Source organism: Styela clava, chromosome 6, assembly GCF_964204865.1.
Source record: "Styela clava chromosome 6, kaStyClav1.hap1.2, whole genome shotgun sequence".
NCBI lineage: Eukaryota > Metazoa > Chordata > Ascidiacea > Stolidobranchia > Styelidae > Styela > Styela clava.
Window position 1 is genome coordinate 24,190,233 of NC_135255.1, and position 72,089 is coordinate 24,262,321.

Consider the following 72,089-nt stretch of genomic DNA (forward strand, 5'->3'; position numbering starts at 1 on the left):
ACACGAATGTTGAAAGAATGTGTTTGAAAAGCCGCTTGTGAGAAACGTTTTCATGTCAAATAAACGTTTTGTTGAGAATTGAGTCTTTATTTACAGAACAGTGGTGTTAGGGGTTTATTGACAATCTAAGGTTAGGCTTCGGTGATAAATGTTTGTCAAATATCAAGATGGCAGGTTTGACTGGCCTTTGCATAACAGCATAATGCAGTAATGATGGTTTCTGGGTTTAGTTTTGTGAACAATTTCTTGTTTGTTGAGATGTCATTTGAAGTTTACCTTGACTTGAGTACCGTAGTCTGTGTGTTACAGTTTATAACTATACAATTGATTGGTTGTTATAATAAAACCTACCGGTACTGAATGTCTAGCCTATAATCTCAAAAATGTAACAGTATCTATCTGCATAATAATTAAACAGTAAAACAGAGACCTGGAGACAGGATGCATTTTCAAGACCTTACCGGCCAAAACTGTAGGACACAGATGTGCGACATGTAATCCTAACAAGTGTAACAGCAGTTTAGGACTGCTGCGTTATAATACTGTAATAGGACAATAGACTAGACAAATAAAACTAGTAAAATACACAACACAAACTGAATTGACTATTGTTATGGCTAGCTCTGGCAATTAACGAAGTTGAATGATGTGCTTGGCAGTCTAAATTTCTGACATTGTTACCTGGCTTCCTTTTTATTTCAGTATTTGGTCCCGAATCTATGCTTACACTTTTAGCATCATTGACAACTAAATATATTGTGCAGATTCTATTAGCCTAGGTTAGCTATGTCTGATATAATAACATTATAATTCATGCTGGGTGTTTTTTGCAACCAGGCTAAACATGAGTCTGTAAAGAAAGATGACGTATTCAAATAGATTTTTAACTGGATGTGGGAGGGATAATACCACATTGCTTGCTTGATGTGTTGGCAAGTTGTGTCGGTGACAGTAGAATATATTTTAAAAATTCATTTTGTAAACTTATGAGCATTTTCCAAAGTTAAGATTTTGTTTTGAAAATCTTATTGATGTCTGAAAGCACTTACATTTGTGGAAGATGTTTCATCTTCATCACATTTGCAACACTGGTCATAGTTGTCAAATTTTTTTGGTTCTGCCCCATTGAACAACTAACACTGACTCATTGTCTTTTTCAGTGAATAAAATTCATTCCTTGTCTTTCATTCTTGGTTTATGAATTTCATTCTATTCGATTGATGCTGAGGGCAAAAAAACTTTTCAAACGCAAAAACTTCTGTTATAAAAAACATTATAGAATTGCGTTTTAGATTGATATTGGAATTCAATATTTTTGTCCATGAATAATTCAACTTGAACGAATCAAGTTTCTCTTCGATGAAACTTTTATGAATCAAACTGACAATGCTCGAGGTCATGTTTTATTCACAGGGCAAATCTTGAGAAATGAGTTTGAAATTCAAAATTAACTGTGTTTGGGAAAATTTCACTTCGCGAGTTACTGAAAACTCTGCTTTTACCTGAAATTCTAAATTTAGAAGTTTTATTGCTATATAATATGAATAGAAATGAGTTCTTTCGCACTCTTCCCGAAATCATGTTGATTGATCTTTGAGCAAGTTACGGAGCCTATTAAAATACAAAAGCCACAGAGACCATGAGTAGGCCTACCATACATATTGTCCCAGTTAGGCCGAGAAAGTCCCGATTTTGACAAGCTCCTGGCATCTGTCCGGTAGACTTAAATGTCCCGGTTACGCACAATCATGAATATTTTTTCATATCTGATATTAATAAAACATAATTTTTTGAAAAAAAAGTGCACATTTTCTTATGATTTGAATGTTAGTATTCCTAGGAATCGAACCAAGGGTTTGTCCAATCCTCACTCCATATTTGGTTTTATATATATGATAAACCTAGTTATGAGGAATTATAGAATTGTTAAAATGATATTTGAAGCAGTTCATATCGATACGAACAGGAAAACAGCTATGATGCAAATAGATGAATCTATTTTATTGTGACAAAATCATGTGAATATTAGGACGCTACACTAGTAATTCTGAAAGTGCATAATATACTTCAGTAATCGAAAGTAGAATAACTTACCATTTAGGACAGTGGTTCTCAAACAGTGGTGCTTAGACAATTTTTCGAAGGGGCGGGATCGTGAAGCTAATTAAAAATATGATATTTTGTCAGATTTGATTTTGCCGGACTTATTTTCGATATTTAATGTGTTTTTTTGAATAAAACACACATTCGCCGCACTATCTGTTATTGGTAGCTTATTTTTATCTAGTTATTTTTGAGATGACGTGAAATTTGACAAATTTTAAAATGTTTGAGAATCACTGATTTACAAGAAATAGTGTGTTCGAATAGTTCATTTTTGTGTTTGTTAGTACAATCTTAACTCTGCTACTAGTGGAAATCATTGAGTAGTTAGTCAGTAGTTTATTCAAATTTAAGTTTATCAGACATGGGGTTAGCAAGGCATTAATACATCCTAGTACAGGGGTGGGCAACCTTTTCCGGCTCGCGTGCCAAAATCGACTAAATTTAATGACAAAATTCTTCTGCGTGCCGACCAAAATTGTCGAGAGCTCACTCAGTTGTGATGTCTTAATATATTTCTTTGGAGCCATATGTCATGAATGGAAAAAAATTATTTAAATAAATAACGGATTGTTAACAAACGATAATGATTAAACCGACGCAGAGTTTCAACAGATAATTCAGAGTCTTGAAACTTTTTATCTGAAGAAAATGGATTTCGTTTCTGAAGCCTCGCTCACGTGCCGAATAAAGGGGCTCGCATGATAAGTTCAGAACGCGTGCCAGGGGTTGCCCACCCCTGTCCTAGTACAACTGAACGATGCTTAGGGTGACAAACAAAAAGTGTTGCATAGCCTATATTTCTAAGTAAAGCGTATCAGTGATGCTTTCCTAATTACAATCTTATCAATCAATACTTCAATTGTTATTCATTCACAGTGTTATATATGTAACGTAATTTTTCACTATCATGAATTTCTTATAAGTGTTTTCTGTCACACGGATTATTGAATCACAATGGCTAGTGGTTTCCGAACTGCTGATGGGACGTACGCTGACGGATCCTGGGAGTTGAATATTAGAGTAACGGACTTGCCAATTAAAAATGATCGGGTAGGCAATCAAGCATGACAGTATTATTAGAGACATTACATTCTCTTTCTGAACAAGGCCCTGTTGAAGCGTCCACTAACATGAGCTAATAAAGTTTGGGCTGGAGTATACAGCTTTGCATCACCAACTTATTACGACCTGATTTATTTGAGAGGCGTGGAAATTAATAATTCAAAAAATCATGAAGATGAATCTGTAGTCCTTGTTTTTCAAACTGCTTTGTGAAATTATGCTGAAATGCTTTTTGATAGCAAATAGCAAAATCTGGGAGGTGTGAGAAGATTTAGATAACTATCTCAGAATGTAAAAGTACCTTTGGCTGTAGCGCATTATGGACTAGTACTGCATGGTACCCATCTATTTTTTCTTTCACATGTGCTGATTTCGTCTGGTTTTGTTTTCAGGGTGAAACAGTTTCAGAACATCTTGTACCAGTTCTTGTACGCAGTGAGGATTCTGTGGGATTCGCAATCTCTAGATTAGTGGAAGCTTTGAAATTAAAATTTGGTGAGTTGATGTACAATTAAAAATAGATCCTTTTACTGCTTTTTATATGACATGTCAATATGTTTTTTGCTCTGAACAAGGCTCTGCAGAAGCAGACTGCTACCATTACCATAATTGGGTGTGACTCCAGTTTCACATTGCCTAACTTTAACTTATTACTCCTTCCACGGGATTATGGCCTATATTGCATCCTAGTTCCAACTCTTAGAACAGGGTCATCAACCCACGGCCAGATTTAGCCCGAGTTGTGAAATAATCCGACCCACTAAGCTCCATTGAATTGTAGCGACAAAATGGCGGTTTCGAGGATTAATTAATTTTAATCTACGCTCAAGGAGTATATTATATTCTTCACACAACATAATTTATTGTTAACGGCTATTAATTTAACGAGCCTACAATTTTATTATAATCAAACAACTGGCAACACACATAAAAGTTGATGCTGAGCGCAGGGCGCAGACTTTGCTTTTGCGTAAAAACTCAATAAATATAATTGACTTTTTTTAAGATGTGACTCAGGATTGGTCAGGTTATGAGATGTGGTGGCCAAAGAAAAATAAATGGCTGATGAACAGCAATCATGCCTTGGTGAGAGAAGAAGTTCAGGCTGATGCTGAATTATGGTTCACTATGAGACATAAGGTTAGTCATTACAGCAAGGTTTCCCAACCATTGAGAATTTTTGCTTTGTATTCCCTTCAGTATTACTAGTATTATTCAGCAAAAATTCAAATCTCCGCCATCCCGTTTTCTTTTCGCCAATGTTTGAGGTGAATTCCTCGATTTGTTTTATCGAAGCTTATTTTTTCTGCCAGAGTGATGTATTCTCATACCCGGTATGGACTGGTAAGTGAACCAGAGGCTGTGGTATACACGATATGGTTAACTATCCCCATATTCGACATGGACTGGTAACCGGACCATAGACAATGGATGGTCACATGATTAAGCTTTCCCCTCCTTCCCCTTTCCCTGAATATGAAAACTCTCACATTGCCTTTGTTTACAGACACTTCGAATCCAACTATGCGATCTGCAATACGCAAATATTAGAGTTGATTTTTCATCAAAAGTTTTCACAGCGGTGAAAGAAATTTGTAGATTTTTTGGTGAGTTGGACTTTGACTGTCTCTGAGAAACCTGCCCACAGGGTGATATGTGGATAATTTGATATTTACCATCTTTTACTTTATAGCTAATGACCAATTTTTCAAACTAACGTCTTTTACACGACATCTTATTTTTTCTCACTTAAAAAGGCTGTTTAAGAGCAGCCACTGCTGGCTAGGGAGCATAGTAAGATTAATTATTGTTATCATCGGTTGAAAAATTGTTAATAAGGTTGATAAACTACGATCTGTTACTTTGTTATGCATACATGCCCTATCATTTACTTGCTGTCCCATGGTGGGGAACTCTACCTGATTTTATTGTTATCTTATGTAGACAATAGACATTGGTTATATTAATAAAACTGATCTGAACAGTATATTAGGTTCATTTGTCATATCCCTGCTAATTTGCTTCAGATATTCGTCGACCTGAGGAATTATCTTTACTTCGCGTCCAAGAGAAAAGAGACGGCCACAAAAATTCTCCACAGAGATCTCACGCAAACGGAAGTTCTTACGATGAAGGACTCATCGCTCCAAACGTTCTCAATCCAAGCATGACTCCGACATCTCCTTACACCCCAGGTCAGTTCATTTGCGTTCTTTATTCTAAGTTAGTGGTTTCTAACCCGATGCCCATGGCCCTTCGAGGGCCACAGAGCAGTTGGAGGGGGCCACAAGGTTAAGCACAGAACTGATTATACTTTACCCTTTCAAAAAATCCTCCCAGTTCTTCCTAGTTTAATTTCTTGATGAAATTATTTCACAAGGTTTTTTTTCTTTGTTGTGCATAATTTTTTTTTAACATAATGGAAATTGGAATCTGCCCATCAAAATAGCACTGGAATGATTAACAGGGGGCCATAAGTGCTAAAAGCCTGCGAAAGGGGGCCAAGATATTAGAAGGTTGGGAGCCACTGCTCTAAGGCTTTGGACATGCAACCACTATTGTGCCTATGGATGTTCAATCTGGAGAAAGTTCTCCCTATCTTGACCCAAATTGAAAAAAAAAGTTGGTCTATTTTCCGGGAAAATTTCGGTAATAAAACTTTTGGGCAAGCGCAAGCTTTTTTTGACAGTTTGACAGGAACGCTCATTCAACTTAATATTTTTGGGGTTATTTTCAAAAATTTCAATTACCGTACTATAATTGTCGTTAGATTGAGAAATTTTGTTTTCAGAGAGTCTGAGACTACAACCTCACTTTCAACCTGTGAATTGTAATCAATGAACTTTTTTGACAAATATCTCCTTTTGGCGATAATGGATCTCTTTATTCTCCCCTCACCATGCATTTGAACTCAGTCTTGCTCAATCTTTGATTGATCATTGGGCTAGTGCTCCAGGCAACTTGTGTTCTGGCTTTTGCACGGTTTGAATAGATTATAATGCGCAGAAATATAGGTTCTGCTGTAATGTGTGTACCAGGTTAGGGCTAAACCATAATTATATTCAGAGTTTCTATATTTTAGTTTTATTACGAGTTTGACTGTCTGTGTTAGCCAAGTGAATATAACTCTTGCTCATAGGTTTCAGTCCTTTTACACAAATTGATGTAAAGTAGGCGAACGAAATTAGTGACCTCCATATAGGTACACATACTTCTGGAGTGCCGAAATATGTATTGCAACAATAATACTAGGCGGACAATATTAGTAGAGCTGCACTGAATACTGAGTTACATTAATTACTTATTGTCTGGGAACCGCTGATTTGAACAAAATTTTATCTTCCAGGTTCACCGATGTACAACACATTGACACCAAAGAACAAGGGAAACAGCCCGCTGTCTGCAAACAGTCTTGAACTTCTTGACGCCGCCTTCATCAATCCGAGAGTTTTAACAAAATCACCTCTAAAACCTTCCCCCGCTGCTCTATGTAATTTATTCCGACCTAAATCACTACATGACAAAGCCAGACGGAACATGGGGTGAGCTTGGGATGTTTACACTTAGAGATGGCCGACAAGTGCCGTAGCCTTGGGGGAGGGGGGACGAACCCCATCCCCCCACCCTTTTTAAATTGTAAAAAAAAAATTACCCTTCTTAAATTGTAAAAAAATAAAAAAATAATTTTTTTGTATCATAGATAGCAATATTTCGCAGCTCGAAATGCTCTTTAGACCTTTGAGATTACTTAAAACCTGTGTATTCCAGCGTTTGATCGAACCTGCTAACTGTTTCGATCTAATTTGGCAAAATAAAATTTCAGAACCTCCCCCTTTGAGAAAATTTCTTCCTACGCCCTTGTGGCTGATTTCTGATTTGAGTGATATGACACTTTGCTCATAAGCATTCCTAATGGTATTTTGAATAAGATGGGGAATTTGGCAATTATAAATTTTTCACCACTCACCACTCATTTTCCTATTACACCGCTATTTTTCTTTATAGATGGCTGGACAGTTCCAAATCCCTGATGGAACAAGGCGTCAAAGAAAGCGACACTTTACTTCTCAGATTCAAATTTCTTTCTTTCTACGACCTTAACCCCAAGGTTAGATTTTTATTTTGTCATTTCATTTATTCACTTTTGGAAAAGAAAAGCTGATAACATGGGGTTTAGTCATATTAGGATCCAGTCCAGTTGGGCCTATGAGCTTGGGTTTGGCAAATACGCATTCAATACACATGAAATGTGACTGCTGTTGTCGGCTTATAAAAAGGCCTGATTTAAAAAAAGGACAGCATTATTTTTTATTTATTTATTCTTGGGGAGAAGAAAGCTGATTTTAAGGAGCCCTGAAATCATGATCAATCCAATTCTGGCAAATGCAGAATCGTTCAAACTCGAGATCAGCGAACTGTTAATAATCGACTTTCAATGTTTATACTAACTGCGGATAATTGGCCTAGATTTCGTTAAGATTAAAAATATCCACTGTGAAAGTTTCAGCAGTTCTTTTGCCTTCAGGGCATCGTAGTGGCTTTGAAATATCGTAGTTCAATCTAGGACACCGATGCAGAAATAAATCGAATTCTTTTCCACTTTCTATCACAATTTAATAAATAATTCAGAATTGTGTCAGTGTTCAGTGAAATTATAAAAAAAAAATGTTCCAAAGAAATTCATTCACAGACAAACCTAATGATTCGAGAGGAAAATTCTATTGTTGTGTAATCAGGTAGTAAGACCTTGACGATAATTGACATAAACTTAATTTACTACAGATTGGGTTTATCTATCCTTCTATGCTTTTGTGCTAGTAGATGCGTATAACGCAAGGATGCTATAGCAAGAGTGAACTATTCTAAGTTATTCAATAGTCTGGCTGCACACTAACACAATTATATCTCTCTAACGATTCGTCTGACTTTGGAAATATATTTATTTTCTCGTGCAGCAAGATTCTTGAAGCACTTAGAATAAAAATCATTGTGATAAATGCTGAAACCCAATTCTTTGACTCTCAAACAAAATAACTATTTGCTGAAATATGATTCTGCGTCTGATCTCCAAATATTTCTGATAAAATTCTTGTCTCAGGGCATCGCCCTACTCAAAATTTTTGGAGATTTGATTCAAATTTAACCCTGCTCGGGTAATGTTATTCAATGAATTTAAAATTTCTATAAGCTTAGAATTCAAAAAAGTATGGATTTGTTGTTTAATAATTTCACATCAAATTTTTGCTGTAAGATGAATTCTTCCAGAATTTATGAGAACACAAATCTTAGGCAAACCTTGGAATTGTTTTGAAGTCAATTTTTCTGAAGAATTATTTATGAGTTAGTATTAGAATTATTTATTTGATGTGTGATTATTATGAAATGTTTTCCTATTCTATGCATAAAATAAGACAAACTTTCATAACTTGAGCAAATTTTGACTTTGCCTTTAATAAGACACTTTCATATTTTTCCCCCGTGGCCTTGTACGATAAACTATAAGATTTATCTTTCAGAAAACTTCATTTAATTGAAGGCTTTGTATTTTTTATGAGAAGTATTGGTAGTTTCAGATTATTGAAATTGCAGGCTTTTTAAGAGAAATTTGTGACTTTTATAATGAAATTTTCGTTATAAAAAGCTTGGTGGGATGACACAGGTGATAATCCATCCAAGAAAGTTTTATATATTTACTATATACTCCACCCACCGCTATCAACATACCTTTTAGCGCAACAGTCTGTAAAAATGACTGTATTACATGTATTTAATTTTAGTGTTTTTTTTTTGAATAATCACATTTGTGTTTTAGGCCAACATGGTCTCCAACATTATTGTCAGCTCAAATAAGTACGAGTTGTTGTGGGCTTTCATGTTTGATTTCCGTAAAGTCTGTTTTCAAGTGTTTTATGCAACATTCCTTGTGTTCATCAGAGTAGAAAAAATGTTGCCCCACATTTAACACTTGTTGATGATTGTTAGAGCATGTGAAGAGCCTCTCATGTGTGAAATTGTTACGTGTTTTACTATATATAGGCTGTTTCTAGTTGCTGTATGTTTCAAGCTTGCACCAACTTAAATAAATAAATTTAATTAATAAATTTCACCCCTTACAAGCAAGCAGTGGTCTATTTCTAGCCTATTTGACAAAATTGATTGTTTGCTCATAAAACATTACACGTGATCGTGAACATTCCTTTGTTGTGTAAACAGTGTCATTATATGTTTGTCGAAAGTAAACGACAAGTAAATTTATTTGTAAGATTTGTAGAGAATTGAGATCTGATATTGCTAGCCATAAATTGTGGATAGTTGTCTTAAAAAAGTTCTCCCTTTGCCTCATCTACACTAGTTGAGTGGAACCTTTAATAATACAATAGGACCATATAGAAATAAGTAGTTGAAACCGCGGGCCACACCTTTATTCAACATAGGCTATCTAGTAGTTGCAGGCACTTCTCCATGGACAGCACAATTTTTTCCGTCAGGGCCGCATTTGGCCCACGGGCAACGTTCCCTCTGTCCGAAAATCCCCGCACAGTACTTTCGTTCTGCCGCGCTGTGCATAAGTATTAAAATCTTCAAAATGTTGTGTTCTTCTATTTTTTCTAGTTTTCTGCGCAGACCTTTTTTTGGAGCTCACATGGCCTTCTATTCCGCGCAACTGAGCAAGCTTTTAGAGGAAACATTGACCATGGCTGCAGGTTGCACCCCCTGCTATACACTATGTATAAAATCGGTTTCTGTTATTTGTTTATTCTTCAAAGAAACACAACTCGCACAGTTTGAATAGTCTGTAATGTTACCATAAATATTGCAATAATACTAAATATGATACTACAATAATGATAATACAAAGTAATATTTTCTCTCCAAAACAACAAAATTCTTCCCAGTTGGGTAACTTTGATTCAGTGGATTCGTGTGCACCAACAGCAAGGATACTGTAGCATCACTTTCAAAAAATTTTCTGCAACGTCTTAGGTTGTCAAGTGTAGAGTCTGTCAGATCTTTTATAGATAGTAGTTAGTACAGGGTGTTCATAAAATCCTTGTTACAATCATATTTTTGTTATTGAGTTAGTTCTCAAGATATTTTAACCAGGTTTGTTTTATTTTGATTAGTGTTTATTTAAGTTATTTTACTTTACCTACATACATAGGTATTTTTGGGTAAAGTATGACTTCAATAATAATTTGTCCTACAAATGGCAGTTTTACAAAATAACATTAACCTCAATTATTTGAAGTGCCAAATTGCGTTAATTTTAAATTTTTCTTACGACATCACTAGGCAGACATTGCACGTCTCATTCTTATTATGGAACGTGCGGCTCATTAATATGACATCATAATGCTATATTTTTCAAACTGACAGCCATGATCATGTATGCTACAGTGATAATATCATCGGACCATATGTATCAATATGTTGTTGATTTTCAAATTAGAAATGTATTGATTAGTCACAATGTTATTTGTTGCATCATAATATTAAGCTATAAATACTCAAATTCTATTGAATAGTTTGTACATGCAATGTATCCTCTATTAGATCCGCCTTTCACAGAAACAAGACCAATGTTTTGGTCTGGCCTCCCAAATGACAAATTTTGATTAAAATAGGTTATTTTAATTTATACGTAATGGATTCCTAATTTGAGAATACATTAGGACAGTGGTTCTCAAACTTTTTATGTTGGGCCCCCTTTTTAGATTTTGTCAAGTCTTGCGACCCACCTCAAAAATAACGTTATGTTTCATTCAAAAATATGTGTATGGAACATGAATAATGAAATATATGAAAAGTTTCAAAAACAAATAAAGCCGGGAAGATCGAATCTAACAAATAGTTTTATTTTTTACTAGCTTCACGCCCTTCTTGTGGAGCGTGCCTCACCGTTTGAGAACTCTGCATTAGGAAAAGTGTCTTTGTTCTTATATATAACAATCTCTTATCTGTGAATTCCAATACACATCCACACACTAGTTTTTGAATTCGACATGAAATGACTTGAATATTCTTCTTTTTTAAGAAAAACTCCAAATCTGTAAGACAAATGATCACTAAACATAACTAGCTACTGTCTTGTAATTAAAGCAGGAATTACCAGTCGTGGATCCCTATTTGTGAATCTTAGTTCTGACGGATCCCGTATGTATCAGTTTATGTTTTAATTGAAATCAATCGTTAAAGGTGATCAGATTCTTTTCATATTGTTGCGAACCAACCCCCTGATATATATTAGTTCACAACGCATAGCTTTCACAGCTCGTGCCCAAGAGAAATTGAAAACATTTATCGCAAATATTGACTATGTGCATCATGTTCAAAATATTGGAAAAATTTCAAAAATTTTCCATTATTAATAAAAGTGTGCGCATTAACAATAAACGATAACCAAAAATCCACAAAAAATGCAAATTTATGCTCCTAAGATTTAACGTTGACATTTTTTGTTCTTATTTTTCTCTTGTGGGTTTTAAGGACTACTATTCTTTAACCTCTCGTTCCCATCATATCAGGCTGATACCTTGATTGCACAATGAGACTCATAATGGTTTATTGTCTTGAACATGTTGTTAAATACAAGCCGGTATCCATTGTGTGTTTGGTTCTACAGCAGCTCAGCCATGTTTTACAAAATATATGAATGAAAGTATTGTAATAACAACCAGTGATCAAGCAAGTCCTCACATCAGTGGTAGGCGAATTTGGCCAAATATGCACACTGACATTAGCGTGCGGGCCACATTATTATCTGCCTATAAAAATTGCCACATTAAATTGCAAGTTATGATGCGACTCGTATTTTTACGCTAATTACAGCTAACGAAAGTATGTTTGTCAAGTGAATGACATTCAACCGAATTGTGCTTTTGCTCACACTCACATAACAAACACTGTACAACAACCATTGTTATGGCATACAACTGTGTTCCTTGCCTGATAATAACAAATTTATGAGCATTTTTTATTTTTATGTGTAAAAAAAAGCGAGGTCATTCGAAAACCACAAATAATTAGTTGCAAGCTGCAGTTTTCCGAACACTGTCTTACATTCTGTGGTCTTATTTTGAAGATTTTTAATAAGTTTATTTAATGAATAGTTGTGTTTTCTTTGGCTATCTTGTAATTTTTTATTACTTCCTCACTATACCTGAAACCCCGTTTGAATAGTTTCTAATGTGGCGTGAATATGTTACAGTATCACTGAATATTATTAAAAAACTACACTCATTATGTGGTAGTATTTTTGTATTTCCGTCCCAAAAGCAACAAAAGCCCCTTGTTGGAGGATTCCTCTCTTGCTGGGAAATACTGATTTAGTGCAATATGTGATTTCCCTGTAAAACGTATTTTCTTGACATAATATATTTTTTAAATGGTTTTTTATCTGAAATTACTTCATCCCAGCTATTTCATATTTCAGTACGATGCGATTCGGATCAACCAATTATTCGAGCAAGCACGTTGGTCGTTACTTTGTGAAGAAGTCGACTGTACAGAGGAAGAGATGATCATGTTTGCTTCTTTGCAGGTCAGACCCTTCATATTTAATCAAGTTAAGTTAATTTTTTCCAATAGATAAAAAGAAATTAGTTCAACACAAATTACAAGAAAATGATATTTACGCAATGGCAGTGAAGCTCAAGGTTCGAATATCCAATTTGAAGAATCGAAAGCACAAATTGTACAAATTATTCAACTAGGCTATTATAGTTTACTAGAGATAGTTAATTACAATGAATTGCATTGAAGGCCAATGTCTGGACAAGGAATAGCCTGGGTAGAGGGAAATAATAGGACGCTTTGCGGGTCTAAAAATGACAATATGTTGCTATAAGATAACATAACTAGAACGTTATAATGTCAAAACATCAGGTGCCTGGAATCTTTAACTGATTTATCATCATAATGCGTATATTATACATGCCTTGATCTGTGCTAAGTTGTTTTCCAATAATTAGTCGGGGATTTCAATTCTTCAATTTGTTTGAAAATTAAGACAAGAAATGAATGTCTAAGTTACGTCAGACCGGCACGTTTGTGATCAATCGCCATTGATTAGAATCGTTAATTATTTAATTGATTAAGAAATGTCTGGAAAGTTTTAGGGTATCGGTTCAGTTCCGAACTATTTCTGTGGTATTGAAATTCGATTCGAATCAAACCAGTGATTCTCTAATGGTGGGGGCATGCCCCAGAAGGGGGCGTAGACAAATTTTTGAGGGGGCGTAAAGCTAATTAAAAATGAGAATATTTGTTAGACTTGATCTTGCCCGCCTTATTTTTAATACTTACATTTCTTTATTATGGATATTTACGTTCCATTCACATGTTTTTCAAATAAAACATACTTTCGCCTCACTATCTGTTATTTGTAGCTTATTGTTAGCTAGTTGTTTTCAAATTCTAAAAAAGCTCATTTAAAAAGTTTGAGAACCATTGTTTAAAACTATTGCCAAATACTGACAAACTAGATTAATCAAGCTGATCACAAATCATAGTCATAGGGAGAGAAGTCAACATTGCAATAAAAAATATATTAATTAGTTTCTACAGTTTTAAGAAAGCCCAGGTTGGCGGATGTCAATTATATAAGTATTATTTATTTCGAATAAATATCAAGAGTTTACTTTATTGACTTTACTTTATGTATTTCAATATTCATTACTTGTAGCTGGCGATATTATTGAGTTATCATCCATCTCTCAGCGCTTAGATGGGAGTCTACTTGTATGACTAGTTCTACACAATGGTTCTGATTTAAACAATAATTATGTTGAACACAGCAGAATTTAAAATGCAAATGAAGGAATGTTTTCAAAGCTCATACTCACTTACTCAAAACTTAGGAAGTTTATCTCTGAGTGAAGTTACAAGTGACCACTAAAATGTGGAAACACAATGATGTAGTGAATTCCACATATCTTGATAAATTTGAAAAAAAAAAATTCTGTCTGGTTCGCCAATAGCTAACTGATGATAGCTCATTGCTAAGGAGTTATACCAGGGGTGGGCTAGGTTTTTGTGACACAGGCTAAAAATGTTGCCTGCTTCGACTGACAGGCCATGTAAGTGTGACGAAAAAAGTTACATTTTATGAACAATATTTACTGTGTGACAAAAGCAAACAGGGAAAACAATTAGCTTCGTTCCAAAACTGATTTCAATCGCGAGCTATTTTTTTAGCTAGAACATCAAGATTTAGTGTGAGTTTGGTTGTGGCATCATCAGGCGGGCCAGATTGAATTACCCAACAGGCCGGATTTGGCCCGCGCCATAGGTTGCCCATGTCTGAGTTAGATGACTGAAAACTTTTTCAGAATGTATTCGGCTTGGCAAATTATACATTTTGTCTGTACTTTGAGTCTGACGTATGACGAGATGATGCGTCATCATATTCACTGAGTTTCAACAAACAGGAAGTCATCGAACGAGTCACGCTGCAGTTTGGTTTCATACAAACTGGCAAAGCCGAAACAAATCAAGCGTTTTAAAATAAAATATATGTTCAGTGAATTCTGATTTTCAAAAATAATTCAAAATATTCCCATCTGAAATAATTTATGAAAACAAGAGCTCAAATATATAAATGGAGCAATACAGAATAAAACGTGTTTTCATTAAAATGAAATGTAACATCAAAATTGACACCAAAATATGAAGGTAACTAATTTTGTTCTCAACTATTTTACATCAAGTTTTGTAAAAGGACGGAAACCTATGAGCAGGGGATTTCATATAGCTAACACAGACTGTCCCTGAACTCGTAATAGAACTAAGATAAGGAAAATTGGAATAAAATTAGAGCCTAACCCTAACTTGGTACACAGACTACGGGAGTACCAAAGTTTTGTGAAATTTCTGGTTCAGGGAATTTGATAAAAAAGAAATAAAAGTTATATCCTTAGGCGCATTAGTTGTGCTAGAAATGTTATTTCTTGTGACCATTTGTAGTGATTCTCAAAGCGAAATATTTTTTGTTTTCAACAGTATCACATTTCAAGACTTGCGGAAAATGTCACAGAGGATTTCAATGATGACGATAAAAATAAGGACATAGATGAAGCATTGCATGAGTTGGAGGACAGTCTTGGAATGGGGGGAAATAACCCTAAGGTATAGCGTATTCGACCTTATTCAGGGTTAGTCTTGGAATGGGGGAAAAATAACCCCAAGGCAGGAGTCTCAAACTCGCGGGCCAATTGGGGCCCGCAGGACGATAGTTTGCGCCCCCTGCCTTGGTATGAAAGTTTAATCTTAGTGCGGCCCGTATGTCACTCAGCTCAGTTAGAATGATTGATGCATTTAATATATGATTAGGACAAGTAGAGCAAAACAAAATATTTTATAATCTTATCCCCCGAAATGCATATGCAGTACGGTAACCTACTAGTACCGTATCTGTAGGCATGATATTCGATGGACCTTTGACCCCGAAGAAATATTTTTTATACTTCACCAATTGATGCAAATTCTTGGTTCTTATTTTAGAGGTGGCTTCGCGAGTTGAAGCCTATAAACTGGCGTATATGTTTCACGTCATCATTTTAATTCAAAACAGTCAACAACCTATTTTTCGAAAGTACCGGTAGAGAAGTTTAGCCTTTATCACAGCTATTTCTAGACTAATTTTTGATTACTGCAATTAAGCTCTGACGCACAAGCAATCAGAATGAGTTGAGTTCTTTGATTCATACTTGAATTTCTGAAACACAACCCAAAACTGACAAATAGCATGCAAAAACGAGGTAATGTTTACAAACATGCCTGAAAATCTTTCTGAGTGATGAGCGTGTCTGAGCGTTTGCGAAAAAGTCTATTGTTACGTCATTTTTAGCGTCTTGCTGATTAGCCAATATTACGGAATAAACAAGGAAGTAGATGCTCGGGGAAAGGTCCATCGCGGAATTACTTACATTTACGTTTTTGACATGTTTTGCGTATAGAAAAATAGAGAAAAATATTTAACTTCTCAAGTTTAATGCTTTTATTGTGAAAAAACCTGATGCGGCCCGGACTCACTAAGGCTCCGTCTGGGCGGCCCCCTGGATCACCCTACTAAGGTATAGTGGGGGAAACAACCTCTAATTATTCAGGGGGGGGGGGGGGCGGTTATAGTCAGTAATAGGGGGAAATAATTTGGAATAGGTAAAGAGATAATTACATCACATCACAATTTTCTTATCAATTTCAGGGAGACATAACCAGTGTTCCAGAACTAGCGGATTACATCAAATATTTCAAGTGAGTGACATTAACGAGATTTTACTAATTTTGTCGCAAACATCCATTTCCCCAAGAGATTCAATAATCCGGTAACAAGGGTTGTCCAAAACGAATTAAATATCAGAATATCAAATTGTCGAGGGAAATCTTCGAGGGACGGGGAGAGGCCAACTAGCGAAAGCAAAAAAATAATTGCATTACAGTCTAAGAATTAAACACATTGCGAATTATACTTGGTGAAGGCTTTCGCTTGTATCACCGAGAACTGCACATTGACCATCTGGTGGGCTGAGGGCCCAGATTGAGAATCCTGATCTATTTTTTCCTCTGAAAAATACTATCCTCTAACCTGCTGCCCACAAGGAAAACTTCTGCGGCCCATGGGATTTTGAATAGTGTGCGGCCTGCAAGACAAGTTTTTAATTTAGTTTAATCTAGTAAGTGCGAGAAATTTCAATTCCGTCGCATTGCAAAGCCTATATCTGAGCTTATGCGAAGCGAACAACGCATGTTACAAGAAGAAAAACTACTCAGAAGTGTCTGCAACTACTAGAAAGCCTATGCTAAGTCAAGGTGCGGCCCGTGGTTTCACCCAGTTATTTGAAGGTTGCACACCTTGTAACCAATAGCTAGTTTTTACTATCAGCAATTTGGACAGTTTCTTATCACGAGCATGCAATATTTTTATACTGGTTTACCTGTCAAACTTTTAGGCCGAAAAAACTCATCAAATCATACAAGAAGCATTGGTTCACATTCAAGGATACAACGATCTCATATTTCAAAAGTCAGGAGGAAGCTGCAGCTCACAGCCCAGCTATTGATCAGGTTCATATAAAAGAACTTTTTATACAATAAGTATTTGTAATTTCACTTTGAATAAGAAACACTAATATCTAACAGTATCAAAGAAACTATTACCGGAGTTATTTTGGTTTTCCCACCCAATTTATTTCACCCTGTGAGAGGGTTTCAACATGAATCTGAAATGTGTAATCCGCTGTCCAAACACATTTATGTCCAATGTTCTGGCCAATCACACCAACTTTGCCAAATAATGTTATCTCTAAGCTAAGTTAACTTGCGGCCTTGTTAGACTTCAATCATAATCGCATTAAAGCATCGAAATCACGGATTCGAATGCCCGTGACCTCAATAAACTCAGAAAATTGCGATCATTCAATAGCTATGGCAGTGTTTTACATTTTCTCGAAATATATCTTCAAGTAGTTCTCAAATTTTGAATTGAAGTTTTCTAGTCAGTACTTCACAGCTGCGGAACCTTTGGCACAATTTGAATCACCTATGAAACAAAGCTTACAAACTCACTACAAGCCAGACGTGTACCCTGGCTTCACAGCACTAATCATAATTTATGCCTCATAGTTCTGTGTGAAAGGAGCTGAGGTCATACCAGACGTGAATATCAAGGATAACAAGTATGTGATCAAACTATTGTTGCCAACGCATGATGGAATGACGGAGGTCGGATTGAGATGTGATAATGTGAGTTAATGTTAGTCTAAGGTTCATTAGAGAGGATGAAAAACTAGTATAAACAAACGACTCATACATCAGGGGTGGACAAATTTCCGCCCCGCTTAGTGTTTCATCACTTGTGTCTGCTGAAATCACTTTTTAGAGATAGATAATTACATCATAATGACCCCGATTGTTATATTGTGCTTGTTATTATGATATAAACGTCAGCCTAGCTTTTCTAACTGTTTTTTTTTTTATAATTTTGAGTTTTTAGCCCCCGACCCAGTGACCAAATTACTTTTTTTTATAAATGGCCCACTCAGTAAAGTAATTGCCCACCCCTGCATTAAATTGTTCCCACCAATCATAAATTTGCTGTTGCACATTGTCTTATCCTGGGTTGGTATTATGTAGTTCAGTTTAATGCTGGCGTTGTTGCAACAACAACAAACAACAATTTAACGAAGCGAGACTTTAGATCCACTCCCTATCCAATAATCATCGTTAATGATTCCCATTCCAGGATGCAGTGTACTCTCGATGGATGGCGGCTTGCAAACTGGCAGCTAAAGGCCGAACAATGGCTGATTCGAGTTATAATTCCGAGGTCGACAATTTGAAGACTCTGTTGAAAATGCAGAAAACAGGATCAGGAGGAACGCACAGCGGTGAGAATCATGGTTGTTTCTCTGTTGGTGAATTATTTCGAATCTACTCTCAAGCAGTAAATCAGTACACTTTTACTTCTGAAATTTGAAACCTTTATTTTTTTGGGTGTATCATCTGGCCATTCTTATTAATAGATCTGATGGTCCTTACACATCGCTTGGTATCAGTGTTGCTGGCACAGGCATGTGAGCGTAATATAGGAAATAGCCTACCTTAGATTTGGGAGTAGATCTTTAAACATTTCAATACTTACTCATTTGATCAAATGGCTTTGTTAACTCAGTATAAACGTATAATAATTAAATGTACACAAACATAACCAAAGTAACTCCCAAAAAGGCACCAACAGTAATGAGCCCTCAAATACATGGCTACTTCACCTTCACAGCTGTTTAGTCATGATCAGTCAACTGTGACTGATGACATCACTGGTTATGCTCAGCCATCTGGGAAAATACTAGTTGCCAGAAGTATGATAAAGATACAGTAAACAGGTTTACAATACCTCTGAAATAGACTTCTTATATTCCTTCCTCTCATTCTGCAGTTGAAGGGTCCGGAACAGTCGACAACGTGAATATTGAGCCGGAATATTTCATTGCTAGAAGACATCTGAAGAAGCTTGGCAACAAGGTGAGATGTCCAACAAATATTTGATATATCAGAACCAATCCTTTTCCTTATTAAGGGGGGAACTTTGCTCGAAAGCAAGATCATTTGCACTTATTCAGCAATCAAGGAGATTGATCTCTTGTGTGATGTTTCCCACTCATGTGACAAGGGCTACTGAGAATGTGAAGAATTATAGTATAGAATTAGGTACTCCCGTAGTGTGTGTACCAGGTTAGGGTTTGGCCATAATTTTATTCCAATTTTCCTCATTTTAGTTCTATTTCGAGTGTGGGGACTGTCTGTGTTAGCCAAATGATTGAACAAAATCAGTCAATATGTGTCTAGTCTATTAGTCCATACTTCTGGAGCGCCTAGAATTGTGCATTAATAATATTAATTAAGACCTGAAGCAGTTCGTGCCAATATAACAACCCCTTACAGGACCACGAAGTGTTGAAAGTCTTTGGAAAGTTTGAGGCTAACAACTGGGCTACACTGTACCTTTTTTACCAGTTATGCTAATGGCATTTTGACTTTCACTGCTGGCAAACAAATTTAATTCCACGTTTCCCAGCCACGGGGGAATATCTTCCTTAAGAAAAAGATATTTCATCATTCTCGAGCAGAAAATTCCAATTTTTCTAATAATCTTTAGTATTTACAGAAATATATTTGTGTAAGTGTGCAGCAAGACTCTTGAATTAAATAGAATAATCTTTAGTTATTTAGTATTTCTATTTATGAACGCATTATAAACGATTTAGATGAAAGCAGAAGTGCGACCCGCACATAAGACCGGATAAGGGTTAATTAAAGATTCAATAAATAAAATAGTTTTCTAGCATTGTGAGGGAATAATAGAGAGTTCCAAAATAAACCAATGAATTGAGAGATAAAACGAGAATATCGGTCAGAGACCGAGGACTTATCGATCAAAAGTTAGGGGATCCCCCAAAACAGCGCTCTTACTCCATAGTGACACCTTGTGTCCCATCACTAATTAATTAATAACTCGCTAATTATACGACATAATTCGCCCAAAATCAATAGGCTACTGGTCCGAGATATGATGAAAGCACATGAAAAATCTGGAGCAGATTCAATCTTGTTTTCGTGAGATATCGCGTGCATCTAACAGACAGACATACAGACAAATACCTATCAACATACTTACCGATTAAAATCGATAAGTAACAATGGGAATCTGACTGATCCACCTAAATGAAATTTTTTTATTTCAGCATGTTGTCAAGAAGATTCAGGAATCAGTGACGTACTACAACACTTACAATTCAATAAATGCTAAGCTGGCTTACATCAAGGCCTGGCAAGCTCTGCCGGAGTTTGGTTTAACTCATTTCTACGTCAGATTCAAGGGACAAAGGAGGGAGGTGGGTGGTGATTTATCAATGTTTCATATTCAAGTAAAACTCTATGGCAGGAATGTGCTACCTTTAATTCAAGAAGGCCAGATACAAATAACTAGGTGACACCTTTATTTAACACAACATCCACACAAGCTAGCTGTTAGGGCATTGTATTGTCATAGACAATAAATTAAACTATGTAAACAAATTACACTAGATGATTAAGAGATTGTTTAGTGGGCCTTACACCAATCAAAATTTGCACTTCTATTCCGGCCGCTTAGTTTTTCCTTGTGGATTTGGCCCGAGGGTTGCAGACCCCTGCATTACGGGATCTAATTTTTTATGCAACATGTATTTATATGCCTTCAGTTTTGAACAAGGTTCTGCGCAAGTGCTAAGTTTACAGGTACCATTAGGGGGGAATGGAAATTTGTTCAGCATCACCTGGCCAATTTATTCCACCCCCGGGCGAGGCGGCGGGCATGGGATTAATACTCATTTCGTGGGAGAGGGAAGGCTACCTAATCATATGGTGTTTTACGGCCTCTCATCTGGCTATCAGTACCGCTGACAAGCTCGTCAATTAGATATAAAGCAACAACTTTTCTTTCATCGTGGTCCACTGTCATCTTGATTTTTTCAGGAGCTTGTTGCATTTGCATTTAACCGTCTGATACGAATGGACCCAAATACTGGAGAAGCATTGAAAACTTGGAGATACAACACAATGAAGGTAGCTACGTTTTGTCCAACACTATGTTTAACCAGTGGGGATGGGAATGTCAGGGAAAACACTTCAACCGTTAACAGTATCTGAGATGTCGGTTTACGGTTAAAAAAATCGTAACCGTTAACCATCCAAAATTGATTAACCGGTTAACCATTCCCAGCCCTACTAACCAGGCATGTGGACATTTGACTCCTGGTTTTGTAGAATAAGTCGACTTGAGCACCAAACTCTGAGGAAATTTAAACCTTGGCGCATACAAGCCTTCTTTTATAGAGTGCCGGAAAGGCTGTGTAAACTGATTGCTTTTTGAGTTGAATTCTATTACTATTGAAAGCTGAAAAAGTTTGAAAATATGTTTTCAATTCTAGTGAAACCACACCAGTTTCTGTCTTTAAATAGATTAACAAGGTTCACCAAGTACTTAGATATGGGTCCCTACAACAGTTAATTAAAACAAATTTATGTCAGTTGTTCATGAAACTTCATGTTGCTGATTCATTCCTTGGAATGCACAGAGTTTGGCATTCATTTTGGAGATGCAAGTCAAAACTCTTGCAAGTGGTCGTTTTTGGGGTCAAGTAGGGCTGGCATTTTCGAATACCTGATGATTTCAGGACCGAATCTCGAATGCTTAGAAGATATTTAAATTCAATGTATGAGAGACCTATTGTGTATGGCATATTTATTGTAATGGATCTTTCAAACTTTTAAATTACTGAAAACATAGAATCCATCACACAAGACAGTTCATTAAGTGTTCACACTTAAGAATAAACATTTTTCATCAATAACTTACTGGAAAGAAAAAAGTTATATGCTCGAAGTACATTTTAGTGACATGGTAGCGACTCAAAAAATTGAAGTATTCATCTCAACATTTGCCAGACAAAACAAATAGATGGCAGTGATCAGAATTTTTCACCTGAAACAATTGGAATTATTTACTATTCGATTCGAAATGCAATAGCCGCAAGTTATTTTGAGCTGTGAAATTATGACACAGAGTGACAACTACACATTGAGTAATGTTTGATTCGATAAATTCTTCTAGGAATGGAGCGTCAACTGGGAATCCAAGAATCTTATGATCCATGTTGCTGGGGGAGACGACGTTAACTTCTTGTGCTCAAAACAATCGTAAGTTATGTCTTATTATCAGTTTGGGTTCGCGAGACTACCCATGCTTTTGCATGAGTGGATCTGTATGCGTCTAATACAAAGATACTGTAGCTAGAATAAAGATCGCTAGTCCATGTGATTTTCAAAAGCATTTCTGTAGCGTTTCACCTGACCAAGGTTCTAATTTATGCAATCTAGAGAGTTATACACCTTACCATACTTGGAGAATATCAGGAGAGTTCAGGGTCTTGATTTTCAGAAATCAACTTCTCGCCAATTCACCACTCTTCGGAATTTTCTCTCAGCCCAAATGCCAATCAAGAACAATTCCTGTCCTTCATAGTTATGTCCTTTGCATATCAGATGCTTGCCTGTTCATAAGATTGTTGTGTCTCACTTGGCTTATATTTCAATAATATCCTACATTTCGCTCTTGTAGCTACTTCTCAATATTTTTCAATCCTTGATTTTAGTCCAAAACTTCTCCATGAATTCCTGGGCGGATACATTTTCCTTTCGATGCGAAATAAAGACAACGACGACAGACTGGACGAAGATTTGTTTCATAGATTAACAGGAGGATCGATCGATCATGAAAAATAGTTGCAGAGGAAACTGTTACCCCTGCAACAATAACAACCTAACATATCATGAACTTACACAATTTGGTATCAAAGGTGGAATCTGCTGCAGTGTTATCACCAACAGCTCTGGGGTCAGAAAGTTTCAAATCCGAGCCATTCCAGACTTCGGCTTCATTCACTAGAAATCTCCATTCAAATACGAACTAAGTCACTACACACTACTACTGCGTCACCATGTACATTCCTTATTCAAAATGATATGAGAGGAAAGTGACGAGACAATAGCCAAGCGAGTGTCATGTTTATATCTTTTGCTGCCTTTTTTATGTAAATGTATTTTAAATATTTCATTGAGTTTTATTTTCCCATAGGAATGTGCTGGTGAACTGAGATTCAAAAAGTTGACAGGCAGAATTCTGTTATGCATAAACGGCAAAATGCAGAATTCTGTTATGCTTGATTGGTTTATATTAATTTTTCTAGTACTTTTCGGTGATTCTTTCTCGAAAGGTATACATTGTTGCGTGATTGTTGTGCGTCCTTAATTATTTGATTTGTAAATTAAATGACCGTTATTGGCAGACTATGAGAACCAACCAATCTTTCAGGAATATAACTAAATAGGTATTGGTTGTCGTTTTAGTAATTGATTGTAGCGTTATCTCGGAGTGCACAGGACTTTGCAAATTAAAAAAAATCAGACTCACTTGCCGAACGTTTTCTTGTTGCGATCAAATTGCTTTCCTCCCAGTTGCCCATTTCACACAAAACTTATTTATAAATCATGACAGTTTATCTTCAAAATAAAGCCTGTAAATATCTTGCACTAATCGTCTGGTGACCTTATGATGTCATATTTTGTATTGTAATGTCATAAAACCATATAACCAAGTTATGAATTTTTCTTTTTCTTCGTAACTTCAGTAATAAATAACGAAATATATATTGGATTGGTCTTTTGAGTTGAGATATTTTTTTATACAAGCACCATTGGAATAGAAAATAGCTGAACCGAACTTCTCAAGTTCAGCACAACTTGTCACCAACTAGCACCACCATAAATTGCAATTGACAATTCGTTTAGGTTTTTGCAAATACAGGATTTTTTGAGACTGAGAAAATTTTTAAACGCAATCTGAGTTTGTGTACAAAAATGTTGGTCGTTGGTACATTCGGCAGGCAAATAAATGGCATACCACAAAAACGTGTTTTCATATAAATTAGTTTGCAGGTCCAAGGTTTGCTGATCCCTGCTATAAAGCAAAGGGATAGCAATATAATCAGCAGTCGAAGAAGTTAGAACAACACTGCGGAGTTCATCAAGCTGTGATATACTGTATTGATATTAGCAGCCCACGGACACACCAGGCACATGGCGTGGTGCAGTTTTTACTACCGTACTCTCAGCCTGGTCGGGTGATATGTGCTGTCTTTTCATTATTTTCAAAACGTCATCAACATGTTCTGAACTCACTTTGATTGAACGTTAATAATCACCAACCTAGAACCCAGTTGCATTTCCTCATTTTGAAGTTTGATACAGTGATGAACTCTTGCTGTGTATACATCGAACCGGTACTGATAAAAGTCATTTCCTAGTTGTTAAAGTAAGCGTTTTTCTCTATAGCGACATCTTGAGGATCATTTTTCGAAAATAGATGGATGAGAGCTTGTTCATGATCATGGAAGAAATCAGTCAACAATTAAACGTGAAATACAATAAAAACTCGCATAACTAAAACAAATAAATATTAACGGAATTGTGGTAATAAGGTACCGTGTTTCCTCAAAAATAAGACCGGGTTCTATTTCAATCTTTTTCCCAAAGATAGCACTAGGACTTAATTTTGGGTGATGTATTTTATTTTCATTTATCAGAAACAAAATAACAAAGTAGAGAATAACGAGATTTTCAAATTTATAAATAACACGTTTTTTTTAATTTAAAGTAACTAAACATAAATCCTTCAAAACGTAGAAGAGATTTCTAGCTATCGATTGTGTCCTAGTTGAAGGGAGGGCGTATATCAAAATCATTTTTGAAATTCAAGCTAGGTCTTATTTTCTTTGAAACACGGTAGGTTCACTAAATCAAAACAGATTTATATCAAAACAGATCTGTAGTATACTTTTAAAACATATTGAATTGTTGCCAATTACCAACATCAAAAATACTATAAGGAAGTTGAGAGTTTAACATTGTTCACTATTTTGAAAAACTTCAACCTCGGCATGATCGATTTGATCCAATGGATTTTCAGCTAAGCTTATTTGTTACAAATGCTTAATACGGACCTAACCACTTTGAGTGTTATGGAGTATGTGTGTACGAATCCAAATTTGGGACGGGTGCCGCTTCTTTTAGTAACAACTTCTCAACGACAACCCTATGTTTTGGAGATACTTGATTCTATAATCATTTTTTTTTATCAATTATTCCATTGCCTGCTATGCTCATAATGGAGTCGAAATAAACGTATACTCATTAGGCATGGCGACAGAATGCCATCCGAATGCTGACTATCCACTCGCTCATTCATACTTACTCGGCTCGGCGGTGTGGCGTATCGTGCCTAAGCGTTAGGAGTACCCTCGCCACTGCATCTCTGATTACCCTTCGTGGGATCACAGGTTCGAATCCCATGCGGGGATGATCATGTGCAAGAGGATTGCTGGACTCCTCGCCGCCGTAGGGTGGTTCACGTAACCGCTGGTCGGTTACGGCTTTCTCCACCATCAAGTCCATGCTTCCGAAAACTAATCCCATACCCGACTTGGAATGGTAACCGGATGAGAGGCTGTGGTTCGCCATATGGATAAGCCGTCTTATCGCCTTTCCTCTCCCCCGGGATAAATAAACATGTAAATCCTAAATCCTGATCAGCTGCCGCGGAATAAATAAGAAAATCTAAGTAAATGATCGCGCGGCGGTGTGGCTCAACGGGCTAAGCGTTAGGAATACGCTCGCCACCGCACCTCTAATTACTCTGCGTGGGTTCGCAGGTTCGAATCCCATGCAGGGGTGGTTATGTGCGAGAGGATTGCTGGACTCCTCGCCGTCGTTGGGTGGTTCACGTAACCGCTGGTCGGTTACGGCTTCCTCCACCACCAAGTCCATGCTTCCGAAAACAAACAATACAGTAAAAAACTAATCCCATACCCGACTTGGAATGGTAACCGGACGAGAGGCCGTGGTTCGCCATATGGATAAGCCGTCTTATCGGCTTTCCTCTCCCCCGGGATAAATATGTAAATCCTATCCTATCCTATCCAAATTGGGCCAAAAGAGAATCTAATATTTCACAAAAAATAACACAAATCTACATTTCCCACAAGCAGCAAATATTTTCAGATCTTTCAAGACTGAAACCGTGAAATTTTAGTTAAAAACAAAAGAGAACCTATTCTTAAAATTCCTTAATAAGAGAAGATTGGAATTCAAATTGTCCACTCGGAAAAATCCTGGGAAACTGAAAATATACCTCGAAGATTGAGAACCCACATCACCGGGTCTGCCCCCCAATACCAGATACATAAGTAAAAGAGTAAGAAACTTTCTATATTGATCGAAAAAAGCATAGAAAAATAATTGCAGAAAAAATTACAAAAAAGGAACGATTTGTAATAAAAATATTGAAATGATTTACGGAACATCATGCACGAGATGGTTAGAAACCTCAGGTTTGCTGAGCAGTATAGCCAGAGACAAACTCCTGAGACTAGAATAGATAAGTGAGAGATTCTGCCATTGTAACAATACAATTAAGCTGCTGCTAAATGATGATTGTACTTGAAATATCTATTATTTCCATACATTTGTATGAATTTCGGTTAAGGTTTGCAAAAGCCGCATGAAGCCAAAAAGTTTTCTAAAGACAGAATTAACCGCCCAATTTATTACACCCTGAGCAGGCAGTGGGCACAACATTTGAACCTGAGATACCACTGCTTTACCATTAGGCACTTACGCCTATTGATCAGAAGTTTCATGATTTCAGGACAAATAAGTGAGTGATAATATGATTTTGCAAGCTACCGTCTCTAATTTTACATTTGCAACCACAAGTTGAGTGCATGGGGCCTTGCTATGAGCAAACTGACACGATAAGTTTAGACCAGGGGTTCCCAAACTTTATTGACCGCGGGCCAAAATTAGAATCGAAAGGGTGTTCCCCGAAAGTGTGCAACGGTTTAGCTGGGGTTCTGTGGATTCACATTTGACATTTTTTTAAACAAGTTTGTTTGATTCATAATGGCGCTTTATGTCGTATTGTTTTATAACTTGAATAGTTCGTCGGCAAAGTGGACAAATCGCTGAAGTGTGATTCTTTTCAATACAGAAATACGAACGATGCCATTTATCGGAGTAACATCTGTTTTCAGAGTCTTGTATATTATTTGACATCTCTAACCTTTCTTAAACGGCTGATAACTAAATTACTGCCCTATGTAATCCTAATACGGTATGTATAATTGAGATACCGGCATAATCGAATTGTTACCATGAACACGAGCTTAAACTGTGATAATGACATAACAATTGGCGGTTTCTAGATTGTAAAAAGGTAGAAACAAAATCTATTTCATTGTTTCACTTAAGCTCGGCGGGCCATTTTAAATCGTTACGCGGGCCGGAGTTGGCCCGCGGGCCGCGGTTTGGGAACCCCCTGGTTTAGACTAAAAGCAGCAAAATGTCGGATAAAATGAATTTGATATTGTGAATTCTCGATTCTGTGTATAAATATATTCTTTGGATCAGGTCAGTATCGGGCAGGCATAATATCAACCTCTCTCTCTCGCAAGATATTTGGGATTGCAAACCCCTGGGGATTTGAGAAACATTGGATTCGTTCATTAACAAGCAAATATAATATTTTCTCACACCAGAAACTCGACCATAAAACATTTTTCATAAAACTCATGCTACGACCCATTACAAACAAGAAGCCATTAATCCAGAAAAATATGGCAATTATATGAGCATCACAATACATGATAGGTATCCCCTGATTGCTAGCAGGTATATTCGTATTGATGATAAACAAAGCACAACCGGTGTTAGCAAAACAATTTATTTTGCTTACGTTTCGAATCTTGCCCTGATGAAGTTTTTCTGAATAGAAATTCAAAATGTCAGCAATATAAATCGTTTTGCTAACACGGGTTGTGCTTCATTATGATAGATACATGATAGGTATGAAACCTGTTTGCAATAGTCGAGTATCAATTCACATTCTTAGCGGGGAACATGTTTTGCCAATGTGCCATGGAACCCTAACCATACCGTTGTGCCGGGTATTTACATTTCTCTATTTTGGGTATTTATGTTCAATCCACATATTTTTTCGAATAATACATACTTTCGCCTTAGTTATTTTTGATGTGGGCCAAGAGGCTTGACCAATTCTAAATCAGGGGCGAGAAAAGTTTGAGAACCATCGCTCTACACCAAGGGTGGGCAAGGTTTTTGGACCAGGAACAAACATTTTGCCCACCTAGACTGGCGGGCCATGTAACTTTGACGTAATAAGTTAAATTTTTTGAACAACATTTATAGTGTTACAAAAGCAAAAGTGGAAAACAATAAGCCTTGTACCAAAAATTAAATTTTATCGCAATCTCAACAAATTTCTTGAGCCATTTTCAAGCTGAAACATTAAAATTTGGTTTTAGTTTGGTTACGGCAGCATCAGATAGGCTAGATTGAATTACTCAACAGGTCGGATTTGGCCCGCGGGCCATAGTTTGCTTATGTCTGGATTTAGACAATCAAGTCAATGCGAAATTGGCAGATGTACAACAGAATTAGTTCTTGTATGGCCGTTAACAATGCTGTTGGCCAGTCACAGCTTTTATCAGAGTTCAGTGTTGTGTATTTCTGAAACCTCGATTTGTGGGTCAGTTTAGTCATGGGTAACCTTGAGTCAAGTTCAAATCCAAAGCCAAGTTGAATCACATGGGTGGGAGACTTATCATTCGAAAGGATCGAGTTACCAGTCCATGGCATATCCGCGGGTTCAATCTATATGCGGGTGCTGAACCCATGGGTTAGGGTTCGAATGGGTTCAAATATCCGTAAAACAAAAAAATTTCCGTAGGTGCAATAGTATGCAGGTGCAATTGTCATGGGTTCAAATGTACGTGAGTTCAAATGTAATGGAACCATTTCAGATGCATGGGCAGTGATTTAATTATTATGGGTCTATTACTGTGGATGCCCAAGTTTTAACCTGGTAACTTCTATATAAAACAATTAAATGAAGGTTTAACACATCAGATAAAAGTTCAAATCGGTAGAAAAGCTTTCAAAAAAGTTCAAAAAGAGAATTGACAACAAAATGAATCTCGGGCTCCATTAACTGATTATTATATCCACTCGTTTCCTGGAAAGCTGGATGCGATTCGATAGATAAACACAGCCCTGACCGTAGGAATGCTTTGCATTTGACTTCATCTGGACCACTAACTGGATGTTTTTTTTTCATGAATAAAGCCTTAATCCTGTGATTGCTTTGCAGAAATTAAATCTTCTGCAGCAGTGGTTCTCAAACTGTGGGACCCCATAAGAGCAACGTAGAAAATTTTTCGAGGAGGTGAAGCTAATTATAATATTTTTTAGATTTGATCTTGCCCGCTTTATTTAGGATATTACATTTCTTTATTGTTTAGAGATTGCCATTCTATCCACGTATTGTGTATTTTGAGGTGGGGTGCGAGATTTGACAAAATCTAAAAGATTCCTAATAAGTTTGGGAACCACTGATTAGGAAAGACTACTATATTCAGACACTTATCGTGTTGTGTTGGTCACTTGGCTCGAACCTTAAGATCCCAGATCAGGGTTACCTTGGTCAAAAATTGGATTAAAATGAAACAGGTCTATCTATGTTAGAGGTAAAATAGGGAAGCCCAATGCTTTGTAATATAACTGTCAGTAGAGGTTAGGCGAGACTAACTCCCAATCCTCCGTCAATGTTTCTGCGCTAGTGGACATGTATGCGTATAATGCAAGGATGCTGTAGCAAGAATAAACATCACAATACTATGTAATTCTTGTTATATATTAGGCTTATTCACGCCTTGGGTCCTGTTCACAGGTCCACTGATATCACACTATAAAAGGACCGGCGTCTTCCAGATTAAACATTGTGAACCCAATATTTTACTTCCCGGGTGAGATGGGATTTGAACCCGAGATGTCTGATCTACGACACAGTTAATTCTCAAGCTCCGAACACTTGGCCATCGTACCAAGAAGTATTGCTGAATAAAACTCAATCGAGAGATCGATCACCAGCTAAGTCATTGCTCCTCATAATGCATCTCTGCATTCAGTAGTGCTGCCATCTCATCAAAATCATCATCATCACTTTCATCTTCCTGTGAATCTTTGTTCAAAGTGGGATCTTCCTCCACTAAAGTCCCGAGATTCTCACTGCTTTGGGGTTTGTTCATGGCCGACGTTCCCTGCAACCGGTCTTCTGCAACAAAAACAAACATTTCACTAAAGATTCACGGGGCCTTATCAGGGCTTGGTTTGTGACTCAGGTGACATATGCTCTCAAATACAGTATTTTCAATATTGTTGTATCATCGCAAAATCAAAATTAAATTAATTTTCTTGAGATAAAACTAGGAGGCCGAAACATAACATACCTTCGCCTTACTGTTATTTGTAGCTTTTTTGAGAGAGAATTCAATCAAAGCAAGATCGCACTCTTTCAAATGCTACAGGCAACCAATGAGAATCAGGGTACATCACGCAAACTCAGACATTAAAAGAGACTGATCCGTTGAAATGGGGAATTCCCCACCCATATGTTGGTCTTATGGTCCTAATCTCTCCTATATGATCTCTGGTATGGTTTGTTATTTTATACGGTACTAACCGTAAATAAATGGTATAGTAGTTTCAAAACTCTTCGATTCATAGTTTTTTAATTAGATATTAGAACCCTGGGTGTCGCTGCTCGATAAGCAGTTTTGGTTCCCCGCGACTTCCCGTCCCCATAAAACTGTGTAAATTATATTTTTGTCAAACCATTTATGATTGTGATATTTTTTACTGGTTGGAAAAAATAAACTTGACTTGACTGATCTCTGAGTAACGTAACAGTTGCCACTGAGTTGCGAAGAAAGAATTGGCAGTTTAGCCCTATTTTTATTAAACTTCCAGAGTCTAGTTTCATTCAAGCAATTTTATACTTCAATGGTGTTGGAAGAAGTCAAAATTTTCCAAAAAACTCAAATTTACTTGGTGCTTCTAACAAATTAAAAAAGAAGGCTCGTTCACACCAACAAATTTCCCTAAAATATGATTTTATGAAGCTGGATTCAAAGTCTGAATATATTTTTTTTACAACCCTCAAGCAACCAATGAGTTATTATGATCAGACAGAAGTAAAATTCGCCACTGGATTGCCAAAAACTACCGAAAGAATTAGCTCAAGCAAAGGTGTTTATGTTTGAGTGAAATTACTAGCAATCACAGAGCTACTGAAAGAATTTGCTCATGGCAAAGTCAAGTGCACTCACTTAGAATTAAATGACATTGATCTCTGAGTAACATTATGAGGGACTATTGAAATACCCGTAACATGACACCATAATTCTATATTGTATCAAAGGCTCTTAAAACTTTACTTGTCTCATGTAACTCGGCTTAAAGATAAATCCCCTTTATTTATGAGTGTCAAATTCAATGAAGAAAATAAAAACCTTCGAATCTGGCAGGAAACCACCACATTACCTGTTTTATCTTCCTCCTCGTCGCTACTCCCCAGTAAATCATCGACTTCCTTGTCCATATCAGCGATATCGTCAGTAGAAAGTGAATATCCGATGCCAACAATCTCTACCATACTTCGTTTCCTACTTCTTGCGGCGACTGGCGCGGTGTTGCTTTTAGACAAAACATTATGTTTCCATGACGATGGGGTTGAACATTTCTTAGCAACGGGATCAACAGGCACGACTTCATCGGGAACGAGAAGTGATGAATATAATGGGGCTTGCGGTTCTTTCTTTCGATGCTGGGATTCGGCCACCATGAAACTAAATCTTGGGTCTTGTACCTTTTTAATTAGTTTCCCAGTCACAGGATCGTAAGTTCCTTGTGTTCGGTTCTGGAGAATTATCGCTTCCTGAACTTGCTCTGCTGGAACAATAGATTTATCTTTTTCTATATATTTATTAGGAACTGGGAATATTTTTTCTTCTACTTTTTCCCAGCGTTCTGAGCAGCACCAAAGCCATTCAACCGCAACCATTTTGATCTTTTTCCGCTTCAATGCATCTTGGTATTTTGTCGTTCCTTTTTTCATTGCAATGAGATGCGTGGTTCGATCCGAAACATCATCTTCCACCTGTGCCCCGAGTTGTCGCGCCGTAACATAGGCCCGATGTCGATGCTTGGGTAGCGTGAACGTCTGGGGTATGACACCGGTGAATACGATAGAACATCCGTATAGAACTTTACTCCGTAAGAAAGGGACGACTCCTCGCACATCAGGTAAATCTTTGAAGTCTTTATTGAGATATTTCTCGTAAGCTTCGTAATATGTGTTATGAATCTGCGTCAAAATATCTTGCAAATATTTCAAATAATCGTCATTATCTTGAAAATTTTGACGCATGTCGCTGCTCTCTTCTTGTGATGATAAAGCATTCACGAATTCTTGACTCTCTCCACCTTTGCTGAAACCGCTCAACTCACGTTGAAATGTCTCCTGAGAGGATTCCGGCTCTTGCGAGGACACAGGTAACGTTTCTCCAGAAGAACTATTCCCTTCCACTTCAGATTTCGTTTCTTTGCCATTTGGTAATTTTTTTTCTTCAATCAGCCCATTTTTTGTATCAGAATTTTCTTCTGGTGTTACAGAGTTTTGTTCTTTCTGCTGTGACTCATGAGATACACTGGGCGATTTGTCACCATTTTGTTCTGAGGTTTGATCGACAGACGGTTGCGATAAAGCTTCGGACTTCTGTGTATCTTCGCCATCCGAGGTTGAATTATCGCTACTGCTCGTACTTGACCCAGAGTCTGAACTCGATTCGGAATCAGACGAAATATTCAAATCATCGTCCACCTCGTCTTTGGTGACAATTTTATTTTTATTCGAATCCAGTGGTCCATCAATATCTTCCTTCGTTCGTTTTGCATCAGAAACTCTCTCCGTTCCTTCTTCCTCAGATTTGCGTTTGCGTCGACTCACTTCAATTTCTGTTTTCTGTAGTTCCTTCTTGTATGGATTGTTGATGTCGCCTGTCCCTTGGAAATAATTATACTTTCTGACCATGATCAAGTTTGGCACGGCGTTCCAAACATCATCCCTGTCATCAATAATGCAAACCATAGAATCGCCACAAGGAAATAAATGTCGAAGATTTCCAGATTTTTTAAACGGATGAATGCACTCATCTCTTGACAGGATCCGATGAGCAAAATATTTTTTTTCTTTATCAATGAAGTCAGCGATTTTGTGAGCGTACTGCCGTGAACCGAATGTAACGATTTGCAATTCATAACGCTGAGATATTTCTTTCAAAAACTCACGACAATGAGGACGAAGTTTCGTGAATAGCATTGGGTCATTTTTACTGAGCTGGAAAGAATAAAATTCATCTGTGGAATGGCAAAGAGCTGCGAGCCCTGGATCTTGTGTCGTATGAATCAATGTTTGATCCAAATCCACCAATAATACAAGTTTTTTCATCCGATGAAGTCTGTTTTTATCTTGTTGTGCGATTTCTTCCGCTTGTTCAGCGCTAATTCGCAGCTCAGGAATGCTCGGAATCATAGAAACGGTAGCAGAATGTGATTTCTGTCTTTCATGCTTGGCCCGGCCCTCATCTATCATTCTGAGATCCTGACCGCACTCGGCACACATATCCTTCATCACAACTGGGTGAGCGCAACCTGAAAAATTAAAAGCATGAATCATATGACGCCAACATAGTCGAAATTTATTGCAAAATATATTACGATGTTTTGGTTTTCCAGGTTATCATTTAAACCAGTGGTGCTCGAACTTTGGGACGGCCACAAGGGGGCGTAGACAATTTTTATTAGGGGAGGGCATGTCAAGCTAATTAAAAATGAAAATATTCTACTATCTACGTTCCATCCATGTATTTTCAACATGTTTTTACGAATAAAACATACTTTCACCTTACTATCTGCTATTAAGGAAATTATAAATGAAAAAAAAAATAGAGCCGAAGCCTCCAAAAATAATGGTAGCCCCGGTCTCAGCAAAATGTCTCCAATCAATCTCACCCGTTTGATTAACATACATATATGACAATAATTACACGTGGCCCTAAGTATAATACTACATAACCTGTTGTGTTCTATTGACTTTGAAATGAAATATCTAACCCCCTTCCTTCAACCTAACCTAGCTGGAATTTATCCAACAAAGTGCAAACATTAACAAGCATACAATTTGATTTGGTTATTCCTATTCAGCACAACAATACTAGGACAGGATTTACCTATTTATCCCGGTGGAGAAGAAAGTCGATAGAGCGGCTTAATCATATGGCTAACCGAAGCATCTTGTCCAGTTACCATTCCATGTCGGATATGGGATAAGTTAGTCAGTTGTTTTTGGAGTGGAAGTGGTGACTCCTCTACAGCCCATGGGCCGAGGCCCATCTAATTGGGCCGCAGCCCATTAGCGATGGACCGTAAATTTCAAGTCTTTTACGACAATTTATACAATTGTAATATGTGAAAATACTTAAATTGAGTAAAGATAAACTTTAGGTCTTGTATAGTATAGTACCACATGCAGCCTACTTCTGGTTGGTCTGGCTCAATTTATGTATACGTCATTCCTAACCCTCACCTGGCAACGTCACCAAAAAATTTAAGTCACATGGGCCATGGCCCATCGCCAATGGGCTGCGGTCCTATTATATGGGCCGTGGCCCCGGCCCATAGGGAAGTCACTACTCACCACCCCTGTAGTGTTTTTGGATGCATGGATGATGGAAGAAGTCGTAACTGACCAGCAGATACACAAGAACCACCCTTAGGAGGCGAGGAGTCCAGCAATCCTCTCGCACATAATTAACCCAGCACAGAATTCGAATCTCGAACCCACGCAGAGTAATCAAAAATGCCATGGCGAGCGTATTCTAAACACTTAGCATGATGCACCACACTGCCGAGCCATATCGTTCAACCACATATGGATCCAATATCGAAGCAGCCAAGGGTAAAGGACTTCAATATAAACTTATAGACAAAATATACTTATACAATGCATTATAGAATTCATTATAACACAATGTTATGCTTCCGATATTATTAAATTCCCATGTTATTAAAATCCCCCTTTAAAGTTTCAATCAGCATATAGATATCATCTTCTGCAATGCTAGCGGCACATTGTCTTTTGAGATTTCATAGTTTGGCCGCAAAGCCTTGGATTTCACATTGTTGAGTCACAACAATGCAACCCCAGGGGAAATCTCTGCAGTGTTTGAATAAGCACAAATTTTTCTCTAATAGTAGAGGATTTAAAAAAATAACAACACATGAAAACACAACTGAATACTCCTGAAAATCTCCTTGTGAACCCCAGGTTGAGAGCCCTAGTTTATGGAATTCACTAAAATAAAATGCTATGCTTCCCACCTTCTATTTCCAGTAGAACGCCCTCAGAAATGGCAACTTGGCCTTCGTGCATCAAGAACATTTTCACTGTCCCAACATGTTTCGATTTCAGATGTAATTCTTTCATCTTTGTTTGCTTCGTTGGATCTTCCACGTGTCGATATATCGCAAGAGGTGTGCCATGTTTTATCCATTCCCCTTTCTTTACCAACCATTTCAATATTCTAATCGGTTTATGCCCAGGTACATGGACAAGTTTTATTTCCGCCATTACTGACTAATCAACCCTGCGAATAAACATGGTACGAAGAAGGAATACGAATGTTATTAGACTAAAATAAGACAATGTTCCTCATCCTGAAATTCCAGCTCACAGAAAAATTTTATTGCTTGGGGAAGGAAAATTTATTTTGTATTTGAGTGTAAACTTATTATTTGATAATAATATTGACTTATTCATTATTATCAGTCGAGGTTGAACCAATGCAGTACGGCACACTATCCCGAATCCGGATTTGCGTCTACATTCCGGAAGAGCCAAAATATGGATAGGCGTCTGTGAAACCGGGGGCGTCGAGTCGTCTGCGAGCTCGATGCGTGAGAACGTCAGATGTCTGGATATGACGTCAAAGAAAGTCACGCACAGATCGGCAGTTCGGCACGGCTCTCGAATTTTGCTAATTTGATTTTCGTTTTTTACCGATGTATACTGACCTATATGGTTAGATATACGATGTATTTCTGAATCATTATATTTAGTCTACTGTTGGTAGTGCCTAATTAAAATAATGTTGCGTAAATGCAAACGTCTGTGAATAAAATAATTACTTTTAAATAATATCAAGAGATTACAAAATTATGCGTTTCGATTAATACGTCTATGATTCCAACTAATTTTATTATAGGTGTTTGTGACTACATGACATCGTTTGAATTGTCGTATAACGAAGTCAAAACGATGCACGATATCGAAGTTTTTTTTTCAATAGTTAAATTAATATCGATAGTGAAACTTTGTATGCCCGTTAATACCTGTAATTACAACAATTTAACATAGCATCTTCGGTTATTTAGAACTGAAACTTCCAGAACGCACAACGATTACGAATTACGATATCATTTAATAATTATATTCGAGATTTTTATTTAAATTTGAGCGTCAACAATCTATAGTAAAATAAAAGCCTCGATGATTAATTGGATTAAACTATTTTGCCAATTTGATTCTTGTTTTTCACAGACTACGTAAATTGATCATTTGCGGCATACGAATGCATCAATGCGGCATTATATTAATTTGATTCTTGTTTTTCACCTATCTATTCTTGCATAAATCACGCAAATTAACATTTGCGGTATATGATTGCCTCGACGTGGCATTGAATTAAAATATTCTCGTATTCCGTATACTTCGAAGTTAAACATTCGCGACATATGAATGTATCGATGCCGCATTATATTAGTTTGAATCTTGTTTTTCATCGATCTATACTAGTATAAATTACGCAAATTGAACATTTGCGGCATATGAATACATCGATGCCGCATGATATTACATTATTTTGCTAATTTGATTCTTGTTTCTTGCCGATCTATTATTGTGTAAATTACGCAAGTTGATCATTTGCGGCATATGAATTAAATTATTTTCGTATAGATTAACATTTGTGGCATATGAATGCCTCGATGTGGCATTGAATTAAATTATTCTCGTATACCGTAACTTTCGAAGTTAAACATTTGCGGCATATGAATGTATCGATGGGACATTATATTATTTTGAATCTTGTTTTTTACCGATCTATACTAGTATAAATTATGCAAACTGAACATTTGCGGCATATGAATACATCGATGTGGCATTATATTAAGTTATTTTGCTAATTTAATTCTCGTTTTTCGCCGATCTATTCTTGTATAAATTACGCAAGTTGCACATTTTGCGGCATATGAATGTCTCGTTGCGGCATTAGATTAAATTATTGCTTTATGAACTAATTCATCTAATGCTATATCGAGGCATTAATTTTACTGTTTATCGATTGTGTGTTATCAAAATGTAATTTTTATTATCTCTGATCCATTTATTATCGTTAACACGCCATCCTATCTACATTGAAAATGAGAGAAACACGGCACGCCAAGGTTTACGTCGAGGAACGGCCGATGCGTGCCTGCGTGCGTCGATTGAAATTCAGTGACGTCACACGCCGTCAATCGTTTTTTGCTCATTTCTCTCGAACGCACCGGTAAAATTTTTTTTACATCGGTAGATCTGATTATTTTTTCACGAGGAATTCAATGGTGATGGTTTTAGATTGCGCTTTTTGTTAGTTTACTGCGCAGCTTCAATTTATCGATATCGGGAGACAAAATCCGCCAGACGTCCATCGAAGGAGGGATATTCGATCACCGTTAAAATAGGTTTCTCTAAAACGAGAGATTGTCTCTCGATCTGTAAAGTGTGCCGTACTGCAATGCCTTTGCGCTAGTGGATCTGTTGATTATGCGTATAATGTAAGGATGCTGTAGCAGGAATAAAAATACCTTATTATGCATTTTAAGAGTCTTGCTACACTAACATAAATGTATTTCTGTAACTATTCATCTGACCAAGGTCAGACTTTCCGATTGCAAGTTTCACATTACCAGTTATCTATCTATCAACAATTATTGAACAGCAAACTAAAATGGAGTTTTTGTGCATAGTGCAGGGACAGTAGAGAGACGACTTTACACAGAACTTCATGGTGAATAATGTTTGAAATAATTGAAAGTTATTGCCTTCCGGCGATAACAACAATTTTCAACCACTATAAATTCAAAACTAATTGCAGAATTGGGTCTAGTACACCGATTCTCAACCGGTGGGCGATGGCCCACTGATGTGGTCTAGTAAACGCCATGACTGCTTAAATAACGTCTAACAAAAATGTTATGTGAAATGAACGTCGTAACTGCTCAAATAACACCCAACGAAATTGTGATGTGAAATTTCAATGTAAAATGATCGAAATTAAACCCTTATTGTCTTAAAACGTCGCCGTCTAAAATGCGAGAAGCTGGACAACTCATCTGTCCTATCATGAGTCGAGTTGTCCGCCGTCCGTTTCTTCCATGCATTTACAGATTTAGCGTATTGTGTTCGCGCAAGACGGGGTTGTATTTTCACATCACGTTTTTGTTTGGCATTATTGGAGCACCAACCGCTTACAGCATTCCTTTCCCAGTTTCCCCAAGCAGCCAAGAGAAACATGCAAAACCATCTTATCCTATATAGCTGCATCTATATCCAGTACCGGTACCAGTATCTGAGTACCCGTATTTAACTATATATTTCAGTATTTAGATATACGGCAACATATATTTCAGTATTTATATACCAGTATACGGCACCGGTACCCCGGTACCGTTTTTTGCGTCACCGTTCACCGTGAAATGTTATATTCAACTTTTTTTTCTAATTTTTGTTCACAGTAAGCTGGTAAGTGCATTTTCAATTTGGTGAAAGATAAACTACTGACTGAACGAAGCCCCCACTACATAATATATTTTAGCATAGCTGCAACTTTTCCAGTCGTGGCGCCATTGCTGTAAATATAACCACTGTGAAGCTAGTAGCAATTTGACCTTTGTGTGCGGCGAAGCGGAAAGGTTAATATTTATGGCAGAAATGGAGGCGTGTCAGAATCTACACCCGAAAAAATGAAGATAAACGAAATTAGCATACTATTATGGGAAATATGTTTATAATTTAGCAAAAATAACAATTATATAGCAAAAAAATAAATAATAAAAGTTTGAAAAGGAATGAAAAAACAAAAAAAAGGGGAAACGAATTTTATTTAACTTCCTTCGAAAAAGCAGATAAGCCAGATAATTTCAAATCCAAGCAAAAATCCCTTCCGCGGGAGAGGCATTCGATTTCATTATTTATTAATAAAGAGGTTTATGTTAATTTTTTCCCACAACTAGAACCTAAGTCTTTTTTTTATTTTAGAATCTACGTTTTTCTCATAGCGAAAATGACCTTATTTGGAAAAATTACGTATAACGAAAAAAGTTAAATCTAGTCAATTTTCAAAGTCCAGCAACACACCCTTCTGCACAAAAGACATTCGATTTCATTATTTGTTATTAAAGAGGTTTACCTGAAGTTTTTCACTCAACTAGAACCTAAGCCTTTTTTATTTTAGAATCTGGGGTATTCTCATAGCGAATATGGCCTTGTTTGAAAAAAATACATATATCGACAAAAGATAATTTAGACAATTTTCAAAGCCCAGCTGCACACCCTTCCCCACAAGAGGCATTCGGTTTGATTATTTCCCATTAAAGAAGATTACCAGAAGTTTTTCACACAACTAGAACCTAAGCCTTTTTTATTTTAGAATCTGGGGTATTCTCATAGCGAAAATGGCCTTATTTGGAAATATTAGGTATAGCGAGAAAAGCTAATGTAGTCCATTTTCAAAGCCTAGCAGCACACTCTTCCGCACAAGAGGCATTCGATTTGATTATTTCACGTTAAAGAGGTTTTTCTGAAGTTTTTCACACAACTAGAACCTAAGCCTTTTTTATTTTGGAATCTACGTTATTCTTATGGCGAAAATAGCCTTATTTTGAAAAATTACGAATAGCGAAAAAAGGTAATTTAGTTAATTTTCAAAGCCTAGCAGCACACCCTTCCGCACAAGAGGCATTCGATTTGATTATTTCATGTTAAAGAGGTATACCTGAAGTTTTCCACACAACTAGAACCTAAGCCTTTTTTATTTTAGAATCTACGTTTTTCTCATGGCGAAAATGGCCCTAATTAGAAAAATTACGCATAGCGAAAAAAGCTAATTTAGTCATTTTTGAAAGCCTAGCAGCACACCCTTCCGCACAAGAGGCATTCGATTTGATTATTTCCCATTAAAGAAGATTACCTGAAGTTTTCCACACAACTAGAACCTAAGCCTTTTTTGTTTTAGAATCTACGTTATTCTTACGGCGAAATGGCCTTATTTTGAAAAATTACGTATAGCGAAAAAAGCTAATTAGTCAATTTTCAAAGCCTAGCAGCACACCCTTCCGCACAAGAGGCATTAGATTTGATTATCTCATGTTAAAGAGGTTTACCTTAAGTTTGCCACACAAATAGAACCTGAGCCTTCTTTATTTTAGAATCTGGGGTATTCTCATAGCGAAAATGGCCTTTTTTGGAAAAATTACGTATAGCGAAAAAAGCTAATTTAGTCAATTTTGAAAGCCTAGCAGCACACCCTTCCGCACAAGAGGCATTCGATTTGATTATTTCCCATTAAATAAGATTACCTGAAGTTTACCACACAACTAGAACCTAAGCCTTTTTTGTTTTAGAATCTACGTTATTCTTACGGCGAAAATGGCCTTATATTGAAAAATTACGCATAGCGAAAAAAGCTAATTTAGTCAATTTTCAAAGCCTAGCAGCACACCCTTCCGCACAAGAGGCATTCGATTTGATTATTTCATGTTAAAGAGGTTTACCTGAAGTTTTCCACACAACTAGAACCTAAGCCTTTTTTATTTTAGAATCTACGTTTTTCTCATGGCGAAAATGGCCCTAATTAGAAAAATTACGCATAGCGAAAAAAGCTAATTTAGTCATTTTTGAAAGCCTAGCAGCACACCCTTCCGCACAAGAGGCATTCGATTTAATTATTTCATGTTAAAGAGGTTTACCTGAAGTTTGCCACACAACTAGAACCTAAGCCTTTTTTATTTTAGAATCTGGGGTATTCTCATAGCGAAAATGGCCTTATTTGGAAAAATTACGTATAGCGAAAAAAGCTAATTTAGTCAATTTTCAAAGCCTAGCAGCACACCCTTCCGCACAAGAGGCATTCGATTTGATTATTTCACGTTAAAGAGGTTTACCTGAAGTTTGCCACACAACTAGAAGCTAAGCCTTTTTTATTTTAGAATCTGGGGTATTCTCATAGCGAAAATGGCCTTATTTGGAAAAATAACATATAGCGAAATAAGCTTATTTAGTCAATTTTCAAAGCCTAGCAGCACACCCTTACGCACAAGAGGCATTCGATTTGATTATTTCATGTTAAAGAGGTTTACCTGAAGTTTTCTACACAACTAGAACCTAAGCCTTTTTTATTTTAAAATCTACGTTTTACTCATGGCGAAAATGGCCCTAATTAGAAAAATTACGCATAGCGAAAAAAGGTAATTTAGTCAAATTTGAAAGCCTAGCAGCACACCCTTCCGCACAAGAGGCATTCGATTTGATTATTTCCCATTAAAGAAGATTACCTGAAGTGTTCCACACAACTAGAACCTAAGCCTTTTTTGTTTCAGAATCTACGGTATTCTTACGGCGAAAAGGCCTTATTTTGAAAAATTACGTATAGCAAAAAAAGCTAATTTAGTCAATTTTCAAAGCCTAGCAGCACACCCTTCCGCACAAGAGGCATTCGATTTAATTATTTCATGTTAAAGAGGTTTACCTGAAGTTTGCCACACAACTAGAACCTAAGCCTTTTTTATTTTAGAATCTACGTTATTCTTATGGCGAAAATGGCCTTATTTGGAAAAATTACGTATAGCGAAAAAAGCTAATTTAGTCAATTTTCAAAGCCTAGCAGCACACCCTTCCGCACAAGAGGCATTCGATTTGATTATTTCATGTTAAAGAGGTTTACCTGAAGTTTGCCACACAACTAGAAGCTAAGCCTTTTTTATTTTAGAATCTACGTTTTTCTCATGGCAAAAATGGCCCTAATTGAAAAAATTACGCATAGCGAAAAAAGCTAATTTAGTCAATATTGAAAGCCTAGCAGCACACCCTTCCGCACAAGGGGCATTCGATTTGATTATTTCACGTTAAAGTGGTTTACCTGAAGTTTGCCACACAAATAGAACCTAAGCCTTTTTTATTTCAGAATCTGGGGTATTCTCATAGCGAAAATGGCCTTATTTGGAAAAATAACATATAGCGAAATAAGCTTATTTAGTCAATTTTCAAAGCCTAGCAGCACACCCTTCCGCACGGAAGGCATTCGATTTGATTATTTCCCATTAAAGAAGATTACCTGAAGTTTTCCACACAACTAGAACCTAAGCCTTTTTTGTTTCAGAATCTACGTTATTATTACGGCGAAAATGGCCTTATTTTGAAAAATTACGTATAGCGAAAAAAGCTAATTTAGTCAATTTTCAAAGCCTAGCAGCACACCCTTCCGCACAAGAGGCATTCGATTTAATTATTTCATGTTAAAGAGGTTTACCTGAAGTTTGCCACACAACTAGAACCTAAGCCTTTTTTATTTTAGAATCTACGTTATTCTTATGGCGAAAATGGCCTTATTTGGAAAAATTACGTATAGCGAAAAAAGCTAATTTAGTCAATTTTCAAAGCCTAGCAGCACACCCTTCCGCACAAGAGGCATTCGATTTGATTATTTCATGTTAAAGAGGTTTACCTGAAGTTTGCCACACAACTAGAAGCTAAGCCTTTTTTATTTTAGAATCTACGTTTTTCTCATGGCAAAAATGGCCCTAATTGAAAAAATTACGCATAGCGGAAAAAGCTAATTTAGTCAATATTGAAAGCCTAGCAGCACACCCTTCCGCACAAGAGGCATTCGATTTGATTATTTCACGTTAAAGTGGTTTACCTGAAGTTTGCCACACAAATAGAACCTAAGCCTTTTTTATTTCAGAATCTGGGGTATTCTCATAGCGAAAATGGCCTTATTTGGAAAAATAACATATAGCGAAATAAGCTTATTTAGTCAATTTTCAAAGCCTAGCAGCACACCCTTCCGCACAAAAGGCATTCGATTTGATTATTTCCCATTAAAGAAGATTACCTGAAGTTTTCCACACAACTAGAACCTAAGCCTTTTTTGTTTCAGAATCTACGTTATTATTACGGCGAAAATGGCCTTATTTTGAAAAATTACGTATAGCGAAAAAAGCTAATTTAGTCAATTTTAAAAGCCTAGCAGCACACCTTTCCGCACAAGAGGCATTCGATTTGATTATTTCATGTTAAAGAGGTTTACCTGAAGTTTGCCACACAACTAGAAGCTAAGCCTTTTTTATTTTAGAATCTGCGTTATTCTTATGGCGAAAATGGCCTTATTTTGAAAAATTACGTATAGCGAAAAAAGCTAATTTAGTCAATTTTAAAAGCCTAGCAGCACACCTTTCCGCACAAGAGGCATTCGATTTGATTATTTCATGTTAAAGAGGTTTACCTGAAGTTTGCCACACAACTAGAACCTAAGCCTTTTTTGTTTTAGAATCTACGTTATTCTTACGGCGAAAATGGCCTTATTTTGAAAAATTACGCATAGCGAAAAAAGCTAATTTAGTCAATTTTCAAAGCCTAGCAGCACACCCTTCCGCACAAGAGGCATTCGATTTGATTATTTCATGTTAAAGAGGTTTACCTGAAGTTTTCCACACAACTAGAACCTAAGCCTTTTTTATTTTAGAATCTACGTTTTTCTCATGGCGAAAATGGCCCTAATTAGAAAAATTACGCATAGCGAAAAAAGCTAATTTAGTCATTTTTGAAAGCCTAGCAGCACACCCTTCCGCACAAGAGGCATTCGATTTAATTATTTCATGTTAAAGAGGTTTACCTGAAGTTTGCCACACAACTAGAACCTAAGCCTTTTTTATTTTAGAATCTGGGGTATTCTCATAGCGAAAATGGCCTTATTTGGAAAAATTACGTATAGCGAAAAAAGCTAATTTAGTCAATTTTCAAAGCCTAGCAGCACACCCTTCCGCACAAGAGGCATTCGATTTGATTATTTCACGTTAAAGAGGTTTACCTGAAGTTTGCCACACAACTAGAAGCTAAGCCTTTTTTATTTTAGAATCTGGGGTATTCTCATAGCGAAAATGGCCTTATTTGGAAAAATAACATATAGCGAAATAAGCTTATTTAGTCAATTTTCAAAGCCTAGCAGCACACCCTTACGCACAAGAGGCATTCGATTTGATTATTTCATGTTAAAGAGGTTTACCTGAAGTTTTCTACACAACTAGAACCTAAGCCTTTTTTATTTTAAAATCTACGTTTTACTCATGGCGAAAATGGCCCTAATTAGAAAAATTACGCATAGCGAAAAAAGGTAATTTAGTCAAATTTGAAAGCCTAGCAGCACACCCTTCCGCACAAGAGGCATTCGATTTGATTATTTCCCATTAAAGAAGATTACCTGAAGTGTTCCACACAACTAGAACCTAAGCCTTTTTTGTTTCAGAATCTACGGTATTCTTACGGCGAAAAGGCCTTATTTTGAAAAATTACGTATAGCAAAAAAAGCTAATTTAGTCAATTTTCAAAGCCTAGCAGCACACCCTTCCGCACAAGAGGCATTCGATTTAATTATTTCATGTTAAAGAGGTTTACCTGAAGTTTGCCACACAACTAGAACCTAAGCCTTTTTTATTTTAGAATCTACGTTATTCTTATGGCGAAAATGGCCTTATTTGGAAAAATTACGTATAGCGAAAAAAGCTAATTTAGTCAATTTTAAAAGCCTAGCAGCACACCCTTCCGCACAAGAGGCATTCGATTTGATTATTTCATGTTAAAGAGGTTTACCTGAAGTTTGCCACACAACTAGAAGCTAAGCCTTTTTTATTTTAGAATCTACGTTTTTCTCATGGCAAAAATGGCCCTAATTGAAAAAATTACGCATAGCGAAAAAAGCTAATTTAGTCAATATTGAAAGCCTAGCAGCACACCCTTCCGCACAAGGGGCATTCGATTTGATTATTTCACGTTAAAGTGGTTTACCTGAAGTTTGCCACACAAATAGAACCTAAGCCTTTTTTATTTCAGAATCTGGGGTATTCTCATAGCGAAAATGGCCTTATTTGGAAAAATAACATATAGCGAAATAAGCTTATTTAGTCAATTTTCAAAGCCTAGCAGCACACCCTTCCGCACGGAAGGCATTCGATTTGATTATTTCCCATTAAAGAAGATTACCTGAAGTTTTCCACACAACTAGAACCTAAGCCTTTTTTGTTTCAGAATCTACGTTATTATTACGGCGAAAATGGCCTTATTTTGAAAAATTACGTATAGCGAAAAAAGCTAATTTAGTCAATTTTCAAAGCCTAGCAGCACACCCTTCCGCACAAGAGGCATTCGATTTAATTATTTCATGTTAAAGAGGTTTACCTGAAGTTTGCCACACAACTAGAACCTAAGCCTTTTTTATTTTAGAATCTACGTTATTCTTATGGCGAAAATGGCCTTATTTGGAAAAATTACGTATAGCGAAAAAAGCTAATTTAGTCAATTTTCAAAGCCTAGCAGCACACCCTTCCGCACAAGAGGCATTCGATTTGATTATTTCATGTTAAAGAGGTTTACCTGAAGTTTGCCACACAACTAGAAGCTAAGCCTTTTTTATTTTAGAATCTACGTTTTTCTCATGGCAAAAATGGCCCTAATTGAAAAAATTACGCATAGCGGAAAAAGCTAATTTAGTCAATATTGAAAGCCTAGCAGCACACCCTTCCGCACAAGAGGCATTCGATTTGATTATTTCACGTTAAAGTGGTTTACCTGAAGTTTGCCACACAAATAGAACCTAAGCCTTTTTTATTTCAGAATCTGGGGTATTCTCATAGCGAAAATGGCCTTATTTGGAAAAATAACATATAGCGAAATAAGCTTATTTAGTCAATTTTCAAAGCCTAGCAGCACACCCTTCCGCACAAAAGGCATTCGATTTGATTATTTCCCATTAAAGAAGATTACCTGAAGTTTTCCACACAACTAGAACCTAAGCCTTTTTTGTTTCAGAATCTACGTTATTATTACGGCGAAAATGGCCTTATTTTGAAAAATTACGTATAGCGAAAAAAGCTAATTTAGTCAATTTTAAAAGCCTAGCAGCACACCTTTCCGCACAAGAGGCATTCGATTTGATTATTTCATGTTAAAGAGGTTTACCTGAAGTTTGCCACACAACTAGAAGCTAAGCCTTTTTTATTTTAGAATCTGCGTTATTCTTATGGCGAAAATGGCCTTATTTTGAAAAATTACGTATAGAGAAAAAAGCTAATTTAGTCAATTTTCAAAGCCTAGCATCACACCCTTCCGCACAAGACGCATTCGATTTGATTATTTCATGTTAAAGAGGTTTACCTGATGTTTGCCACACAACTAGAACCTAAGTCTTTTTTATTTTAGAATCTGGGGTATTCTCATAGCGAAAATACGTAATTTTTCAAAATAAGGCCATTTTCGCCATAAGAATAACGTAGATTCTAAAATAAAAAAGGCTTAGGTTCTAGTTGTAGGAAAAACTTCAGGTAAACCTCTTTAACGTGAAATAATCAAATCGAATGCCTCTTGTGCGGAAGGGTGTGCTGCTAGGCTTTGAAAATTGACTAAATTAGCTTTTTTCGCTATACGTAATTTTTCCAAATAAGGCCATTTTCGCTACGAGAATACCCCAGATTCTAAAATAAAAAAGGCTTAGGTTCTAGTTGTGTGGAAAACTTCAGGTTAACTTCTTCAACATAAAAGAATCAAATCGAATGCCTCTAGTGCGGAAGGGTGTGCTGCTAGGCTTTGAAAATTGACTAAATTAGCTTTTTTCGCTATACGTAATTTTCCAAATAAGGTCATTTTCGCTATGAGAATACCCCAGATTCTAAAATAAAAAAGGCTTAGGTTCTAGTTGTGTGGCAAACATCAAGTAAACTTCTTTAACATAAAAGAATCAAATCGAATGCCTCTTGTGCGGATGAGTGTGCTGCTAGGCTTTGAAAAATGACTAAATTTTCTTTTTTCGCTATACGTAGTTTTTCCAAATAAGGCCATTTTCGCCATAAGAATAACGTAGATTATAAAATAAAAAAGGCTTAGGTTCTAGTTGTAGGAAAAACTTCAGGTAAACCTCTTTAACGTGAAATAATCAAATCGAATGCCTCTTGTGCGGAAGGGTGTGCTGCTAGGCTTTGAAAATTGACTAAATTAGCTTTTTTCGCTATACGTAATTTTTCCAAATAAGGCCATTTTCGCTACGAGAATACCCCAGATTCTAAAATGAAAAAGGCTTAGGTTCTAGTTGTGTGGGAAACTTCAGGTTAACTTCTTCAACATAAAAGAATCAAATCGAATGCCTCTCGTGCGGAAGGGTGTGCTGCTAGGCTTTGAAAATTGACTAAATTAGCTTTTTTCGCTATACGTAATTTTCCAAATAAGGTCATTTTCGCTATGAGAATACCCCAGATTCTAAAATAAAAAAGGCTTAGGTTCTAGTTGTGTGGCAAACATCAGGTAAACCTCTTTAACATGAAATAATCAAATCGAATGCGTCTTGTGCGGAAGGGTGTGATGCTAGGCTTTGAAAAATGACTAAATTAGCTTTTTTCGCTATACGTAATTTTTTAAAATAAGGCCATTTTCGCCATAAGAATAACGTAGATTCTAAAATAAAAAAGGCTTAGCTTCTAGTTGTGTGGCAAACTTCAGGTAAACTTCTTTAACATAAAAGAATAAAATCGAATGCCTCTTGTGCGGAAGGGTGTGCTGCTAGGCTTTGAAATTTGACTAAATTAGCTTTTTTCGCTATACGTAATTTTCCCAAATAAGGCCATTTTCGCTATGAGAATACCCCAGATTCTAAAATAAAAAAGGCTTAGGTTCTAGTTGTGTGGCAAACTTCAGATAAACTTCTTTAACATAAAATAATCTAATCGAATGCCTCTTGTGCGGAGAGTGTGCTGCAGGTATTTGAAAGTTGCCAAAATTAGCTTTTTTGACTTTTGTAAATTGCATAATTTTGTTTGTACCATTTTTATAAAATTATCGTGTATTAATGACACGATTGCACATAATTCTGGAAATTTGTCATCTCTTGAATAAAAAATTAATATTTCGCGCCACCAATATAGAAGAGACGTTATGCTGATCTTCAAAATATCCAAATTACGATATAACGATAATGTACGACATATAATAACCTGACTTCTGATTTCAGCGCCAGTGAGACATATTGAAACAAAACAATTTTCACGTTCTGTTTATTGCATGTGTTGAAGAATTTGCTTTATACTACAAAATGCATTTGAAACTTCTTAAATTACTAAGACATATTATAATGAAGTTTAACGTTTGTTACGTAATACAATACACAGTTTGAAACGAAGTAAAGCACTTTTACGGCTACGAAATGTTGTAATTTAGTAGGCTGGTTTTGAAATATTTTTAAAGTTATACAAAAATGCTCGGGGCTCTTGGTTGAATTAACACTTTAGCAAAATAAGCAGCGCGCATAAAGCATCACGGAATGGGCACCATATAAATTTTTATCGGTATCACAGTGTTTACTAATGTAAATCGAGTTGGTCAGACGATTTGGACCTCAACTCAATGGCTCGGTTGATATTGCTTATTTCTATTAGTTCGCGTACCATCTTGCACCTCTGTATAAATGTTTGCAGGCATGAGAAGTATTTCCAAAAAATGTCACATAAATTGAACATAACTTAGCTTTTAATTAGCAGTTATTACCGAAACCTATGCAGGTGACATGGAACACTCGTTTCGTTATATTTTCAAGCTTATATGAATACGTAATCTAACATTTTTTGTCAAAATATTTGTCCTGATCAATTTTATCAGCCGAGTATATTTAATTTCGACAACGTACTATGACAAATGAAACTGCATAGGCGATCAAACCGCCGGGATGCTCTCCACTCTGTATCCTAAGTTGCCGTCAAATATATTTGAATTTACTGCTTATCGTGATGTATTTCTTCCACAGCCTGTCTACAAACTTAATCATTGTTCTCTGTGTGGAATTTAGGACTCGCCCATGTTTAACGCCATCACCCTTCAATAAGCACAAAACTGTCATATCACCCTTCAATGAGCACAAAAACGAGATTATACGCACCGCTGCGCAAAATTAGAAGAAGGTTTGCTACTAGCTTCACAGTGGTGTAAATATAGTAACAAATTCATAAAGGGAGAGAGAGAAGCGAAATGACAGCATCGGTTATACTCGATTACGATGCGATTATTCTGGTCAGTCACACTTCACCGATGTTATCACGGAGAAAAATTACAAGTTCAGGAAATTTTACCGAATGTCATACCAGCATGTGTATTCGAATGGTAGAATCATGGTTAACTGAATATAGTTAGCATTATTCGCTATTTAATTAAGTTATATCTTGTATTGTTTGAAGAAGTTAGACCATGATCTAACGAAAGCTCACAAATATACTTACTATTTCATTGAAAGAGATCATGTTATTTTTACTTATCACTTTAATACTATCTCGTTCAAGCATCCTTGTGGTGAGTACCACATACGGATCCGAAGTAGAAAGTAAACAAGGAGAAAGGACCTGCAGTTCAATACACAATATCCAAGTTCCCTTAGTATTGAATATAGTTAGCTCACGCTTTTTTTCGTCTTCGTTTATTTATTTATGTTACACTGTTTTCTCGTTACGCTTGAGCGATGCGTTATGGTATTCCTGGCGCGTGCGGTCCTCGGCTATCGGTGAGGAACTTATGACAGTATAAGTAGGATATTTTTAGAGAAAATTATGGAACGATTCAAGTTTGGAAAAAAACTTTATATCTATGATAAAAACACTGTATAGCAAAACTAACGCTGCTATTCTCACGAATGGATAGTTACTGACTTAGCAGAGTAATTTAGGATTGGAAGACTGTAAGTGTAAGAGAATTGGAACACCGATTACTGGATTAATAATAAAAATCACAGATTTTGTTTTGCGACCTTTAAAGCGAAACCAACTATTTGGAATTGGTGGGATTACCGTACGCCAGTTTATTTGTGTTTCCCTTACATTATTACATGTAACACCCTAATCAACTCGCTCATGCGTGTAACCTTTTTTCCCGTCGCACTCTTCGAGCGCGTAATGCTATTTCTAATCATTCTATGTTAAGATGTCTTAAGAGTCTGTTGTTGTTTACATTTAACATTATTTGTCACTAAGGACTTGTGTGTTGTATTCGGGGTGAAGGATTGTGGCAGGATCCATTAATATACGTCCATATTGGCGTGGTGGCAGCGATACGGAGAGAATCTATTGCCTTCAATATTCGGCTAATGCCCGAAGATATCAATAAAATAATTCATCTATCCTGAAACGGGCGAATAAAACGATAGTCCATATTAGTTACTACAATGGCGTCAACAAAGGCACTAAAACAATGGTGCTTGACTACGAACGAAACAATAAATTCTTTCGAAAGTTGGCGCCAAAACCTATTATATACTTTGTCGCTGGACAGCAATTTCAGTCTATTTCTCAAGCCAGAATAAAATGGGGAAAGAAATCCAAATTCACCCCTATGAGAGGTTTTGAAGACGACGCGGAATCTGTTCCAACACAATCAAGACAATCAGCAATTCAAAAACTTACATCGCTGGAATTGATGCTCGGGCAAAATGCTAATTATTGTCCTGTAATTGCCAGAAATACAATTGTAAACCACTCAACTTGTCTGGAAAATATTTGGCAATCACTACGTCTGCATTTTGGATTTCAATCTACTGGAGCTCATTGTCTTGACTTAGTCGATATTAAGTTAGAACACGATGAAAGACCAGAGGATTTATTCCAACGGCTGACAGCGTTCTTTGATGATAATCCGCTGAAACAATCGGGCAATGTGTCTCATTAGAAATTGAACATTTCAGAAGACGAGGAAATTTCTCCAACAATTGAAAATATGATTGTGCTGCAATGGCTTTGCCTAATCCACAACGATTTACCACAACTCGTCAAACTGAGATATGGTACTGAATTGAGATCTCGCACTTTGGCTTCTATAAAACCGGAAATCTCTCTTGCCCTTGACTCACTGGTGAACGAACTCAATTGCAGAGATGAATCCAGAGTTTTACGTTCCATAACTCACAAGTCTCAATACACTATTAAGAAGTTACACCAACACGAAGGTTTTCGTGCGACGGATGATAAGTCGTGTCCATTATGCACAACAGCTCGCCGTGCCAAAACACGCCACTTCTTGAGTAACTGTCCTTTTCTACCAGAAGCTGATCGAAGATATCTGAAAAGTATTAGAACACGCACTATGAAAAGCTCTGACGTGGAACAACCAGACATGGACCATGATGATGAAAGTCCTAATGATGAAGGTATGACTATTTTGAATCCATCATTTACTCGCTACGTAGAAGTAAAACGCTGTCCATATTTTGATACGAATATCCGTAACAATAAAGTGAGAGTCACTATTGATTCGGGTGCTCAAACCAATTTAGTCAATTCTTCAATAGCCAAATTACTAAATGCCGATATAAGACAAAGTCGCCAAAGAGCTGTACAGGCGGATGGGAAGTCGCCATTAGGCGTAATTGGAGAAACCACTCTAACTTTGCCACGAGGTAACAAGAACAGGCGTTTCAACGCTCTTGTGGTCAAAAACCTCGATGCTGAAATCTTGGCTGGAATACCATTTTTAGAAAATCATGATATAACCCTCCGTCCATTTAATAACGAAATAAGATTTCGCGATGGATCTGTTTATCACTACGGTAATCGATGTCAAGCTTCAGTTACCAAAGTTCTACGCATCACCGATCGCACCCTAACTATTTGGCCAGGGGATCATTTAAATATAAAAATCCCTAATGAATTTTTAGCGGAGACTGCCGTGGTGATAGAACCTCACCATAATATGCATAAATCCGGTATGAAATGGCCCTCGCCAGACATAGTGGAAGTAAATGACGATAGCGTAAGTTTATATAACGAAACAAACCAACCCATTATTTTACATAAGCACGATCACTTTTGCCGAATTTCAAAGGTTTGTTTTGATAATTTACTTGAACGACATTTCGCTGAGAACTTTAGTCCATATGCTTCTCGAGTTCGCCAGTCCAAATCTGATCTTGTACTGCATTCGTCGACCATCTCTGTTAACCCAGACCAAATTATGGATAAAAACATAACAGACGCATTTATTGAGCTTCATAAAGAATACGACTCTGTGTTTGATCCAACCCCGTATGCTTATAATGGCGCTGTTGGGCCATTTGAAGCTGTTGTAAATATGGGTCCTGTACAACCGCCTCAGCGTAAGGGACATGTTCCCCAATATTCCAGAGATAGACTAGGCCTAGGGGTACTTAAAGACAAATTCGATGAGCTGGAAGCAGTTGGGGTTTTTAGGAAACCAGAAGCTATTGGCGTCAATGTTGAATATCTCAATCCCTCATTTTTGGTACGAAAGTCGAACGGCGGATTTCGCTTAGTTACTGCGTTTTCAGAGGTTGGGAAATATAGCAAACCTCAGCCGTCACTGATGCCTGATGTTAATAACACATTGCGAAACATTGCACGCTGGAAGTACATCATATTAACAGATTTGACAAACGCATTTTATCAAATACCACTTCCTAAGGCATCAATGAAATATTGCGGAGTTGCGCCACGCCATATCGTGGCGTACGAGTTTATACAAGAACCGCCATGGGTATGCCGGGATCTGAAACAGCTTTGGAAGAATTAATGTCTCGCATATTAGGAGATTTCCTTTATAAAGGTATCGTCTGCAAGATTGCAGACGATTTATATTGCGGTGGGAATTCCGTTGAGGAACTTTATCAAAATTGGTCAGACGTTTTGAAAGCACTAAAAGCTTGTCGCATTTCACTATCGGCAAAAAAGACTATCATTGCACCAAAATCCACAACAATCTTAGGATGGATTTGGTCTCAAGGTACAATCTCCGCTACTTCCCATCGAATCGTAACTCTATCAACATGCGATCTACCCACAACGATTAAAGGTATGCGTTTATTTCTTGGCGCATATAAAGTTTTGAGCCGCGTAATCCCAAATTGCGCATGTATGCTAGAATTCAGTGGTTCCCAACCTTTCTATCCTGGCGGACCGGCAAAAAATTGAAATAACCGGAACAGATAATATAATGCAATGTCGGGCACTCAAAAAAGGCACACTTAAAAACATTTCACACGAAGAAAAACTATCAAATAATGTGCCAGCCAAAAATTGAAATGGGTAAAACATAATATTGGATTGCAAACGAGGCCTCAAAGAAGTTTCTGCAACACGTAGCTCTGCAGAGGCGAGTAGCCGATTTTGTTGCTTCGTTTTAATTAAAGCTAGTGATGAAAATGTTTTTTCGCATAACGCAGTAACTGATTGAAAATACGGACAACAGTTTGATTGCTTACTTAGCGATGGGTATTCGTCATCAAGAGATATCCAAAATTGTGACAGTGATTCTTTCTTAAATCTGGACTGTAAAGTTGAATCACAATTTTAATTAAGTTTTTTTTTTTGACTGGCAAGTTGGCACCAGGATCAAAATCCTACTATGTCTGCTCAAAATATTGGAAAAGATCTCTGCCGCCCATTTTTTTTGCGCGTCTCGTGACCACCTGCAGTGTCGCAACAAGTTCATATCTTACTGGAATATTATACTGCTCTTGACTGTTTTCTGGTTTAAACAAAGGAAATATGCATAACGTTTTATACAAATGGTCATAATAATCAGGACTATGACGCAGAACAGAAAAAGGACGCGTGCCATTTTTTAGCTTTTGAATTTTGCCATATTTGATGGAGTGCATTCGCGATGAATCGGACCAGAAAAAGCAAACATTGTGATTACTCGGCGCCAAGATGTCGCAATATGACGGCGGGAGAGAAATTGCGTAATAAACCAACGCAACCTCATCTTCGGTAAAGCGATCGGAGCGCATTCGCGATGAATCGAGGCCAAAAAAAAAGAAAAGTGTGATTACTCGGCGCCAAGATGTCGCGAATTACGTCGCAATATAACGATGGAAAAGAAATTGCGTAATAAACCAACGCAACTTCGTCTTCGGTAAAGCGATTGAGACGGAATAAAACAACGAAATTTCTCGCGGACCGGCGAAAAAGCTTCGCGGACCGGCGAAAAAGCTTCGCGGACCGGCACCGGTCCGCGGACCGGCGGTTGGGAACCACTGTGCTAGATGAGTTGCAGAAAACGACGGACGGACGATTATCTAAGGAAAAATTGGTTTGGGACGATACTTTATTAGATTATTTTCGCTCTTGCCAAAAACATTTGTCAAATCATAAAGTGATAACTTTACCAACCCTTATATGTATCACGTAATGGTAAAACCTCACTCGCCGGGTTCTACAGCACCAAGCTGCGCAGGAGGCAACATACCTGGATCCCATGCGAAATTGAAGCGTTATGTATTGCGTCTGCCGTGAAACATTTTTCACCCTATATAATTCAGTCAAAATATAAAGCATTTGTTTTAACTGATAGTAAGCCGTGTGTGCAGGCATTTGGAAAGTTGTGCCGTGGAGAATTTAGTAGCAGCGCCAGAGTGTATACATTCCTATCCGTTGTTAGCCAATTCCAATGCAATATTTTACATCTCGCTGGCTCTGAAAACCTGCCTAACGATTTTTCGAGTCGTAATGCACCCACCTGTCATGAACTACATTGCCAAATTTGCGTATTTGTAAACCAAATAGAGGACTCGCCTGTTTTGTCTTCCATTAATGAAGATATTGTGTCGGGGTCAAGTGGATTACCGTATACCAATAGGCCCAGCTGGAAAGTTATACAAATTGAATGCCAAGAGTTACGCAGAGTTCATTCACATTTGACACAGGGAACCCGTCCATCAAAAAAATTAACCAACGTTAAGAATATTAAACGGTATTTACAAGTCGCTTCCATATCCAGAGACGGATTACTTGTAGTGAAACATCCTCAACCCTTCCGCTCCACAAAAGAACGAATCGTGGTTCCGATCAATATATTACGGGGATTATTAACTTCACTTCATTTAAAGTTAGATCATCCAACATTCCATCAACTTCGAAAAGCCTTTAATCGATACTTTTTCGCGTTGAATGCAGACAAAATCATAAAAACGGTGACTGAATCCTGTCACCAGTGCGCATCGTTGGAGAAATTTCCTTCTTTCATAATTCCACAATCAACTAATGACCCTCCTTCTGCAATTGGATGTGAATTTGCCGCCGTCGTTTTCCGTTTTAACAAACAATACTTTTTTGTGATGAGAGAATCTGTTTCATCATACACCAAAGCCTGTAATATAGAAAATGAGCGGGCGAGTACTTTACACGACGCCATTTTAAAACTTGGTTTGGACATGCGTCAATTAGATGGACCATTGGCAGTTATACGAACTGACCCTGCCCCGGGATTTCTTGTTCTAACCAAAGACAATATTTTGAAGAATTTTAGATTTTCCCTACAAATTGAAAGAACTAAAAACGTGAACAAAAACCCAATTGCCGAAAAAGCTATCCAAGAAGTCCAAAATGAAATATCACGCCACGATCCCATGAGATATGGAATTTCTGATGTAACACTTTCTATTGTCATTTCGCGGCTAAATTCTAGACTTCGTAATCAGGGGTTATCTGCAAGGGAAATATGGACACAGTGTGATTAATTTACAACTACCAATAGACGATCGCAAAATGATAATCCTACAGCATAATAACCGCACGGAAAACCACCCGTACAGTGAAAAGACGAAGGCTCCCAGCGGAATACTGCCTAGAGAGGCCCCAATTCAAATCGGAGATCTGGTATACCTTATAACAGATGGACGTAAAGCATGTTCGAGGGATCGTTATCTAGTAACCGCTGTTGACAACGATTGGTGCTCGGTACGTAAATTTGTTGGATCACAACTGAGACAATATTCTTACAAAGTTAAACGAAGTGAATGCTACAAAGTAGCAAATGATTGGTATACAACGGAAAGTGTCTAACCTAATTCAAGTGACGACGAAGAATCAGAAATAGAGCATTACACGCGTGGCCACGAACATCAACCCCTCACTTGTGAACCCGCAATGGAGGACAAGCCTACAATTATTCCCGATGAGCCACCAGATCCCGTCCCTGCATCTTCGCATGATATACCTGAAGAAATCAACAAACACAATGAATTGCAAGACGTAGATCCAAACCTACAACCAGCAATAGCAGAATTCCCCGGTCAAGATGAAGTACATCTTCCACTCCGAAGATCAACCAGAACGAAAAGAAAACCGTCTCGTTTGAAAGATTTTATACTTAGTTAGAATGTCTGAGATCATAAGGGTCAGAATAATACCCGATCAAGACATCTAGATGTGGGCAGTCTACTCACTCTAGCAGTTAGCCAGTTTATTTGTGTTTCCCTTACATTATTACATGTAACACCATAATCAACTCGCTCATGCGTGTAACCTTTTTTCCCGTCGCACTCTTCGAGCGCGTAATGCTATTTCTAATCATTCTATGTTAAGATGTCTTAAGAGTCTGTTGTTGTTTACATTTAATATTATTTGTCACTAAGGACTTGTGTGTTGTATTCGGGGTGAAGGATTGTGGCAGGATCCATTAATATACGTCCATACTGGCGGTATCTAAAGATAAAATAAGAATTCTTGGTTCGTGAATGGGAAATACTGAAAATGCCATAGAAGAAAGTTGGGTTTAAGTGCAAGAAAAAATATTTTGAAAAACAGAAATATGATCATGACTGGCAAAATTATTAAAGCCAAGACTTTTATGTTATCAAAGGTATGGTACCTATCTACATTTGAATGTGTCCCAATGGATATTTCAAAAAATGTCAATGAACTAATTTGGAATTTTATAGGGAACAGTGGGATGGAAAACGTAAGTTAGTGACTAGGATAATATATTGCTGTAGTAAACCGTATTGTGGACTAGGTTGTATGAATATGGTAACTCAAATTAAAAATATTCAAATTAAATGAATATTTTGGTTAATAAAATGTAGTAGAGCTCCAGAGCAAGAGTATTTATAAATAATTATGGCAAACAGCTGGTAACCTCAAATTTATAAACGCTTCATCTTTCTAATCATAATTTTAAAAATAATAAAATACCCAAATTTTATACAACCATTGTTTAACATTTTAAAGGTTTGAACTTTTCAAGAAAAGTTGTATTTGATAAAAATTAAATAGTGAATGAAATATTATGGTGGAATCCTCTTATCCCATTGTCCATTCACTCAGAACATGTAGGGAATTAGACAAAATGAAATATCATTTATGTTAGAGACATTTTTCAAAAAAAATTGTGTTAATGTTGCTCCAAATGTTATTGGTCATGCTGAGTGTGATAACTTGGAAATGCAACTCAATGTATCTATTTGTTTATACAGCTGCAGTCAAGCGATGATTGCTGTGGCGTTTTAAATCAGACACCAATCATTGCTGTGCTGTAGATGTAGTGTGTTAATTCTTTCAACTTTATTCATTTAACTATTGAGCCGCTTACTGATAGCATCAGCAATTCGATACGTATTTGTTTTCTTGTTTAATAACATTTGCTTGTGTTATATTATTTTAGATTCATTCTAAGAGTGCTTTAAATTTAAGTTGAATAAAGCCTTGTATCAAGGTACTATATTTCTCATTCATTACAATTTATTCAACTTAAATCATTTCACAAGAGTATTCTGGTAGAAGCATGGACAAGGTTCTGAGACCAGAGAGACTGGAGGTAGATCCTAACTCTAGTGAAGCATCCTGTGAGTGGCTGCACTGGAAGAAGACTTTCGATAATTTTCTAAACGCCACAGCAATCATCGCTTGACTGCAGCTGTATAAACAAATAGATACATTGAGTTGCATTTCCAAGTTATCACATTCACCGCCACTTTAGAGATTTAGTCTGTCCACGGATCGGCGTTCCCTGGTTGATCTCCTTAGAACTGGAGGCGATGGAGATCTAGAGACAATATTATTTTCAACTCCACATGGATACGACAGCGTTTGTTGGAAAACAAACACCTTGATCTTAATACGACATACGATCAAGCCAGAAGCTTAGAAGTAGCAATTAAGAATGCTGAAGCTTATCGAGTATCCGATCTTTCTACTGTGTCTGCGGCTGCTCAAAACAGTGAAACTCAAAACGATGAGACATCGTGTGATATCGAGAAAATATCTGCTACTGCAAATTCCGCGTGCTTTTTCTGTGGCGGAAAGAAACATCCTCGTTCAAAATGTCCAGCCCGAAATGTGTTTTGTTTCAAGTGTCATAAAAAAGGACATTTCATAAAAGTCTGCAGAGGAACCGTTTTCAACCCACAAAATCCTGGCGAAGTCACTGCATGTTCTAACTCGTATATATTAGGAATGGCTTTTGACAATACCCCGAAATCATTGAGAGGGTCGTCGTCTGTGATTCATATTGAAGGACACAAAGTACGCGCACTTTTTGATAGTTGCAGTAGTCAGAGTTTCATACACCCTCGTCTCATAGAAAGGTGTAACCTCTCAATCAAAAGGGACACAGTTAAGGACAAGGTAGCAATGGCTTCTCTGGCGTGTTCCATGTCCATAAAAGGTTGCACAGCAGCTGATATTGAATATCAGGGCCGACACTATCAAAAATTCATATTGAGAGTAATGGATGATCTATGTTGTGACATTTTACTTGGAATAGACTTTCAAGGACAACATCAAAGTGTAACTTATAATTACGGCGGCGATCGACCTCCAATGTCTGTATGTGGCTTTTCAACTTTCAAAAGTTTGCCACCAGAACCATTCAAAAATCTGACTGCTGACTGCCATCCTATTGCTACAAAGTCTCGTTGGTATTCCAAAGATGACAGAAAGTTTATTGAAATGGAGGTCAACCGTTTGTTACAGGAAGGAATTGTAACGCCTAGCAGATCTCCGTGGAGAGCTCAAGTTGTCGTCGTAAAGGGTGAAAATGGGAAACGAAGGTTTGTAATCGATTATTCACAGACCATCAATAAATTTACTCAGTTAGACGCGTTTCCTTTACCTAATATGAGCGATATAATCAACGAAATTGCTCATTATCGTGTGTATAGCACAGTGGATTTAAAAAGTGCATACCATCAGGTTCCACTTAAAAAGGAAGACCAGAAATATACTGCTTTCGAAGCTGCGGGTGCTCTGTTCCAGTTCACTCGTTTACCGTTTGGAGTCACAAATGGTGTGGCCTGCTTCCAGAGGGCAATGATGAACCTGGTAAAAGAAGAAAACCTGACCGGTGTTTTCGCGTATCTCGATAACATTACCATTTGTGGGCATACTCAACAAGACCATGATATCAAATTGCAGAAGTTTCTAGAAGCCGCTAAACGACGAAATCTAAAATTGAACGAAAACAAAAGCATCTTTTCGACCAGAAAACTTCAGATTCTAGGTTATGAGATTGAGGAAGGCCAAATACGTCCGGATCCTGGGAGACTAGAACCTTTGCGGCGTTTGCCGATTCCTACCTCAGTTTCCGCTTTAAAGTCTTGGATTTTTCTCGTACTACTCAAAGTGGATACCAAAGTTTTCTGATACTATCAGACCACTTGCATCTGCGAAAACTTTCCCTCTCGACGACCAGGCAATTCATGCGTTTCACGAATTGAAGCGACTCGTAGAATCTGCTGTCGTTATAGCTGTGGATGAAACTTTACCTTTTGAAGTAGAAACAGATGCCTCTGATGTAGCATTGGCTGCAACCCTAAACCAAGGTGGGAGACCAGTGGCTTTTTTCTCTCGCATGCTACAAGGTCCAGAACTCAAACACCCTTCAATAGAGAAGGAAGCAAAGGCCATCATTGAGGCTGTTCGTCATTGGCGTCACTATCTCACTTGTAAACATTTCACTCTTATAACAGATCAGAGATCCGTATCATTTATGTTCAATCGAAATCACAGAACAAAGATTAAAAATGATAAAATCATGCGATGGCGACTAGAACTCTGCTGCTATAGTTTTGACATTCGTTATCGTCCTGGGCAAGAAAATATTCCCTCTGATGCACTTTCAAGAATATCGTGCGCAACTGTACAAGATCCCGAAAATCATCTTTTGTATAAACTTCATGACGCTCTGTGTCATCCAGGAATTACGAGAATGTCTCACTTTATTCGAGTCAGGAATTTGCCATATTCGATGGATGACATTCGAAAAGTTATTTCAACATGTCCTGTTTGTTGTGAATGCAAGCCGCGATTTCATAAACCTGACACCGGGCACCTTATCAAAGCTACACAGGCATTTGAACGTCTCAATATAGACTTTAAAGGACCTCTACCGTCAAACAATAATAATCGATACTTTCTGTGCGTAGTCGATGAATTTTCGAGATTTCCGTTTGCATTCCCATGTCCAGATGTTTCCACAGCAAGTGTCATTAAATGTCTCACGCAACTATTCACTACATTTGGAATGCCTGCTTTTATACATTCAGACAGAGGTTCTGCTTTCATGAGTCGAGAACTTCGCTCTTTTCTCAATGACAAAGGTATTGCAACAAGTCGCACCACACCATATAATCCTGCAGGAAATGGACAGGTTGAACGTTTTAATGGCACGATATGGAATGGGGTGAAGTTGGCGCTGAAATCGAAACGTCTTCCTGTTCAATTGTGGCAAGAGGTTTTGCCTGATGTTTTGCATTCCATACGGTCGTTATTGTGTACAGCCACCAATGAGACTCCTCATGAGCGAGTTTTCAAATTCTCCAGAAGATCTACGTCTGGATGTTCTATTCCATCCTGGACGTCAACGCTGGGACCAGTGCTTTTGAAAAGATATGTCAGGAAGTCGAAAACCGAACCTTTAGTAAATGAAGTCGAGCTTCTGGAAGCAAATCCACAATATGCTCATGTTCGATTTCCAGATGGCAGAGAAACAACTGTAGCCTCAAAACATCTGGCCCCTGTCGGTTACGAAATTTCGATGAATAGGCAAGGGACAGACAATATCAACCATGAAACACCATTGCACGTTAGAGACGAGTCTTCGATTCAACCTATGTCTCCATCTATCAATCAAGGAAACAATAAAACTCAAACGCAAGAAGATATTGTTGAAAATAATATTGTCTCTAGATCTCCATCGCCTCCAGTTCTAAGGAGATCAACCAGGGAACGCCGATCCGTGGACAGACTAAATCTCTAAAGTGGCGGTGAATGTGATAACTTGGAAATGCAACTCAATGTATCTGTTTGTTTATACAGCTGCAGTCAAGCGATGATTGCTGTGGCGTTTTAAATCAGACACCAATCATTGCTGTGCTGTAGATGCAGTGTGTTAATTCTTTCAACTTTATTCATTTAACTATTGAGCCGCTTACTGATAGCATCAGCAATTCGATACGTATTTGTTTTCTTGTTTAATAACATTTGCTTGTGTTATATTATTTTAGATTCATTCTAAGGTGCTTTAAATTTAAGTTGAATAAAGCCTTATATCAAGGTACTATATTTCTCATTCATTACACTGAGTGGAACTCGTTGTCTATTGATAGTAAAAATGTTTATGAGAGAAGAATTTTTCGATGTCATACTGTGTATAGTAGAAGTTTTACTAATAGAATAGAAATTGTTATTAATAACAACTCTATGCATATGATGTATGAAAAAAATACTGGCATAATGGATACTGGATAATTTAAATAATAAGGAAGTAATGCATATCTCTCAGGTGTTCCTAGCACCTCTTTATACCTAGCACCTTATTTCAATATTAGGACTATAATTTTTCTACGAAATGTGTTACCAATAATAGGACTAATCAAAATTATATTCGCGCAAGGGGATACTTACCAATCAACCCTGCGAACAATGATCAAATGCAAGCTGAAAGCTGCAATTAAATATATGGGGAAGAAAAAAAATTGAAAAGTAATGAGCGATGAATCATTGATGTGTTATTTGATAAATCTGTTATGCTTAAGTTTGTATAGTGTTATTTCATTTGATTTTCAAAGGTATCTATTTATTGTGGATCAGTGACATGGATAGTAAGTATTAAAACCCTACAATCATGGTATGGAAGTTTTTCTTATTCCAACAAATTTTTTGAACAAATTAATTATTGATAATGGTAATATAATTAAAAATTGAAATGATGACATGTATCAACTATACTTGACTTTAAATGGGCATGGATGAAATGAGTACGGTATATATTTTTGATTGATAATTTGGTATTGTATGACTTTATAACTTCTTTGTTTAATATGACTTTTCAACTGGGGGTCATTAAATAAATGATTAATAATCATGATCTAATATGAGAACAATATTTTATTCGAGCGCTAAAATCTACCGTAATAAAAAAAATTATGTTAAGCAACTTGAAAATGCTTTGCCCAGGGTCACAAATGAGCTCTGAAGTTTGTACAGCAGAGAGGGGGGGGGGGGTAACACCACATATGGGGAAGCGAATGGTTGGACAACAGTGTACAATGATCCTCTCACGATTAAGAAATCAAGAAAAAAAATCAAGTGAGTCGTTCATTCATGTCTTTTCCTTGCATAGCGATTCTGCCTATCTATGCAAGAATAAATCCCAACACAGTGGTCGAAACCTTGTCGTGGTGTGTTGGCTTGTTACCAATATCGACCGGCAGTTTAAATACAAACATGTTACCATCTATTCAACCCTCATATTAGGAATGAAATAACTAACCCTTTTCGAAGGGCCAACATCTTATTCCAGTCCACAGTGGATTCAATTGAAGTACAGTTTATTTTGGCCAAAGCATTGTTTTATTAGCGAATTGAAAAGAAAGCAAAATAGATCCCAGCATATGTAAAAAAAAGCTTAAGACAATATTCGAACCAACACGTTAACACCGTATAACATCACTCGTTCTACATTATCTGACGATTCTTCATCACACTGCTTTTCAATGTGTATTACAAAGTTTCTGAAATATTGTCCAGCAGAAACATCTACAGCAACTGTGATAAACTAAATATTATTTTATAGAAATGATCTACACTTTCACGTTTACTTTTCCTAAATAGAATTCTTAAAAAATTATTACAAATACTTTGCAATTTTGAGACGAGTGTTTTATTACCATGGAGCCAGACTGAGCAACAATATCGGATATGGCTGAGTAGTAGTGATTGAAACATTGCTAGTAAAGCTGATTGATTAACACACTGGGATACTTTGGCAGCAACTGCCAAGTTTCTCTTTGTTTTACCAATAACATGCAATATGTGTGATTTCCAAGACAGATTTTCATCAAAGATTGATAACTCCTAGAAATTTTATTTTTTTCACTCTTTCAATTTCATTGCTATTGAGCAGCAGTGGTTTTGTACAACTCACACTTTTATGCTTGCTTGGATGGAATAAGACAAATTTAGTCTTGTTAGCATTAGAAGATAATTTATTAACTAACATCCAGCTATGAATGTTGGCTAGTTCGTAGTTTGCAACTGTGAATAGATCTTCAAGGTTTTTCTCATGAAGAATCAGGTCAGTGTCATCAGCAAACATGATTGACTCAGAGGATTTCAGACTCCTGGACATATCATTAATGTAAGCTAGAAAAAATAATGGACCAAGTAAAGATCCTTGAGGAACTCCGTGCTTCATGACACAAATATTTGTAGAGAATGAATTGTCATATTGCACAATTTGTTTTCTGTCTTGCAGGTAGCTCCTGATCAAATTGAATGGGACGCCTCTAATTCCATAGTGATAGAGCTTACTTAAAAGGAATGGTCAAGGGTGTCAAAAGCTTTTGAAATATCAAGGAATATTCCAATTGCATGTTGTTTGTCTTCAAACGCCTTGGTTAGTTTGTGTACCAAAACATTAGCAGCCATAGCAGTGGAGTGTTGCTTGCGGAAACCGAATTGATGCGAGTGGAAAACACTGTTGGGTTTGACATTCTACTATACATTATTTTTTCAAAAATCTTAGAAAACGATGGTAGAAGACTAATAGGTCCATAGTTCCCAAGATCTGAGACACTACCCTTTTTAAAGAGAGGAAGAACTTTAGATGTCTTAAAACTTTCAAAGAATAATCCAGTAGATAGTGAGAGATTGAATATGTATGCCAGAATATCAGTGATGTGTTCTGGAATATATATCAATATTTTGAATGATATACCATCGATTCCAAAACTTGACTTGGGCTTCATTTCGCGTATGATATTTTTTATTTCTAATGCTGTAGTAGGCCTTAAAAACATGGATGACGATTCTTGCTTCCCAAGATATGAAATGTAATTACTGTCACAGCTAGCTGGTTGTGGCATATTGTCGAGCAATCTTTGTGCCCCTTGGGAAAAGTGTTCGTTAAATTTATTTGCAATTTGTGTATTACTGCATTCAAGTCCAATCAAAGGACATGAAATGTTTTTATTTTTACCAATTAGTTCATTAATTGTTTTCCATACTGCCTCAATGTTGCCTTTGTGAGAGGCAAATTTGGACATATAATAACTTGATTTCTTTTTATGGAGAAGTTGAGCATAAAGATTTCTGCATTCATTATATGTATTAATAATATAATTCATCATAATTCATTCATTATACAGCTTGTGTTTGTCATCTATGTCTTTATTGTTTATTAATTTCTTATAAAGTTTTTGTTTGATTTTGTTGAGTTTGCGTAACTCAGTATCATACCAAGGTTTGTTTAATCTGTTTGTTTGTGTTCTGTAAGGAAAAGACTGAGAGTAAACAGTAGATAATTTATCAAAAAAATTTTCAAAGCATATGTTTGGATCCTGTATGCTGTTGAAGTCATCAATATCAATGGAATTCAATTCATTTATAAATGTATTCAAGTTGGACGAAGTAAATTGGCGACGAAGTGTTTCAATTCTGTTTTGAATTTGCTTTTCTAGGAGAGAGCATTGTACAATTGGCAAATGATCAGAAATACATTCTGCTAAAACAGCACTGTTAATTTTTTTATCATATACGTTTGTCCAAAAGTGGTCTATACAGGTAGCAGAACTTAAAGTTATCCTGGTGGGACAGTTTATCAGAGAATAATAGGCCAGACTGAATAGGCTGGTATTCATATTGGACTCATCAATAAGATTATAGTTGAAATCACCCATTATATAATTATAATTCGACCTGTTGATCTTTGAGAGAACATGGGACAAAAGATGTCAAAAGTTAACATTGTTCAATTCATCAGTTAGTGGTGATCTATAAATAGTACCGCAGGTTATTGTTTTATTTTCTAATGATATGTCAATAAATATGGATTCAAAAACCTTACGGACAATGTATTTCAGGTCATTTCGAATGTACAGACCAACACCACCACCTCGGTGATGAGATCTACTATTAGAGATGAAAACATACCCATACAATGTATTGAAGTGGCCATTTGTATCAGATACAATTCATGTTTCATTTATAGCAATTACATGTGACTTACAATTCAGTGAATTTACTAGTGCTTCAAATTTTGTGTAGTTTTTGAAGGAGGCTAAAGATCGGATATTGATTGAAAGAGTCATGAAGCCACTTAGTTTTAGACTATCATTGAATTTAAGGTCGTGACATCACTGGAGCAAATATACTGATTTAAGCTATTGTACATGAAAACACTGTCTAAGTTGATGAATTCTTCAGTGTCAGTATTGGTTGACTCAAGAAAGATTTGGTTGAGGTATTCAGGATTAAGTATTTTTGTAAGAGTCTGGGCTTCAGCTTTTTCTGAGTGAAAAGTAGAAAATAATTCTGGTATTTCAGAATCAGAGATAGAAGAGAATGGTAAACATGCTTTTTCACAAAGGAAACAGCACCAAGGCATTTCATCAGCTTCAGATTGCAGGTTTTCATATTGCTGTCCAGAGATATTAGTGCATTTTAAATGTATCCAATAAGAACAAATATTGCAAAAAATAGCTTTCTGATTTGTTCGGACTGATTTGTGGCAATTTCTACATGGATATTTAAACATATGTTTTATGGTTGTGGCAAAAAAATAAAAATTAAAATAAAAATAAAAAAAGTATAAAAATGCGTAAAGAAGTAAAGTCTAGTGTTTAAATACTAAATTTCCAGACAAAGATGTGGAACTTATGGTTAGATAATTACTGGCCTATTCGACAGAGATAATTAAATTTGAAGATGAGTATTTATTCCCCTTCACTCCTGTAGGCCACCACTCTACCAAAAAGACCAGGGTGCATTCAGTGAGCCTGTTTGCTAAGCCCCATTGGACGAGCAGCAGCCATGGGGTACAGGGGACGAGATAGAGTAGTGATATCAAGATTTACACAAGATATAACTCGCCTTCTGTCCAAGTACGCGTAGATAGTCCCATTCATTGTTGACACTTTGTGTTTCCCGAAGGCTTCTTGGCAGCGGTGAGCAGCTTGAGCCTGCTACGGGTCAAGGACTCAGTGATAGACAAACCGCTGCCTTTCAGGTCTTTCTTCCTACCAAATATTAAATTTTTTGTCGATCTTCTGACAAATTTAATAATGATAGGGTTCTTCGCGGATTTTAATCTCAACTTATGGGTAATGTCAATGTCGAATTTGACAATAGGACTGTCAAGTTTCAAGTTGCTGTTAAGGGATTTTATAACGAAGTCCTCAAACTGTTCGTATTTCGTTTCAGGCACGGATTTGCAGCCATGAAGAATTATACAGTTTCTTCGGCCGTACTGTTCTAAGTCATCCTGCTGTTTTTCCAAAATCTCCAATCTCTTCAAAATCTCCTCGATTTTAGGGGAGATCTGGGCTACATCCTGCTGGAACTTTTTGATATCTTCAGATCTGTTGCCATGATCTTCTGTGGATGACAGTTCCTCTGATTGGGACAGCTCGCTTTATCAAATCCCGTTGCAGAACATTAGTCCTATTAGTTTAGGCGAATTGAGATTGAGAATCGACGAACTGGACAGTGAAAGAACAATACATTATAAAAATTGTTGTGGTGTATGGAATTACGCAACAGAAAACTTAAGAACGTTTTTGAAACAAGTACAAGTACTTATATTTCGAGTACTTCAATAACTGTTACTCCGCAACGACATAGTTCAAAAACTCCGCGAAAAATCATGAGTCGATCGAAAGAAGACTTTCAATCAACTTCTGGCGCGACTTCAGAGGATGAAACTATTGTATCAAAAATGTCTACTACTTTTGTTACTGCTTCTGTTTTTATTACTAGTGTAACATCATCAAGTGATATGGGTAACGATACCCCACTCGTTACAACCTTTTCTAGACCCTTTATTACAAGCTCTATACCTGGTGTTGCTTATCATAGTAGTCAATATGCAAATATGTATGGAAATATTCCGTATCAAATGTATGGTCATTATGATCCTTTTTCATAGGAATCCTCATATGGTAGCTCCGCAAAATCCATTTGCTCAGGGGTCCCAACAGCCCGCCCCCCAACAACAACCTATTCAACAACCTTATGTGCAAATTGTACCGGGGGCCGAGGGACGGCGTCCTGATGTTACACGGGAAGATTATCAAATTGCTCATTCAGCAACAAAAACCCTTAACCGTAGTATCAAAGTGTTCTGTTCTTAATTATGCCGCGAACTCGCAAGTTCAGGAAAGACTCAGTGAATGATACACACAAGATTTAATACAGCATAACAAAAGACTTAACTATAACAGTATGATCAAAACAAAGCAGTACCGCACGCCAGATAAACATTTGACAAGTGTCCGGGCGGATCGCGTACGAGTCTGGCAGTTGATTACTTTCTCGGGACTTCTCGTCACATGTAAACAATGGCCAGACGCGTATACAACATCTCCCCCTTTAAGTTTCAAATTTTATAAAACTTTTTATCAGGTTTAAACTCTATGGTCAATTATATTGTCCGAAACGTAGAGGTGGTACTCCTCTTGCAGTTCGCGAACTTCGTCTGACTGGAACAGGTTGTTTCTTGATTTTGATTTTCTTTTCTGGTCTAGTAGTAGCAAACTTCTCCTTCTCTTCCAGAACCGGAACATCTTTTACAGGAAACAAGAATCTTCTATTTCGCCAATATGTTCGGCCACTCGGGAGTTTGACGTGGTAATCTCGGTGTCGGCCTCTACCAACAATGACACCAGATTGGTCCCAACGTTTCGTTGTTACATCTTGGATTCGTACATGTTGTCCAACTTGCAGTGGCTTCAAGATACGAGTATTTCTGTCATATCTCATTTTGCTTTTCGACTTGATAATTTTCTGAGCATTATCAAGCTCATCGAGAATATCTTTGGTTTTGTCCGCATATCCTCGGTAGTGGACGGGAATGATTGATCTGATTTGATGACCAAATAAGATTTCTGCTGGCGAAAATCCCGTTTGCTTCGGAGTATTTCTCCATTCGAGTAAGCCTTGTAGAAATGATTCTTCATCAATATTTCCATTCTGGCATGACTTTTTGACGAGTGTTTTCATGGCTTTCACACCGGCTTCGGCATGCCCGTTGCTCTGTGAGTAAAATGGCGTAGAAAATCCTACCTTCACTCCCCAGCGTTTAAGAAAATCCAGAAACATTCGTGATTTGAACTGAGGGCCCCCATCACATCTTAAACGGACGGGCACTGATAGATCGACAAACCACTTTTGTAGAACTCTGATGACTTGGCGAGAAGTTGGCTGTTCTGTCCACGAATGAATACACGGCCATCCTGAATATCTATCCACATATACCAGAAATTCTTTTCCAGCATGTGAAAATAGATCACAAGAAACGTCCTCAAATGGTCTCGACGGAGTTGCACTTGCGATCAACGGTTCTTTCAACAAACTGGCTTTGTTCTCTTGACATATATGACAACTGTATACAGTGTTTTCAATATCACTGGATATAGCAGGCCAGTAAACCGATTGTCTTGCACGTCTTTTTGTTCTTTCAACGCCCTGGTGAGACGCATGTAATTTCTGCAACACTTCACGTCTCTTGGATTTTGGAATCACAATTCTAGAACCCAAAAGTATCAAATCGTTTTCTACTGACAGCTCATCTCTGACTTGCGAGTATGGACGCAAAGAATTTTTCACGAGTTTTCTATTCGAAGGAAAACCATTCAGAACTGTTTCTCTGAGATCGCGAGTACGAGTCGTCTTCTCTACCTGCATCGCGTAGATCAGATAGAATTGAGTCTTCCAACTCGACATTTCCACATTTTACATCAGGATCAGATATGAGTGCTGCGCAAACTTTGATAGCATTCCTGAATTCTCGCTCAATTTCCGCATGTTCATCACCAGCAACGGGATCATTAACAGGCGATCTCGAAATCTCGAAAGAGCGTCGGGAATAGCATGTTCTTTTCCTTTCCTCCAAATCGCGTTGAAATTATAAGTGCACAGTTTCTCCTTCAATCTCTGAAGACGCGGATTTTCGACCATGTCCAGCGTATAGCTGTTTAGAATAGGAATGAGCGGACGATGATCTGTCATGACTGAAAAGTCTGACAGTCCTTGCAAATGCAATCTGCATTTCTTGACAGCCCATACGATTGCTAACATTTCAAGCTCGCACATTGCATATCGACTTTCAGTTTCGGTTATAAATCTTGATCCGCACTGTACCATTTTCCATTCATCATTATGCTTTTGCAACAACACAAATCCTAAACCTCTGGTTCTTGATGCATCGGTTTGCAATGATGTTGGCAAATTTGAGTCGAACAATGCGAGTATCGGAGGCGAAGTCAAAACTTTCCTCGTCTCGACGAAAGCGTCATCATGAATACTTTTCCAGACAAACGCATTTTTCTTGCGGAGTAAAGCTCTGAGAGGATTCGCAGCTGCACTGATTTTGCTCGAAAAATTTCCTAACTGATTCACAAGACCCATAAATGATCTCAGCTCTGTGATATTGCCTGGTTTCGGGAATTCTGCAATTGCACGTAATTTTCCGGAATCAGCCTTTATTCCAGCTTCACTGACTTCGTAGCCCACAAAATTCACAGATTTCTTGCAGAAAATAAATTTCTCCGGATTCAGCGTAATTTTATTACTTCTACATCGGTCTAGAACTTCAATTGTTCTTTCAACTTGTTGTGGAACTGTCTGAGCGTGAATTAGCGTATCGTCAACAACTTTCTGTATGGACTGCAATCCTTCAAATGCTTTGTCTCCACGGTGACAATAAACGTCTCCTGATGCGCTCAATCCCATCGGGGCACGGTTGAAACAATACCTCCCCCACGGAGAGATAAATGTTGTCAACAAGCTGCTACTTTCGTCCTGTGGTACTTGCCAATATCCCTTCATTGCATCGATCGTAGTGAAATACTTCGATCCTGTCGGTATATTCGACACGGCGTCGCTGGGTGAAGGAAATGGGTGCAAAGGACGCTTAACATATTTATTCAACTTTGTGAGATCAATGACATTAAACAACATGATGCGCAACTCCGGCATTTTTGTCCGAAGATCGTATTCGATAGCACGCTCCAATGCACATACTTGACGAGACGAAAACGATCGGATGTGTGCTGCTTTCGAGGCGTAGTACGAATGGTGTTCGTGCCTGCTTTGACAGTTGTTGTCAATTTTAATGATATTTTTGAAAGTTGGGGTAAAAAGAAATCGGTAAAAGGTAAGGTGAATACTATTGTTGTATATCACACCCGGGCATCGCACTGTTAAGTACATGTGGGAAAGCCAGCCTTTGTCAAATACTACGAAGTTATTAATTCAGTACGGTACGCAGTTGCCCATTTGCCGAAATTACATATTTACTTACCCCTTATGGTTTCAAATAGTTCATGCACCTCCAGTTAAATTTTTTTAATCAGTGAGGATATATACTCATTGTTGATTGCTGCTCATTGTAACATACTATTGCGCATTCACTTTTATTTGCGTATTGAATCAAAGTGTTAACAAGTTCACCTAACATTTCACTCATACCGGTCTATATTGTATAGTCTGATTTCTCAAGTATTTGGAGCCACGAATACTTGTAATTTTCTGACTAAACCCTTTTATTAGTTGGTTTATATACCAAATTCAGTAAAATATTTTTTACATAAAACATGAGATATTGGATTTATTAGCTTTTCCATTCTAAATCATATAGACTGCTTCATTTATTCTTAACGAAAATTAATAAATCTCCTCTCTTTCTTCAGATGTGAAAGTTGTGGACAAACCTGTCTAAGCATTGTGAGACTCTTGCAGTACAAGAGGCAATAGCAGAAATAGTAAGTATATCAATCAAGAAATTAAGCCGACATAAAGCAAAACTTTCAACTATTCGTCTAATCTCAATTTCCTATTATTTATTCACAGGACAACTATAGCAGACGGGGAGATATCAGAAGTCTGGCGACATATCAGTGACAGTGTGATTCCAAGAAATATAATGTTTGCAATAGAAAAACAACCTATGGGGGCATGCAAAGACATTTGACCCTCCGGTAGAGTTGTTTATGGCCCCCACATCCTGCAGGGCTTGAGGAAAATAACTAAAAATTCCAAAGCGTAAGATTGCATAAGCGGTCTTATTTGTAAAAAGGCACAAAACACGCCAGACATACTTAAAACAGCTTTGGAAATGAGGATTACGGGTACCTCACTGCACCTGTGGTATATTTGGTTCATCAACTTTTGGTAGTACTATAGAAGAAATTCCGGAAGGGGTATAATCATCATTCATGATAAAATAC

General features: G+C 37.1%; 2 protein-coding genes across 3 annotated transcripts; one reads left to right on the plus strand and one right to left on the minus strand.

The window, feature by feature from the left end:
• The first annotated feature begins 2,986 nt into the window (after positions 1 to 2,986).
• Positions 2,987 to 23,918, plus strand: LOC120330778 (fermitin family homolog 2-like). The gene is made up of 18 exons (XM_039397692.2): positions 2,987 to 3,156; positions 3,561 to 3,663; positions 4,175 to 4,308; positions 4,676 to 4,775; positions 5,196 to 5,363; positions 6,515 to 6,710; positions 7,174 to 7,276; positions 12,602 to 12,709; positions 15,169 to 15,294; positions 16,373 to 16,422; positions 17,118 to 17,232; positions 17,791 to 17,910; positions 18,410 to 18,554; positions 19,103 to 19,188; positions 20,409 to 20,558; positions 21,181 to 21,270; positions 22,319 to 22,404; positions 22,860 to 23,918. Exons 1-18 carry the CDS (start codon positions 3,061 to 3,063, stop codon positions 22,987 to 22,989), a joined length of 2,106 nt encoding a protein of 701 aa, XP_039253626.2. The 5' UTR covers positions 2,987 to 3,060; the 3' UTR covers positions 22,990 to 23,918.
• A 2,590-nt stretch (positions 23,919 to 26,508) lies between these two features.
• On the minus strand, positions 26,509 to 35,878 carry LOC120330960 (RNA polymerase II subunit A C-terminal domain phosphatase-like). Of its 2 annotated transcripts, none has more exons than XM_039397956.2 (3): positions 35,617 to 35,878; positions 31,720 to 33,888; positions 26,509 to 30,448 (listed from the first exon to the last, which is right to left on the minus strand). In XM_039397956.2, exons 1-3 carry the CDS (start codon positions 35,864 to 35,866, stop codon positions 30,273 to 30,275), a joined length of 2,595 nt encoding a protein of 864 aa, XP_039253890.2. In that variant the 5' UTR covers positions 35,867 to 35,878; the 3' UTR covers positions 26,509 to 30,272. The 2 variants fall into 2 exon arrangements, with proteins under 2 accessions (XP_039253890.2, XP_039253889.2); XM_039397955.2 differs by having other exon boundaries at positions 26,509 to 30,451.
• Between the last annotated feature and the right edge of the window lie 36,211 nt (positions 35,879 to 72,089).

Excerpts from the sequence above, each read along its gene's own strand:
- LOC120330778 (XM_039397692.2), top strand. The coding sequence starts at position 3,061 with ATGGCTAGTGGTTTCCGAACTGCTGATGGGACGTACGCTGACGGATCC. Across the intron at positions 17,233-17,790 it reads ACAGCCCAGCTATTGATCAG|TTCTGTGTGAAAGGAGCTGA; the intron begins GTTCATATAAAA and ends TATGCCTCATAG. Across the intron at positions 22,405-22,859 it reads TTCTTGTGCTCAAAACAATC|TCCAAAACTTCTCCATGAAT; the intron begins GTAAGTTATGTC and ends CCTTGATTTTAG.
- LOC120330960 (XM_039397955.2), bottom strand. The coding sequence starts at position 35,866 with ATGGCGGAAATAAAACTTGTCCATGTACCTGGGCATAAACCGATTAGA. Across the intron at positions 33,889-35,616 it reads CGTTCTACTGGAAATAGAAG|GTTGCGCTCACCCAGTTGTG; the intron begins GTGGGAAGCATA and ends TTAATTTTTCAG. Across the intron at positions 30,452-31,719 it reads CGAGGAGGAAGATAAAACAG|AAGACCGGTTGCAGGGAACG; the intron begins GTAATGTGGTGG and ends TTTTTGTTGCAG.